Source organism: Nyctibius grandis, chromosome 19 (assembly GCF_013368605.1).
Source record: "Nyctibius grandis isolate bNycGra1 chromosome 19, bNycGra1.pri, whole genome shotgun sequence".
Classification (NCBI taxonomy): domain Eukaryota; kingdom Metazoa; phylum Chordata; class Aves; order Nyctibiiformes; family Nyctibiidae; genus Nyctibius; species Nyctibius grandis.
Genome location: NC_090676.1, coordinates 32509 through 93456, shown reverse-complemented (window position 1 = coordinate 93456; position 60948 = coordinate 32509). Strand labels below are relative to the sequence as shown.

The 60948-nt window shown below is 40.6% G+C and overlaps 3 protein-coding genes across 3 annotated transcripts; all 3 read right to left on the bottom strand.

The window, feature by feature from the left end:
- Nucleotides 1-3432: 3432 nt before the first annotated feature.
- Nucleotides 3433-19557, bottom strand: LOC137672315 (protein-glutamine gamma-glutamyltransferase 6-like). The gene is made up of 12 exons (XM_068416462.1): nucleotides 19329-19557; nucleotides 18274-18513; nucleotides 17635-17753; nucleotides 16326-16454; nucleotides 14886-15063; nucleotides 13904-14039; nucleotides 12748-12851; nucleotides 9255-9497; nucleotides 8240-8584; nucleotides 7082-7239; nucleotides 4966-5099; nucleotides 3433-3740 (listed from the first exon to the last, which is right to left on the bottom strand). The coding sequence occupies exons 1-12, from the start codon at nucleotides 19555-19557 to the stop codon at nucleotides 3587-3589; spliced, it is 2169 nt and encodes a 722-aa protein (XP_068272563.1). The 3' UTR covers nucleotides 3433-3586.
- A 6197-nt stretch (nucleotides 19558-25754) lies between these two features.
- Nucleotides 25755-39463, bottom strand: LOC137672314 (protein-glutamine gamma-glutamyltransferase 6-like). The gene is made up of 13 exons (XM_068416461.1): nucleotides 39457-39463; nucleotides 37317-37490; nucleotides 36879-37118; nucleotides 32863-32981; nucleotides 32302-32430; nucleotides 31959-32139; nucleotides 31598-31733; nucleotides 31028-31131; nucleotides 30695-30937; nucleotides 28953-29270; nucleotides 27825-27988; nucleotides 26962-27086; nucleotides 25755-25905 (listed from the first exon to the last, which is right to left on the bottom strand). Exons 1-13 carry the CDS (start codon nucleotides 39461-39463, stop codon nucleotides 25755-25757), a joined length of 2091 nt encoding a protein of 696 aa, XP_068272562.1.
- Nucleotides 39464-42968: 3505 nt separating this feature from the next.
- Nucleotides 42969-56219, bottom strand: LOC137672248 (protein-glutamine gamma-glutamyltransferase E-like). Its single transcript, XM_068416352.1, has 13 exons — nucleotides 56142-56219; nucleotides 54092-54259; nucleotides 53545-53787; nucleotides 52866-52984; nucleotides 52230-52358; nucleotides 50558-50735; nucleotides 50258-50393; nucleotides 49251-49354; nucleotides 48531-48776; nucleotides 47304-47609; nucleotides 45378-45535; nucleotides 45033-45166; nucleotides 42969-43116 (listed from the first exon to the last, which is right to left on the bottom strand). The coding sequence occupies exons 1-13, from the start codon at nucleotides 56149-56151 to the stop codon at nucleotides 42969-42971; spliced, it is 2079 nt and encodes a 692-aa protein (XP_068272453.1). The 5' UTR covers nucleotides 56152-56219.
- Between the last annotated feature and the right edge of the window lie 4729 nt (nucleotides 56220-60948).

Here is a 60948-nt window from a genome sequence, read left to right as displayed (position 1 = left end):
TGCTGGCAATACTTTACCTAATGCACACCAGGATTTCATTCGCCTTCTTTGCAGCAAGGGCACAGTGCTGCCTTGTGTTTGCTTTGACTGCGTTGACTTTTATTAGGAAGCATGGAGGTCACCAGATTTGCAGAAATTGGGAAAGACTAAATGTAAGCACACTGGGGAGATCTTCCAGAAAATTCTGTGAGTTTATTGTCAACATACATTTTTCAGTGTTAATTATGTGTGATTTTAGTATGTCTCTTGAACTTTTTTTTATATAAAGAGCTAAATGCTGTATATGATGACTGATTCGTGCTCTTTAAGTGTATGCAAATTGTAAGCCAATTGATCATGCTCAAACATCTGACTTCCTTTGCATGATTAGTGTTTCTAAATCCACCTTTGCAGTGTACGTGCTTATGAACATCTAAATTAGAGAGAGGTTTAGATACAAGCGGGTATTTATCCCAGCACCACTGCCTTGTAATGGCTGTGTATACACATAGTACCATCTCTTGGTCAAGGTGCTGTAGCCTCAGTTGAACTGTCTCTTTATGCTGAGGTCTCCTTCTGTACTTGATATGGCTGATGTAACACTTTGCATGATGGCTCACTAAAAATTGCTTTCCCACTGTGCATTTACTAAGCTGAATGTCACTGATTGTTATGTTATCATCTATTTTGCCTTGTTTGGGACCCTCTGAAGTTTCTCATAGTTTTTTAGTCCTCAGTAATTTAAATGGCTTTACATCATGAGCATTTTGTACCCTTTTTGCACTCATTTCTTTCATTGCTGCTTCTGAAAAACTTCATCCAGGTCTAGGCAAGTGTTGTCACTGTGCTGTATGCACTACATCCTTGGCGTGCTCGTACAAATCTAAAGAAAAAGTGATCCATAGGATCCTTGAAAGTATCCATCCTGCCTGGATATTACTGTGTTATCTTTATAGTGCTTGAGGATTCTTGTTGTTTTACAGGTCCAAACATAAATCCGTAAAAATCTTTATAATCTTTATTACCTATAAAAATAGAATCTTAAAATGTTATGTGAGCATCTTTAATAACTGGGTCTCTTTCTGAATGTAGTGATCAAAAAATACATACATCTAAGTTTCCCTTTTATTGCGTCTACATTTCCAGCTCTGATGTGGCACATCCATGAATTTGATGTGAATTTTCCTCTTTGGTGGAACTTCTTGTTTCTTTAGAGCAAGAAGGAATGCTTACACAAAAAGCCTTTTGTCTTTTATACTGAGCAGTACCCTCCACGTTCAGTACACAAGGGCGATAGATACCAGGTGGTAAAGCAGTGCAGCTTTGGTGACAGAACCTCATGATTAGAAACTACCAACTTTGGCTATTTCTGTTTTCTTTGTTTTTCTTTTTAATCTGTAGAAGGATAGTAATTTGAGTGGCTGCCTGAATCAAGGCTCTAGAAACTTAGATCAGAACAGAATGGTGGGGAGAAACATTCACCGTCTTGGAGACTGATTTTAATGTCTTTCAAGACCTATTCAGAGTATGAATGTGTCGTATCAGCTAGTGCTCACTTGATGTTTTTTGAGTGATCAGAATGGAATGGGGGCTGGGTCAGCCTCTTGGGCATGCTCAGATTTAAACTGCATATTTATAAAGAAAAATACTGATAATTAGCCATATTTTACTCCATCAGCTTTCATTGACTTCTGACTAAGGGATGTGTAAAGATTGTAGGTTTGGCAAAAGCTATTTAAATCCTTCCTTGAGCACTTACACATTTTTCTCTGTAATAATCATTAGTTAATTGAACAGTTGTCTTACGTCTGATGCAGGAAGAACGTGTATTTCTTGTACGTGGCACTGGCCAGATCTGCATTTTAACACTGAACCTGAACTGGGTGTAGTTGCTGAGGGCAGCTAATAATGCTGACGCCCTGAAAACCCAGCAACCCCAAGCATTGCAAAGCTTGGAACTTGGCACAAGCTTTAGGGCTGATTTTCCTTTCAACAGCAGGCTTCCTTTACAAATAGTTAATTAGGATGAGGTCATTCCAAGCTCCTGTGACAAACACTGTCTGAAATAATTTCCTGGATTGTATTTAAAAAGAAATACTGAAGGAATTTGAATGGCTTGGCTGTACTGCGTGTTAAATGTAATGACAGTCTGCATTCTTGCAAGATTTAATGAGATTTTGTGAAATACCATCACTACCTCAAGGCCTTTTCTGAGGCTAATGGAGGATTTTATACCCTGACTTTCCACGATCCTGCAAGACTTAATTAATAGGTGCAAAGCTACCTGTTCCCCTCTCCTTTGCCTGGAGAAATGTGAATTCCTGTGTGCGTGTGTGCGTGTGTGCGTGTGCGCGTGTGCGCGTGTGCGCGTGTGCGTGTGTGTGTGTGTGTCCTTTCCAATCTTCATTCCAGTCTTTCTGGGTTGACTAGTTTTGACAAGCTTCTGCATCCCTTGTAAGTATATGTGTCAGTGGCAAAATATTGTAATTGATGTAATAAAATAGGAGTTTACGTGTTTTGAATATTTTGTTGCCTTTAAATCAAAGAAATTTAAATGAGACCTTAGTTTAATCCGTGTCACAGAGTCAGTTTGTGTCTGTGAAACATTCTTTCTGGAGGAAGTTGGGACTGCTTTGCTGGACAGTACTAGGTGTTGTCAGGAGGAAAAGGTCAAATTGTCTCTTAGGAACATTCAGATCTTTGCTATTTTGGCTTGTTTACTCTGCAAGGAATAAATGGACACAGTGCTGGGATTTAGATATGGTGGCATAATGCCTTCCTTGTGGATGGTGATGATCTACTTTAAGCAGCTTTAAGGAATGAGGATGTGTGACTGTTAATTGTGAATTTTCATACATCCTTCTGATTATGTTGTCCTGAGCCTTTTCTTCCCATCCTGTGCTTTCTGAGCACTTCTGGAAGTATTGCAAAGTATCTGCCTTTGCAAACAGAAAAATCAGTCTTTTTTTCCTGTCTGCTTGATGATACCTGCATGAAAGGAAACAGGTGGAACTTCCTCTGACATAAGTTAGGAGGGTACATACAATGGTTTTGTAAGATACAGATAAAGGGCTGGGTGAAGTGTGTGGCAGCAGGCATGTGCAAGTAACAACCTTGAAGGTTGTGCGAGTACAAAACAAAAATACATGTCATAGGCTTCTTCTTCTCAAGTGGTCTCGTAGACAAGTTTGGCCAATTCTCCCAGTAATACAGTGAGAAGTTTCTGACCTGGAGCAAAGTAGAAACACCCAACCTTTCCCCCAGCCCCCACTCCAATTTTATCAAAATGCGTAATGCCAAAATAATTAGGACCAATGCACTGACTGATTGCCTGTGTTGGTTATGGCTTGTGATCACTACTACTGCCTACTAGTCCTAGAACAGGTTCAGAGTAATAGGGGATGAGAATACAAAGCCAGAGAGCATTGTAAAGATGACACTGTCTTTACAGCATAGTGTATAGTACCTTTTTATTAATTTCCATTCATGTTACATCACTTTACTGTGTCTGAGTAATCTGCATTTCTGTGCTCCCAGTCACAATAATGTATGAGCACTGCACCGGTCTCATAAACAGAGACAGCACTGAACTGATGTACAGGTAATATCACTGAGCAGGAGCCACATCAAGCATCACAAATCCCTTAATGTCTGAAAAATGGATGCAAACCAAGTCCACCTGAAGCTGCCTGGTGCCACTCTTGTAGGGAATTATTTCAAACTGGACTGTTGAGCTCTCCATGGGGGCCATTCTTGCCACGCTAAAAGAGCGAATACATTTGTAAGTTCAAGCAGCTGAAAAATTCTTGCTATATATTCTTCAGAGTCCCCAAATCTAAGACCGTATGGCAAGGAAGAGCCAGAGTAAGGGGCTGCTGTGTTTGTATGCTCCTAGTAGAGGTGGACATAGCCCCTACAACACTATCCTTGAAGAACTGATAAGCTGTAATGGATGTGGTGGAATATTTGCAGTTCTCTACCTGTGATAGAGAATTAGAGGTTCTATCATGAGGGCAAAATGTACTGAGCGCCCAAGGAATGATCAGAAAGGTTATCTTTAGAAGAGCTCAAATCCAGCTGTATGTATTACCCTCAACACTTGCAGCATTTATAGTACTCTAGATACGCTCATGCTGTATTTTGGTGTGGTACATATAATTACCTGTTGATTTTATGTCCAGAGTTAGAAATGACTCTTGGCTGTCTAGTACAAGGAGACTGATAGTGGCACCAGGAAACAGAGAGAGTGGGGGAAAAGAGCCTCTCTGCTCCAAGGAAGCACTGAAGCTGAGCAATACCAATGCTGGTAAGGCAAGTTAAGGCTCAAGATCGGGATCTAGACCTGAATTTTGTATTCAATGTAAATGAAGCCTTAGTGATTCACATCATTATCCATCTTTTGCTATCTTTTTTTTTGTTTTCCTCTCAGAGTTTCTTGGTGCTAACTCCCCCAGCATAAATATTTTGGAGACTTTAAAAAATGTTTTTAAAATAATAATCATGGAGGAGATGGGAGAACAACTTCTTATTGGTATGATATCAGTGGACACATTTTTAAGATATTTCATTACAGTATATGTCCTGGCTCTTTAGTAATTTAATATCTGAAGGAAAAAAAGATATCGTCAGTTTCTCTCTTATCCTTCAAGGATTGTTTGTTTTTCCTTTTGCAAACCACAAAAAGAAGAAAGTTTAAAAATACTTGTCCTTTATATAATTCAGTCACTAACTACAGCACTGTGAGTTACATGCTGTCATTAAAAGCAGGCCATCTCTCCACTACCTGAGCATTCTGTAATTCAAAGGTTGGCAAAGGACATGTGAAAAACTCCAACTAGTACATGGAGAGTAGTGACATCATGGTATTTTGTCCAAGGTTGGTGCAAACAAAGTCATGAGGTTGACAGAATCTTCTTAAAAAACCCACTTTTATTCTAGATTTCCCACCAAAGTGAATGAGTTATGAGCCATATAGCATTTACGTACTTGATACTGAGTTGCTCTTTGAGCAGGCCGCTACCTTCGGCTCTCAGCACACAGTCTGTCACCACTTCAGACAGTGGGTTGGTAAACGTGACCTGCACATTAACAGGCTTGTGTACCACTGTTGGACCAAGGACCTACAGAGAGAAAACATTCTGCTCAGCCAGGGCATTAGTCTCGCTTATTTCTCATGGTTTTTTTTTTTCTTTTCATTCCCATTGCAAACCACTTACCCTCTTAGGATCTCCTGGACAGGAAGGAGCCAGGAATTAATACATGTACATATTTTTGGGCATCAGAGTTCAGGCTTGAACCAGCTATCCATCGTGGCTGAGAAAGAACAAAGTACTGTAGAATCTACAATTTAGTCCTAACTGTCTAACTAGGTCGGTGTATGGTGTTATATATAACACAGTATATGATACTTACCAGAGTGAGAACAGAGTGAGAATGCAAGTATTAACGTGGCATATGTGGCTAACTGCTGTGGGCAGCTTAAGTCAAATTATCTTTAGTTGGGCTAAATGAAAGGTTTGGGATTAGAAAACATTGGAGGTGTGAGACAGAGGTGAATTGTGGCATCTCAGGCAAAAAAAAAAAATAAAATGCCAAGTCGCAAATAAACATATTCATTATCTTATTTTGACTGAGCTGAAGTGGAATTGGCATATCTTTGCAGATAATGTAATATTAATTAACATAATGGAGAAGCCTAGCACCCCAATTGCATTTCTCTATTATTGACTATATGTTTATACAGAAGTTTCAATCAACAGAAACATAAACCCTTCTTGAAACTTAGTCACTGAATTGAAGTAATTTAATTCAGGTGCCTGCCCTTTGTAAGCTAATTCTGTTATTTGCATGATACAGCACAGAAGGCTTTTTACAAAGTCTCACTAGAACTTGATGTTCAGAAATCGCCGGACCTACAAAAATCCAAACTTTTTATTCCTATGTATAACCTTGCTTTTCCTGTATGCTACTGTCGAAGTGGTTTGGGATAGCTAATCTAGTCTGGAGGCTCTGAAAGACTGCGAATTATCGTGCTCCCTCTACGTTGTTTACAGTACAGTAGGCAGATAGGATTTGACCCATGTCTGATACAGCATGTGAATGTGCTGAACTGTCCAAAACAAGTTAAGATAGTTTATGTGGATGTGACAGGCCATGCAAACCTAGGACTGTCCCTGGGCAGGTCTTTCCTGTAGACTAAGGATTGCTTTTTACCCATTGTATAGCATTTGTCAGAAGTCAGTCTTAAGTGGAACAAAATGCTTCCAGTTCTAATTATTTATCATTTGGGAATATATTACAGAATGTGAATCATAGAATGGTTTGGGTTGGAAGGGACCTTAAAGATCATCTAGTTCCAACCCCCCTGCCACAGGCAGGGACATCTTCCTCTAGACCAGGTTGCTCCAAGCCCCATCCAATCTGGCCTTAAACACTGCCAGGGAGGGGGCATCCACAGCTTCTCTAGGCAACCTGGGCCAGTGTCTCACTACACTCACAGTAAAGAATTTCTTCCTAATATCTAATCCAAATCTCCCCTCTTTCCGTTTAAAACCATTCCTCCTCGTCCTGTCACTACATGCCCTTGTAAAAAGTCAAAAGTGCCACTTTTCGTGATAAGGTGAAAGAACTTCCTCGAGTATTAGTAATAACGAGCCTCACAGCCCCAGGCATTATCAGCTAGTCAGTGAAGATGTCTTTGGTAAAAATCAGGCTTCCTAAATAAACTGGAAGAGAATGATCAGACTTCTCTGACAAAAGTGGAGGCTTAGATATGGACTAGATATGGACGGATGTCTGTCCGTCTCTCTAGAGATAATCTTACCTTGTAACCCTCATAACAGTGGGAACTTTATCAGTGCCATGTCAACAAGCACTGGCACGAATACTGTAGCACAGCTATGCCTTGGAAATGTTTGCTTTTCCTTAGTGTACTTCATTTCACTTGCATCATATGGCCTGTTACTAGAGCAATAAGATCAAATCCCCCTCAGGCATGATTTCACTTCCCACGTGCCTTCCCATGAGGAGTAAATGGAGTAAGGATTCTAGTCGCTTCTTCTCAACACGTCTCTCTAGGGACACAAAGGGGACTAGCTTTTACCTCGATGGTAAGAAAAGGATCCTGAAGGACAATATCCTTCTCCACTAGAAGCGAGGCTCCCTGTTTGGTTTCACACACAGCAGTCACTAGGATCTTCCTGTCATCCATCAGAGAGTTTTTGTACTGGGAATAGGTGATCTTGAATGAAATCTCTTTCACTGAAATGGAAATAGTAACAGAATTTTCCCCTCTTCTTTTTTCTGTGTCTAAATACCAGGTATCTGTAATATATCTGTATTTTAAGGAACAAGGATGCTGTCACTCTGGTGCTCTCCTTTGTGGGTGTTACCAGCCAATAGACAGGAATGATGCTTATAGGCGACTTCTACTTGCATTCACATCAAACACTAAATGATCAGGTACAGTTCAGTAGCTGGACAGTTCTGAGGATGAATATATGTGGCAACCTCTGCTGGTGTTTTTTTCATTTATGTGAAGCTGGGCATTTAATGCTCCTTCTGTGCAAAGGCGGCAGAAGTGAAAGGATAGGTTGGTTTAAATGCCCTTGCTGATGCAGCTGTTCGGCCTCTGCCTTAAAGAGGGTGCACAGTCAGAGCCTGTGTGCCAGCGAGGAAGGCAGTGGATCTCAGTACATTGAGAAAAAATGTTCATCTACTGCTGGAACGGTGGAAGGAGTTATAATGTGTTGTGTATTAGCTTGAGAGGGTAGTTAATATTCATCTGTGCTACATGTCTCATTTTTCAGCACTGTCCCTATAAAAGCAGGGCAAAGGCCACTATCTGCAAGTAGTATAGCCCTTACTGCAGTCTGTAGTTACTGTCCCACTGCTGCAGAAGACGTAGGCTTGTTTCAGCTTTTAATCTGTCTTTATACTTTGCTTATGGGGAGCTGGTAGCTGAGTAGTCTGCAGTGTACGTCTCTTAGTTGTTCTCTCTTAGCGAAAAAGGTCATAATGTAGAACTAGTAGTGGCTGTGCTGGGTCAGACAAAAGGTCACCCAGCTCAGTATCCTTTCTGACAAAGCTCAAAAGCAAATACTTAAGACAGGGCAAATATATATGTTTCTTTTCCCCTGAACAGCCTTAACCTCCAACCGTTTGCAGGTCATGCACTTCTTGAGCCATTCATTATTTCTATGTGATTTGGCCACAAACCAAAGCTATGTCTTGTCTTAAGCTGTAATAAAATTAAAATTACCTTCTTCAGATCCAAGTTTAACAGTCCTAGACAACTGCAGAATCTCTGCCTTTGGTTTTCTTGTGTAGAGAATGGCTGAAGCCCTCAGTTTAACCTTTATGGTCTTGAAATCTGAGATCAAATTCCTGAGTGCCAAGGTAAGGAGGATATCCTGGCCAATTACAGGAGATGCATCAAGTATCAGCTTCCCTGAGAAACTGGGTTTTTGGGCACGCTGTGTCATATTTTGTCTCCATGCTACTGAAGATCGTCTTCTAGGTCTTGCATTTTTGGTTCTTTTTCCGGTGCTTCTCACACCAAGCAGCTTCAGTGCTTTTTTATACACCTGCCTTTCTTTCAAGGATCCTGCTTTGAAAGATAACATGGTCAGAGATCTCATGCGTGCTGGATATAGTGCAATGGAGCCATAATTGCTCTCAGTAAATACAGTTTAGGAATGCTAAGGAGGGCAAGAGGAGAAGGTGAGGTCTAACCCAAATGCTAATTTTGACACAAAAGCAGGTAAATATACATGGCCATGAAGGCTGGAAAGTAAAAGCTGCCTGTCAGCTTTAGCTGGCTGTTCATGGGCACTTCTTAGAAGCTGTGAGCAGGAAAAGGGTAATTTCTGGGAGAGCTCAGTTCTGCATAAGCTGGGGCAATAGCCATCTCCTCTGAAATTAAGAGAGGTGAAAAAATCCTTTTGCAGAAACTGTCCCCAAGCAACTCTGCAGAATGGCTACTGCTGCATGTCATAACAGAAATACTCTGACCAGCTGATCAGAATAGCTGGGACAGAATGTTTTACAGAAGTAGCTTTGACTTTGTATTGAATACCTTAGTATTTCATCAAGGGCCACGAAGGCCATATTGAATCACTGTCAGCTGACAATGAGCCCCAAATTTTCAAAGTAAATTCACAATTACTTTGCTTCAGAAGAAGTAAAGAAATTAAGTCAGTGCTCAATCCAACGCAAGCCTAAATTCTTTTCACTTCTGACCATCAGTGGCAAGACAACTGTAATAAAGAATTTACCTTCTGGATATTTGTAATTAGCAGTGACATCCACACGGGAGTTGGTGCCCACTGCTTTGGTGCTGATAAATTTTCCAATCTTCCTTGTATCAGAAAAAATTCTCTCTTTTCTTTTGTTGTTATGATGAATCCAAGTGACACAGTCAGCATTCACTGCTGCAAACACAAATGAGCTGTCATAATCCAGGTTCACATCCCCTTCCTTAATGGCTCTGGTGGAGGCAGGACCACACTGATATATGCCTATATTAGAGAGGGGGAGAAGTTAAATGACTGCCTATTGGAAAAGAACACAAATCCTCATGCTGACAGCAAGAGGGAGAGGTAGTAACTCCAAAGACATGTTTGGATAAAGTGCCTTGTTTCTACATCTGTACATTATGGTAACAGCATGTCCAGAGATTCCACGTGCATTTTCTATCAAAAGGTAGGAACACAGAGGAGGTCGTAAGGCTAATAAGGTGTGGGGAGAGCTAACACTTCTTATAATGTGTGCTGTGTGAAGTCATAGAATCACAGAATCATAGAATGGTTTGGGTTGGAAGGGACCTTAAAGACCATCTAGTTCCAACCCCCCTGCCACAGGCAGGGACACCTTTTCTCTAGACCAGGTTGCTCTAAGCCCCATCCAACCTGGCCTTGAACACTGCCAGGGAGGGGGCAGCCACAGCTGCTCTGGGCAACCTGGGCCAGGGTCTCACCACCCTCACACTAAAGATTTTCTTCCTAATATCTAATCTAAATCTCCCCTCTTTCCGTTTAAAACCATTCCCCCTCGTCCTGTCACTACTTGCCCTTGTAAAAAGCCCCTCTCCCGCTTTCCTGTGGGCCCCCTTCAGGTACTGGAAGGCTGCTAGAAGGTCTCCCTGGAGCCTTCTCTTCTCCAGGCTGAAGAGCCCCAACTCTCTTCATAGGAGAGGTTCTTCAGCCCTCTGATCATCTTCGTGGCCCTCCTCTGGACTCGTTCCAACAGCTCCATGTCCTTCTTCTGTTGGGGCCCCAGAGCTGGACGCAGCACTGCAGGGGGGGTCTCACGAGAGCGGAGCAGAGGGGCAGAATCCCCTCCCTCGACCTGCTGGCCACGCTGCTGGGGATGCAGCCCAGGACATGGTTGGCTTTCTGGGCTGCAAGTGCACATTGCCGGCTCGTGTTGAGCTTCTCATCAGCCATCACCCCCAAGTCCTTGTCCTCAGGGCTGCTCTCAATCCATTCTCCGCCCAGCCTGTATTTGTGCTTGGGATTGCCCCAACCCACATGCAGGACCTTGCACTTGGCCTTGTTGACCTTCATGCAGTTCACACAGGCCCAGCTCTCAAGCCTGTTGAGGTCCCTCTGGATGGCATCCCTTCCCTCCAGCGTGTCAACCACACCACACACCTTGGTGTCATCGGCAAACTTGCTGAGGGCACACTCAATCCCACTGTCCCATGTCGCCGACAAAGATGTTAAACAGGACTGGTCCCAATACCGACCCCTGAGGAACGCCACTCATCACTGGTGTCCACTTGGACATCGAGCCGTTGACCGTAACTCTTTGAGGGCGACCAGCCAGCCAATTCTTTATCCGCCGAGTGGTCCATCTGCAAAGTCCATGTCTCTCCAATTTAGAGACAAGGATGTTGTGCAGGAGTGTCAAATGCTTTGCACAAGTCCAGGTGGATGACATCAGTTGCTCTTCCCCTATCCACCAGCGCTGTAACCCCGTCGTAGAAGGCCACCAAATTTGTCAGGCATGATTTGCCCTTAGTGAAGCTATGTTGGCTGTCACCAATCACCTCCTTGATTTCTGTGTGCCTCAGTATAGTTTCTAGGAGGATCTGCTCCATGATCTTGCCAGTCACAGAGGTGAGACTGACTGGCCTGTAGTTCCCTGTGTCTTCCTTTTTTCCGTTCTTGAAGTTGGGGGTTTTGTTTCCCCTTTTCCAGTCAGTGGGAACTTCACCAGACTGCCATGACTTCTCAGAAATGATGGATAGCGGCTTAGCAACTTCATCCGCCAGTTCCCTCAGGACTCGTGGATGCACCTCATCAGGTCCCATGGACTTGTGCACTTTCAGGTTCCTTAGATGGTCTTGAACCTGATCTTCTCCTACAGGGGACAGTTCTTCATCCTTCCAGTCCCTGCCTCTGCCTTCTGCGACTTGGGTGGTGAGGCTAGAGCATTTGACGGTGAAGACTGAGGCAAAAAAGTCGTTGAGTACCTCAGCCCTCTCCATATCCCGGGTAACCAGGTCTTCTGTTTCCTTCCGGAGAGGGCCCACATTTTCCCTAGTCTTCCTTTTATCACTGACATACCTATAGAAGCATTTCTTGTTGTCCTTCACATCTCTGGCCAGATTTAATTCCATCAGGGCTTTAGCTTTCCTAACTGGTCCCTGGCTGCTCGGACAATTTCCCTGTATTCCTCCCAGGCTACCTGCCCTTGCTTCCACCCTCTGTAGGCTTTCTTCTTATGCCTGAGTTTGTCCAGGAGCTCCTTGTTCATCCATGCAGGCCTCCTGGCATTTTTGCCTGCCTTCCTCTTTGTCAGGATGCATCGCTCCTGAGCCTGGAGGAGGTGGTCCTTGAATACTAACCAGCTGTCTCCAGCCCCTCTTCCCCCCAGGGCTTTATCCCAAGGGACTTTCCCAAGCAGGTCCCTGAAGAGGCCAAAGTCTGCTCTCCTGAAGTCCAGAGTGGTGAGCTGGCTGCGCGCCCTCCTTGCTGCCCTGTGGATCTTGAACTCCACCATTTCATCATCGCTGCAGCCAAGGCTGCCCTTGAGCTTCACGTCCCCCACCAGCCCCTCCTTGTTGGTGAGAACAAGGTCCAGCATGGCACCTCTCCTCATCGGCTCCTCTGTCACTTGGAGAAGGAAGTTGTCATCCACGCACGCGTTCCAGGAACCTCCTGGATTGCTTGTGCCCAGCTCAGTGCCCAGACTCTTCTCAGCGATACCCAGTGAAAGGACAAGTGGCAGTGGGCAGAAATTGAAACACAGAAAATTCCATTTAAACATGAGAAAAATCCTTGCAGAGAGTGGTCAAACTCTGCAACAGTTTGCCCAGAGAGCTTGTGGAGTTTCCGTCCTATGAAATACTCAAAATCCATCTGGAAATGGTCCTGAGAAAACTGTTCTCATTGACTCTGTGCTGAGCAGGGGTTTGGAGTAAACAAACTCTAAAGGTCCCTTCCAGCCTTAGCTATTTTGTCATTTTATGAATCTGTGTGATGTTAGGAGCTAAGACAAGCAAGGGTGAGATAGGTGAACTTAAGATGTGCTGGCTTTTGTGGAGGCAGAGGATCAAAAAAAGTAAGAATTTGCATGCTGGTAGGCAATCCAGAGGCTCACCAAAAAGCAACCTACGAGACTGATGTGGGTATTGCTTTTCTTGTGCATCCAAATTAACGCTACATCTGCAGGGAGTAGGTAGAAGAGAGTAATCCTGAAATTTCAGTAGTAATCTTTAGGAGTAACGATATCTACAGCTTTTTTTATTTACAACAGTGTTACCTTTGCTTCTTTCCTGGGGTGTTGCATCCAGAACCTGCCATCCATCATAAAAAGAGCCAAGATCTCTTCTAGTGAACCAGCTTTCATTCCAGACATGGAAATTCCTGTAAGGGAAATAGAATAAGGAATCCCTGATTCATGCAATTAATTTTATATTGAAAGATTTGATACATTTCTGGTGCAATGCAAGAAATAACCCTAGTTGAGTGAGTGAAAACTCCTCTGTGGAGAGATCAGTTGCTGACTCCTTTCTTGAGTACCTCTTTCCTCTTCTTTGCCAGCTTTTTGTGTTAAGATCTCTGAGAAATGTTGGGGTGTTATGAAAAAAATAATGTTAAAAGGAAAATAATTCATTGCAGAGTCAAGTATTCAATTCTGTACATTCCAGAACAACATACTGTACAGCCAGAGGTCTCCTGAGCACGTTGTTATGTGTTGGTATTTAATTCACAGTTGCTTTCTACTTCATGTCACCCATGTCCCATTCAGTCCACATGGTACAGGGTGCTTGGTGACTGAAACACTGATGCATGCAGTACAACACACATGTTCAGTGTGATAGTTTCTGTGCACTTGTTTGTCAAAAGCATAATTTTTAGCAGCTTCTCTGAGGTGGAAGAAGCAGCATGTTCTTCATAAGAGATGGGGTGGAATTTTTCTCAGCTGCATTAAACATATTACCTTTACTTTAGTAAGCTCTCAGTACTGTGCAAGGGATGTATAATGGTAATCATGAAAGACTGAGACAATCAACAGTGTGTAGCACAGGAGCTGGGTCTAAAATTTATGGGCTTCTGAGAGTGCTGTGCTCTAGGAACCAAGGGACGAGCTGATATTGTTTTTGGGCAAGAGGTTAATCACTCTTCAGCTTTTTTTTTTTAAATTTAAACTTTCGTACAACAGAGACAAAATTAGCAGTTATATTTTCAAATGATACGTTGAATAGCAATGGTACAAAGTATCTCCTCTCTTAATTCTTCAGCATGATGAAACCGATGACATACTGCATTTCCGAACACTCTGCTCTGTAGATATTTTGGTATGGGGTTTTATATCACTGGGAGCATGAGGTTGGGGTGGTTTTTCAGGATCATGGTTCTAGATCTTTTAGAGGAGAATTTAATGGAAGGGATATTAAGAAAAAAATTATATTTACCACACACTGTCTTCAGTCAAGTGCAGGGTCTTTCCAGAAATGTCAATGTACTGATCAATACTTAGATTTATATTCCTGTCATGGGCAGAGTTGAAGTTTGTAATGACACGAGTAGGTATTCCCAAGGATCTCAGAACTGCAATATAGAATACCATAAAAGTGCTGTAAACCTATTTTACAGACATATAGGAAGTATTTTTCTGGTTTTCTTGACAAACCAGTATAGTGTATGTGTTTTCAGTGGGGAGACAAACCCTCAGAAACTTCTCTCTCAGATATCATGCAAGTCACAGTCATTGTGCACAATTGCTTTGAAGTCAGTTCCACTCACATGACGTTCTTGGGTGCCACGTTCTTTTTTAGAAGAGTTAGATTCTCCCATTTATTTTAATCTTTCATCCTTCATCCTGTTCTCTCTCCCATTTTCTCCCTGTGTTTGTTTTTCTGTTACCTGCTGCTTCTTCCTTTTCCTCTCTGAGACATACCTCTAGGTTGCGTTATTTTTGCTTTGTATTTTCCCTGAAGTGACTCTTGTCTCTTAGAGCAGCTCTGAATGGAAACTGCTAGGATAAAATGCTTTTCCCAATGTGCTAATCCCTTTACAGGTCCTCAGAATTGTGATTTGTTTCTGTGTCACCAGTAGGTGAGACACAGCAGTAGAAAACTGGCATTGTGAGGAGACAGACTTAAAAGAGCACTGGTTTTCTTTGGATCCTAGCTGTGAAACAGGAAACTTTGCTCTTTTCACCAGCCCAGCCTGGCAAACAGCTTTGCATCTTGTTTGATGACTCACAAAACTGGGGTGCAGTATTACAACCTATGGCTGTTTAGAAGAGAATAACCCTTCACGCATGGAGAGCATGGGTTCTTCACTCTCTCTGTCAAAGGTGAAACAGCTTCAACAATAACGTCACAAAGTTAAAACTACAGAAGTTCTAGTAAGCTTCCTTTCTGATACCATTCTTCATCCCTTCGTGTATACCTGTGCACATTACTCCTGCAAAGACCCAGCACTGGCCATACCGGACGGGTTTGTATCTCCCCCTGTACCACTTTCGAAGGATGGTCACACTTCCACTCCACTGCAGGGGGTTGGTTCCTGAGCAGTACTCTCCATTCCACTTCCCTTCCAGTACTCCTTTTTCATCATTGCTGTTAACCTGGAAGAGTCCTTCTCATGAGAGAATTAAAATATGTACAGAAGAAGGGAGAGAGGGAAATAGGCAGCAATGACCCTGTTTGTACCACTGTTCTCATTGGCTGAGTGGTGGGACATAGTATTTGAATCTTAGATAGAATTTTGTCTGCTCAAGTGCAACAATTGAATAAAACCCAGATCAGATTGTAGAGTGTGATGATTCAAAACTGCCTTGCTTTTCAGTACAAATTTTCCCAAGTGTACTGACTGCCAGCCTATTTACATTTTCTCTATTTCATTGATTAATTTCACCTCCTTGTATGTCATTATACTGTTACACTGTGTATTCAGTATTGGTTCACATTCTCGAGTGATTTATATGGAAGCCTCAAGAAGTACGTATTTTCTCTGAATGAGCATTTGTTGCAAATGTGCATATAGTATGTATAGCTTGCTCAAACCTGTTAGATGTGCTTGCATATATTTGTGCATATCCATTTTAGAGGCCTGTTTAAGTGTCATGTATGGTTGTACAGAAAGCAGTAAGTTCTTTTTTAATGATTTTTTTTCTTCAGTATTTATACTTTTACTAATTTTTTACATCTAAGTAGAGTTATTTACTTCATGTTGAAGTTGGAATTGCCTAAAGTGAATGCTTAAAGAAAAGGGTGAAAAGGATCACAGCTATAAAGGAGGAATCTCAGATAAGGAATGTGGTAAGGCATGTATTATTTATAACTGGAAAACTTTTCAGTTGCCTAGTTGTGCATTTATATGTTTGTTAGAATGAGGGAGGGGGTATTGAGAAACTGTAACTGTTTGTTGAAGGAAATGCATACAGGCCTCACTGAACGAATCCCCCTTAAGTGAAAAATACTAAATACACACATTAAATGCAACCATACCAACAGTGGTTTTTCAAAATATTTCATGCTTCTCTTTGTGTTTGAAAAACTTAGAAAATTATTTCAGAATGGGCACAGGCTTTCCAAATTAGTGAAAAGATCTAATGGGCTGAAAATCTGTTAGGAAAATACATCTGAGATTCAGTATTCCCCAAAAGCTCTTGGAAACATTCCTTTGGTTATGAGCAAACTTTAGGGAAGAAGGTAAATTAAACTTTTGGGGTATTTTTCCTTGAGAATAAATCTCCATTGTACCTCCTCCGTAGCTATTTTTTGCAGAAAAGTTAGCTACTCCGATAAAACATTGAGGCATTCACCATAAAGTATTGGGCTTTTTGTTAGAAGGTGCATTGTACAGCTAACTAATTGATCACTTTACCATGGCACTGATAACCCTGCTCACGTAGATAGGGTTGTTTCGGTTGGACACATCAACAGCAGGATCTTGGCGGTGATTCAGGCTTCGATCCAGTATAGCCAGGGAGATATCAAGGATATCCTCTTCAAACTGAAATCAAAACAAGCAATATATTAAAAGCTAAATTCATAAATAAACCCAAGGATAAACTCCCCACCTATTTTCCTTCTCCTAGCACAGTAGGATGATGTCGGCAATACAGGCATTTTCTGTTCTGTTAAAGAAAATAGGGCCAAGAAGAAAACATAAGCACTGACTCTCCATGGCATTTTAAAGACAGCATGTTTATGGGCATGGTTTGGGGCCATAGCTATGAGCATTCATGAAGCCATTATGTGGCCTGGTGGGATGGACAAGACCACTCCAGGTCTGGCTCAGCAGGCTTTGCAACCTCCCACATCCTGTCATACCCATACAGATAGCCTTCTCTTATGAAATCTGCACTCTGATGGGCTGCCTTCACCTTGTATCAGATGATCTGAACTGAAAGAAACTCACAAAAATAATTATTGTGGCTTAGGGTCACAGAGGCACTGTGTTGGGCCCAGAAAATGCCAAAGTGCTATGCTGTGTGGATGTGGTCAGGCAAGGATGCCACTTGACCTCTGAGACCAAAAGCAGGTCTGGCCTTGTTTCATTTATTGGTGTAAAAGTAGCCACAGTGATCGGGAGGATTAACAGAAATGCTGTGCAACTGCTGCTGCAGTTGTAGGGCATGAAGCGGTCAGGAATGGTTTTGGCTGGCCCAACAAGTTGCAGGATGTCTCTGGGACTATAGATGGGCTGTAGTTATGACTGTACTTGTAGCAGTTATGCTTAGAAGGCCAAACTGATTTTCAGAAATTCCAACTCAAGTTGTTTCAGTTGAGTAGATTTGGGATGTCCTTTTAGTGTCTTCTGCCCCATTACTGAACTGTGTAAATATTTAGATGTACTAGCCTCGCGATACCTAGAGGTTAATACTGGAGTGACTTCCTTTGCCCTTTACAAGGGTCAAGAAACAAGTAGAATTTCGCCAGTTTGTGTAATAGGCAAAAGAAAACTAAAACTGTGCTTTGTTTCTTTTATTTCTGTATTAGCACATGCCAGACAGGGGAAATGATCCTCATGCTGCTGTAATATAACAAGTGAGACACATATCTGCAAGAAAATCATAAGTGAGAGAGGAATACTGAACTCTCATACGATGAGATAATGATTCTCTCTTCTCAGGAGCCTATCTACCCGCTGTTCTTATTTTCAGTGTTCCGGAATAGGTGGTGCTGTTTACCTGCCCGTAGTTCCAAGCTTCTGGCTGAATATATTTTTCCAGTCCCTGAAATATGATTCCGCTGTCATTCAGGATGTACTCCTGTCGCTCCTTTTCATTAGCCATGTAGACATCATCATCTAGAAGCAGAATGAGACATGCTGGCTGAAAGGAAAGTTGTTTTGCTGTAACTAAAAATCTCACTTCAAGGGGAGTTCTAGGGAACAGGTCAGGCTGCCCATGTGTTCAGGCTTAGGACTCCCTGCTACACGTCTGTAATCATTTAGAGAGTGAATAAAATAAGCATGAAGATCCTTTGAGGGGAACTGACTATGCTCCTGTCCCTTCACTAATCTCAGTATGTGTGTGTTACTGGTAGATATTGCTTGATTTACAACTGAACACAAGTATCAGAGGGGAAAAAAAATATAGAATAAATATTTGGAATATTTCCTGCCTCTGATTTCTTATTGTACAAGCAAGAGGCTGGATCTTTGATGCATTGCAGCACTGAAGAAGGGGCAAAAACTTGATCCTTGATGTTGGGCAAAAAAAAAACTTTCTGTAGCTGTGACTCTCCAGTGTGTGCTTTACTGTGACACCCATGTTTCCTGACTGAGACAATGAGTTATTTGGACAACATGACACATCAAAACATACTTGGACACCAGGGATTGAAGAGTAGCACAAACTGCCCCAGGAGTGTTGAAGAGACCTTGTTCCCAGAAACAATCTGGAGTTTGAGTTTGTATCGTCCAATGACGGCATTGGCTGGGCTGAATATTGTGAAGTTCATGCAGCCAGGCTCGCTGGGCTCTTGGGTTGCACTCCAGCTGCTGGCACCCTCCTCAGAGAGGTTAATTATGGCCTTGGTCTGCTGTGATTCTGCTGGAGACGGTCCTGCCAGAGGGAACAGGGACAGCAATTCTGAATGACAGCTGTGGGTGACAGACTTGGGGTCAATGATTATCTCAATTCCATATTTTTTTTAATTGAAGGAGTGTGGCTTATCAGATCAAATGCTTATTCAATGTAAACTAGCTGTGCTCCAATCCATAGAGTTATACTATGCAGCCCTCTGTGTTATGTGCAAGACCCAGTAAAGGTGAGTATGCCCACAATCATTCTAGACAAGTGAGGAGGCAAGCTTGTTGTCCTGAAAATCTGGCAGTTCAAAAACACGTAGGCAGGATGGGCCACACATTTTAATACACATTTCATTAAGAGTTAGCAGCTGCCTGGAGAATTTTTTTGGAGTAGCCTTTTGGGAAGATACAGATAGGAGCCTTACGAATGGGGTCGTGTAGACTGTTCTAGTAATAGGGAACACATGAAGTTAATCAAGGAGAGTTTAAACAGGTGAAGTAGAGAGTCAGGAGAGGAGACAAATAGGGGTGATGGTCTGTGAGAGGCAGAGCTGCAGAATGAAGATAACTTGCAGTGTTCCAGGTAAGTCCTTAGGAGCAGAGATACAGGCTTGGTTTTGGAATGAGGATGACCCCTACCTTTCTATTAATTATTACCTTAACTGTCTATTGTCTTAAGGTACAGATTGAACTTTAAAATGGGAGCTCCTGAGCCTAAAAGGACAATGAATCCTGAATGATAAAGGACAAAGCTTAATGATTCAGGAGTGGACCACACAGAGCTGTAAGGCACTAGTGTTTTGGAGCTGGAGTGACTGGGATGTGAGGTGAGTGCCATGGGGAAATTACCTGTGCTTGCAATAAAGGTGAAGTTGTCCCCAGATTGCACTGTTGTTGGGAGGTTCAGAGTGATGTTAAAGGCCTGTCCTCTCCTCAAGATTACTTCTGTGCTGCTGTAATCGGAGGTGTGGTGTGCAGCTTTGTTCAGTTTGGATTGCCAGTTGATATTTGCTATTTTCAGGGCTAGAAAGACACAAGGCAAGTTAGTTAAAAACATTGTTCCTTGAAACTTGTACATCTTTTCAGCTGTCTAATGTAGTAATTTTGTTATGTTTCTATATAGCTGGAGTTATATGCTCTAGGAAAACAGAAAAATCCACTGTCATTATTAACTGCAGAACAAACAACAACTTTGAGGAACAGCTAAAATATCTTTTCTGCAGGTATCTTTCAGAGACAGAAAAAACACCCATTCAGAGAATTCAACTTTGATTTAAAAAAAAAAAAATCAAAAACCTATTGTATTTAGATAAGACTTTTTTAAAGTTTGAAGAGACTGTTCTGTTCCATCATGTTACTGCTTTTTTTCTGTGGGGATCTCTAGTTCCCAGAATGCTTTACAGATGTACAGAAAGAAGTATTAAAACTCTCATGAGCAAATGCATGCCTGATCCTGGAAACACTGTGTGACAGGTGATGAATAGGAGGCTAGTATCTTCATTGTCGAACTTGCACATTATCTTCTCTTGTATCTTGTATCTCAGTTAATTTACAGTCTCCTTGCTTGAAGCTGGGGGGTGTTTCACACTCTTGGAAAAAGATAACCAGCAGAGGACAGATGGTAGGATTAGGAGTGGCATATTTTGAGGCAGTGCTATGGGTTGCTCTGTTGTATCACGATAGGTTGCCCACTCTTGAAAATGGGACACTGAAGTACAGATTACAAAAGCTTTCAACCTTTCTTGTTCCTTGATCAATTTAAAAAACAACAACAACAAACCAACAAACAGAAACGAAGCAGAAAAAATACAGATCCCTCTATGAACGCATGTGTCTGAGAAGTGCCCTTCCCCAGTATGGTATTCCAGAGGAATTTCACTTGAAGAAAATTTTCTGCCACGACTAGAGCATGTTAACCCTTTGAAGACTAATGGTGCTGTGAGCAACACTTCCATCATTTTACTGAACTAAGATACAGGGCTTGGTTTAGCACCACCCGAAGGTGTGTCACTTGGAATGAGGCTCATATCTGAGGGAACAGATAGGGTTCTACAGTAGAAATAGAGAGGGTGGAATTTGAGTTTTCTGCTGTGTTTGCAGCAAAGAACTACATTCTGTGAAGTCTTGATATAGTCATAATTATACTAATTTTTCAGCTTTTTGGAAGAAACATGAATGTGCGTATGCAGTTCTGAGGCTGCAGCAAGGGCCTGGAGCAAGTTGCTTTCCTGTGAGCCTGCGAGTTTGACTATTTTCATTTAAGTGAAGGGTCTTGTCTCAGATGTGTCACCTGGAGGAAAAAAAATCCCATTGATAGGAGTGTGATGTTTGATTCATGTGATGTAAAATGTCTAGAAAGTTTCTCACTTGCATCATCACTTTGTTTTCCTGACTTAAATATAGTTAATTGAGAAGGACCTAGAGAAAGCAGCATTCCTAACATCAAGTCCTTTAATTTAAGAGTGAATTAGAATGTGTTTCTGAAGGGTATTTGGGCTCAGAGTTTGAAAAGAAGTTAGCCTTGCAACACTTTACCCATGGATATCCTACCATTGTGTATCCTGAACTGTGCAAGTTAAATGTCAAGGTCTTCGGGGCAGGGAGCGTGCACGTCATTAGTTGTGCAGTGATGAAGGTAACTAAGAGCATTTTGCATGTATGCAAACAAAAATGTAGCACATACATACAGGATTTAATAGCAACTGAGCCATGGGTTTGATACTAGTGGGACTCTGATGTTTAAGGACCTAAACAGTGCTGCTAAGACTTTGAGTGGAATGTCACAGGCAAGATGTACAACAGAGTAAGAGGAGACACCTGGAGAAGTAGGAAAGGTAAAGAAGGCAGTGGCTAGCATTTGTTAGCTCTAAGAATTTACGACATTAATAATTTGGTTTGCCTTGCAAAGTCCATGGTTACACAGGTGTTTCTAGTGAATATGTGCAGGAGATCAGCAAAAGATGGTTTATATATGGGGCAAGAGCACAATAAAGCCAGTCTTTTGCCCGTGTGTACTTCAAATGTCTCCTTGTTTTGATCTTCACAGTTTCAATTTAAATCTTATAATTTCTTTTCCTGCTTTCAGTATCTCTCTGTTGGAAAAACATATTTTCAATAATCTTGCCAATGTACAATTGGACAAACTTCTAAAAATTTGTTTGGTAAGTGTTTATCCTCTAATGGATAGACATTGGGAGCATGCTCATAACCAGAAGTCTGCAGAATCAGTGATCACTGCTGAAAATGCTGATCATTATACACACAGGATTCTTGTTGCTTCTGACAGAAAGCTGAAACTATAACAGAAAAAATCCTTAGGCTAAATTGTAGATAGACTCTGTGTGTGTGTGTATTATATGACACATCTTTCTAGCTAGAGATCTTTCCGGTCAGCATGAGAGTGAGAGCAAGTGCAATATAATACATAGATACTGGGATTGCACTTCGACAAAGCGGCACGCAGGCTAACGCAGCCACTCTGTAGGGAGGTGAACATGTCCAGAGGCCATCAAGTGACCTATCTGAGGCCAGACACCAATTCGATATTAGAGAGGTGTCTGGGACTTCTGTGTGGCAGTTTGATGCCCAAATCACTAGCCAACATTGTTGATTAGGTGGCTGCAAAAGCATTCTATAGAGTGGTTAATGGATATGATAGAAAAATATTTTCTTACTCAAATTTTCTGTGCTACAGGAAAAAAGAATATGTTCAAGACCCGTGAGATTAAAAAAAAAAAAAAAGAAATCCATTCTAGTAGCATAACCCATAAATGCATTTAACCTAAAAAGGGCAAAGTTGCCAGGAGAACAACTAGACGTAATTTATTCTGTTTTCTTACCAAATGTCACTCATCTGTATTGGAAGAGTGATGTCTGGAGCAATCAGGCTGTTCTTTAACTTACCCGCCATAAGGTTTCTTTCTTCTTTTCCACACTTGTGCATAGTTCAGGTCACGGATACAAAAGTGTGCAAGAACGTTCTGAATCCTCTTCCACCAGCAAGAGCAACGAAAGGCTTAGGACTCTTGACTTCACTACATAAGCTGGAGTTTATACAAGCTGGGTGTGACCTGTGGTTGCTAGTTACTGTTTTTGTGGTTATGTCCTACGTGAGCATCTACTTATGACTGCTTTACCTGCACAATCTTGACTCTAATTATGCTTATTTAAAACTGGTGAATGGCTGAGGAAAGATGATAAACAGTATCTTGGTGTCTTAACTACTGAGAGAGGAAACATCCCAAATTGGATCTAATGAAGGAAATAGCCTTAAGTAGACTGAAGAGACTTAATTCTGTATGGTTTGGTTTGTGTCAGTTTAGGTTTTTGGAGACTGTATGTACAGAGGGCAGGTATAGACAAATATACATATTGTACAACATGGATGTTATGGGACATGGAGCAATCTAAGTAGATTTGTAATATATTAGTGTTGCTGTCACCCAGTAGCATCGTGACTTTGCATCATATAAACCACCTTTTTTTTTTTTTTTTTTTTTTAAGGCAGGTCTGCCTGAAGATCTTTCACATAGCTGCATATAATTCGTTCTTTCTTGGAAGCGTACAGAGTTGTGACATTCTCATTATCTGTTCCTGAGATCTTTACCTATAATATGTATTTCTTATATAAGAAACAATACATTTACCGGCTCCCCAGGGAAGCAGCCATGGCACCAAGCCTGACAGCATTCAAGAAGCATTTGGACAATGCCCTCAGACACATGGTGTGAATTCTGGGGCTGTCCTATGCTGGGACAGGAGTTGGACTAGATGATCCTTGTGGGTCCCTTCCAACTCAGGACATTCTGTGATTCTCTGATTCTATGCTCCCAGTGAAAGGGCATTGTTACGCAGTCATCTGTGCATCAGGAATTTCTGTTAAGTGCGGAGGAGTGTTTAACGGCTGCCTCTGCTTTTAACAATTTTTCTTTATAGGTTGGTGTTCATAATACATGTACATAGTTTCTCTGTAGCTATTTGGGCATGGCATCTTGAGTTGGGCCCTGGAGGAAGCTACAGAGCTGTTATGGTGTGAGCCCTGCTGTCACGGTTTAAGGCTGGGTAGGCTGTTAAACGAACGACAGACGCGCTCTGTTAACCTTCTCCTTCCCCAGAGGGGAAAAGGAAAAGAGAAAAGGGAGAGACACTTACAGGTTGGAAAGAACAGTTTTAATAAACAATAAATAGTGAAAAAGAGTATAGTAAATAATGAACTATATACAAAACCACTACTGAGCTCCCCCCGATGACGACCACGTCCCCGCTGACGCCACAGGGCAGCGCTGGGCAGTCCTGGAGCACACGCGGCAGCAGCGGGAACCGGGTTCAGGTGCGACGGCAGGAGCGTGGGCAGGGCCCTCCCAGGATGTCGGCCATAGGGGAGGAGAGCGCGACCCTCGTGGTCCCTCAGCTTTAAACTGAGCGTCACGTGGGTGGGATGGAAGACACCCTTGGTCAGGTTTGGGTCACCTGTCCTGTCCGCCCCTCCCAGCAGGTGTGACACTTTAACGGTCCTTCTCTTTGTGGAACAAAGAGACCCAACAGGGACCATAGTTTCTACAGCAACAAGCGCCTGCGGTCAACTTAAGAAAGTACAGTCACTTAAAAGAAACTTGCCTGAAAAGTCTGTCCTAGTCCGAACCAGGACACCTGCCCGCTCTAATTACACGTGCTCTCTTCTCCACTCTGGGAGCTCCCTCATGCTCTCTCCTTCCTCATCCTGTGTCACAGCTGATGTAGAAACACGCCCTGCTGGTTTGTCCCCAGAGGAGGTTGCACACTGTTCTGAACTTTCAATGGACTCTGACTGAGGAGTACAGGGTGTAAGGGGAGAAGGGGTGATCACTTATTTTCCTTACCTCTACAGTTCTACATTGTGTCTGTTTTTAGTCTGTTGCTTTTTTTTTCTTCTCTGTTTCCACATTCATATCAAGATTGCTGGCAACCAAAAGGGCAAATTAATTACCTGCAGCTTAAATTTTTTTTAAAAAAGGAATCTAAATTTTTGTTATGGCTTCTTGTGTTTTTTTTCAGTAAGAACTTGTGATTATGTCTAGATGCATCAGACTCTCTGAAATATTATCACTAGTCAGACAAAAGATGTCCATATTGAACTCCTGACAGCTCTGTGGTGCAGAATTTTGGCCTTATTAATTCTGCTTTAAACATTTTATAAGTTGGACAAGAAATCTAAATCTTCAGGCCTGGCAGAGCTGTTTGTGCACCATTATTGCCTCACAGCCTACTTCTAAAGTGTGGCCGGGTGGTCGCTGTGCCCTGTCAGTCACTGGCTTTCGGAGCAGTCCCTGGAGAGGCTGCGCTGCCTGCGGCAATAGAGAACCCTCAGGGCTACTTGGAAGAGCGTGTCAGGTGAGAGCTGGTACCTGGCAGCGTTAGGATCGGGAACCCCCAAAAGAGGTCTGCATGCAAACACCGTGACGGAGGTGTGGAGCAGGGGCTGCCTGTGAATGAGTTACGTGGGGAAGGTTTGAAGACAAATGTGTTCCTTGTCTCCCGTGACCTTACGCTGGTGGGCAAAAAGAGTTACCTTGTGTTGCTGGACTTCCATATTAATGCAAGCCTCTACCCGTGCTTCAGGGCGCTTGGGGCTCTGTCATGTTACATAGGAATTAAGTTACTGATTTGAATATGTACATGTGTTGTCTGCTCCGTGACAGGCCTGTGCCCTCAGGCTACAGTATTGTTGTCATGGCCCCCAAGCATTACTTTTTCCAGCCTTTTAAGGCTTTTTTCCTCCCCATTAACAGTTATAGGTGTCACAAAATACAGAAATTGAATGAAAAGTGGAGGAAATGTTCTACTTTTTTAGGTAAGGAGATTGTGAAATGAAGGAAAAAGAACTTGCCTCAGTCTTGTGATTTTTCATAATATTTCCGTGAAATGTACAATTCATTACAAAAGAATACAAGTTATATGCATAGTTTTTATTTATTGTTGACAATTAGAATATGGTCACAAAGAGACAGTATTAATTGTCTGATGGAACAGTCAAAACTGGGAGCTTAACACAGATTTGATAAAACAGTGAAACTATTTCTACAAGGAAGTGGCTTCGTTTTTCTAGACAAGATGACAAAAAAAGGAAATACAATTAGAGACTAAATAATTAAGCACTGTGAAAGCAGGAGACTTGATTCTATTGTAATGTAAGAGGTCACCTATTTTGTGGAAAGTTTCTTGCTGTCATCACTGTCCCTATACAGAGGAGAATGTCTTGCTGTGTTAATGCTTAAATAGGAGATCGATTCCATCACATTATGCAGGTGCTACTGCAATGGTTACAAATCCCTTAACATGTGAAAATTTGTCACAAGAGAAGTCTACTTGCAGTTGTAAGGGCCCAGTCCTGCGAGGTGTGAATTCAAAATAAATTTTTGATCTCTCCTTTGGTGCCAGTTTTGCCAGACTGAAAAAAAAAAAAAAATCAATTAATTCAGGCTTGCATTGTCTTTCCTTGAGATTCCCAAGAAGCAGAACTGCATGGTAGCTAGGGCATCAACAGTTACTTAAGATCCAGCCTTGGTTTTTGAGAATTACTTAGGGTTTGAGGCTTTGTGTAGACTAAGAAATGAGAAAAGATAGTACCATCTTCATTTACAGTTGAATAGTCTGATGGAAATGAGAAGTGCTACGTCGTGCCTCTGTGTTAGGGCTGGGAACAAGTTTGAATAGTCAACACAAACTCAGAATAGGAAAACTGTGATATGAAATGTCAGCGCTCTGTCTGATGCCTGCTTGGTTCATATCCATTTTGGCAATAATATGATTTTTCCAATGGCCAGTGTGCTTTGTTTAGTATCTCCTTTTGGCCTAAATTGGCTTAGTCTTTCACTGGAATAATGTTTTCCATATTTTTATGGATTATTTTGTCCAAATATTTCCAGAGCCACAGCAAGTCAGGCTGTTTTATAATAAAACAAGCTTTAGGAAATATAAGCTACTCAACACTGAGTTAATCCATAAAGCAGCAGAGTCCAGAGGAAAAGGAAAAAGTAATAGAACATTTTGCTCTTATGTTTTGAAAAGGCATGATTTTCTCCTACTTTAAAGGAGAACAGAGCAACTTCTTGTTTGGGCTGAAATGAGGGGAGCTATGACAGTGTCTTATTCGTTTGCTTTAGCTCAGGCTTATTTTTGTAGTATTAGGGTACTGCATATGAAAATAGAAACACAAGCCATAGAAGAAATATCAGAGAGGCAAAAGAATTTGACATGCTCATTTGCTTTCCCAGGAAGGAAGAATATTAGCAGTTTTTAGTTGTTAAAGAAGTTCCTATGTGGAAGAAAAAATACATTATTGAGAAATCATAATATCTCAATATATATTTGGTGGCTTTTTTATTTTCATAAATAGAAAATACGAAAAAGACAATTCAACTGTGATTTTTTTTTCTCATTGAGAAACTAGACATGCTATTGGTCATGTTAGAAGCACTGAGTAAATGCCACAGCTTTCACTTACTGTATCTTGACCTGTTGATTCATCAGAGTCACTAGTAGTACACAGCGGTTCACAGGTTCAGGGAGAGGATTGGCATATGAGATCTCTAGAGTAACAGCTTTGTTCACTACAACTCGCCGAGGAACCTAAATGACAAAGGCACATTTCTGATCATTCACCGTTTTACACTTCTGGAGTCAGACTTGAGTCGAACTGTAAGCAGAACATCTTTCATATTTGAGGATGAATGAAATATTGGTAGGAGCAGTGAAATTTAACTGACAGTTGGTATGCCTTTCCTAATACTTGAAGCTGGATTTGGATTAGCTAAATAGTGCTGTCAAGCTGTATGCAACATTTTGTGCACAATTTCAGTGAAATGGAGCCCTGACTATACAGACACATCTCATTAAACCTGTCTGATCTTTGGGTTGCTGAGTGACGCTTTTTTTGGCACATCATTGATTAGGATTAAAGTGTTATAACAACATGAGCTGTCCCTAATAGAGTAGAATTAAAGGGTTAAGTCTGTATTTTGGGAGTAGGCAAAGTTGTTTAAAGGCGACACAAGCACTTGCCAATAAGTAGAATACAGATGAAATGAAAACAAGTTCTGTGAACGTAAAGCAGTGGCCTGTGACTGGGAAAGAAAGAAGGTAACAGAGCTGTTCTGAAGACCAGGGGGCAGATTCAGGCAAAGATTCAAAACTGGTCTCTCACATGCTTACTTTCTCAATTTAAGCAGGCAGAATTTTAGAGCAACATCTGAAATTGCAGCCTAAATTAATGCATTTATCCCCAAATTCTCATCCTAAGATCTGAGCTCCAGAAAGACTCTCTAATTCTTTCTGTCTGTTCAGGACAGCAGGGAGATAATTGTTTACCTTAATGATAATGTTTGTGTCCTCCAAAATGATCGTCTTCTCCACCAGCAACTTTGCCCCATGCATGTGCATGACTTCACACAAAGCAGTAACTTGGATCCTTTTGTCAGTAGTCAGATATTTTCCATAGTAAGAATAAGGGATCTTTAACCGGATATGTTTCCCTGGAATTCAGACATATAGTTAGGAACTGTTACATTCTCAAAGAATGCTAAAGAAAAGAGAATCATTGTGAGGGTTTTTTAAATTATTGAAGGGAACAGAAGATAAGACAGCTGGAGTCTGTTCATCTTTTTTTCCTTGCGAGACAGGTTGTGTCTTTCCCTCTTCTGGTGATCCTTGTCTATTTTAACTCATTTGACCCTTACAGTTTTGAATGGAGGATTTTGGCCTGAAACTGAGGGAATCTGCTCATCTGCATTTCACTGGATTCCTGTCCCTTTGTATTTCTTAGTTAGAGGTATAACCACTTTTATCTATTCCCTCCTTATATCCTATTTGTTTTACCTCAGTCAAGCAGAAAGTTTGGGTCAAGCTTCACAGAGATCCTCTTCAAGTGACCTGGTCAGCTGCTTATTGTAGTCCTACAACTGTTCTGCTGTGTATGGAAAAAATGTTTATCTTTGTAGCCCCTGGGGGTGAAAAAGATTTCTATAGTAGTTTTAATAGCCTTGACTCTTCAAAAGAGAGACAGAGAGTTTCACTGTAACTTTTAACCTTTGTCCTAATTACTTCCTATTAAAGTGTTGCCTGTTGAGTGTCAGAAGGCATACATCAGACTTTTCTTATTTGTTAAGAGTATGATGTGTTCCTATACATGTAATGATCACCACATATATACACACACGCACACACACATATATAGGGTTGCTTCTGGAGCTATAATATAAATGTAGCCTTCTATATAGCATTTCATGAGACCTTCAATTCCTGGTTGAACTAGTGGAAGTTTTCAGAGGGGAAAAAAAAATCTTGTAAAATGTAGTCATAAACAATGCTATTAAGAGATGGAACAAGTAGATGCACTACAAGGCTGATATAGATATGATACTGATGTTCTTCCTTCCACTTGCCTTCATGTGGCTAAGAGCAGTGCTGTATTGGCTCCTTAGGGACATTAAAAGTTACCTTCTTTAGAACCAAGATCCACAGAAGTGTTTGCCTTCAGGATCTCTGCCACTGCTCTCCTTGTGTACAGGACGGTTGATGCACTCATGTCCACCTTCACAGTCTTGTGGTCAAAAGATAGGTTATTGAGAATTAAGATTAGGGTGATGTCTTTGCCAAACACAGGAGGTTCAGGTAGCTTGAATTTCCCAGAGATCCCAGGGTTTCTAGTTGTCTCTGAAGATCTTTCATCTGGAGATTCTGTATGTCCTTCGGTGATGTTTGATCCAAATATCTTGGCCAAGGCCTTTTTATAAACTTGTCTTTCCTCAGAAGAACCTGGTCGAAGGAGAGAATCAAATAAAAATTCATACTTTTGTGGCCATTGCACCTTCTCAGTGTAAAGGCTTTCCAGAATGATATAGGGTGTCAGCTCTGCATCACCCAGAAATACGCAATACCTAAAAGTTCCCCATATTTTTTATTAGGCCTCTGGTCAGGTTTTTCACAGGAAAGTAATAAACATACTGTAATAAGGTGAATAAGTCACTAAAATGAAATATGGTGCATTTGTATTTGTTTAGGATGCAAGATTTCTTTTTCTTTGGTCAGAACATGCAGTAGTGTGATAAGTGTTACTTTGCTAATCTGATGATAACCAGTCTCTGTATTAAATATGGTTGCGCTGAACCTTGAGGAGTTGAAGTATTGAAATAAGGCCACTGATTCTGAATGGCAAACTTAAAAAAAAAGTGAAATACATCTTCCCTTTTTTTTTTTTTTTTAGGACTTTGAGCCACAAACATTAAGGAAACTATTATATGGAATCTGTAACCCTAAATTTAAAAAAGGTAGAAAGGCATAGGTACCAAGTTTTTGAGGGAAGATGAAAATATTCCTGCAAACATATGGCTATGCAGTTGTTAACCTTTGCTGCTTTGTTTTCCTAAGTACAGATGAACGGCACTTAGTCCCTTTACTGTTTCCTAGTAGTTTTGTTTCCAGAATCCAATAATATGGAGACTGAGTCCACTGAGAGTGCAAATGCATAACGACGGAATGGTTGCGTAGCTGATGGCTGGATGTTGGAGCAGGAGCGCAGGAGAGCCTAACTTGGTGAAGTTATACAGTCAGAGAGGGAGCCTGAGTGAGTCTCTCCTCTTGAGAGTGGGATGTAATGGGGGCTTCAAAAGGAAAGATGAGGAGTTGGAATGGACACAACAAGAAAGAACTTACTTGCTGAGAGACTGAGCATGAGGTCATATGTGAGATGGATGTCTAGTGTTAGAGGACTGAAGTTTAAGATTTTGGATTAGTTGCCCCACTCCCTCTGCCAGATATGCAGGAAAACCAGTACTTATTAATCTGTAACTTCCCATACTACAGACCTGTGCACAGTTCATGATACATGATGGACTCAGTTTTGAGACTTTTTGGTATGACCACTTGAGGGTTTGTCTGTCTTGGGCAGTAAAATGTATTTTATAGCCCTGTTTTGTGTATATATTACATTTTGTACTTCTGTGTAAGGATCTAAAGTACATTTTGTATTGTGCCTTTAAGGAAATTACTAAATACACAAAACCAGAAACATAATACCCATTGTATTAAGAAAGTAGTCTGAGGACACTGTCAGAAATATTTTCTGAAGGAAGGGGAGAGATGCTCAAACAAAACAGGTTATCATCCTAGCTTCCTAGCACCAGGAATTCAGTAGGAGATAATTGTGATAACGAGGAGATAATTTGTGATAATTCCTTTACCTTCTGGATATTTGTAGTTATAGGTGATATCCACACGGGAATTGCTGCCCACAGCTTTGGTGCTGATAAACCTACCAATTATTTCAGTATCACAATAAGCTCTTTTCTTAGTTCCATCATTGTACACAATCCATCTGTTGCAGTCGGCATTCACCTCCGTATACACAAATAAGGTGTCGTAATCCAAGTCTACATCACCTTCTTTGATGGCTATGACAGATGCAGGGCCACACTGAAATAATCCTAAAACATGAAAAAAAAAAGTCAAACTTTATTAGTCATGCTCAGTTTGGAGAAGGAATGTTAAGTCATGCTAAGAACTTACACTGTTACCTTTGCTTTGTTCTTGTGGAGTCGCATCCAAAACCTGCCATCCGTTGTATGATGTTCCCAGGTCTGGGCGAATGAACCAGCTTTCATTCCAGACGTGATAATCCCTGGAGACAAAGAACAATGTCTACAAAGCGAAGTAATAGAGAGTCATACAAACTTCCAATTTGAAAGGAGTAGGGAGTTTTGTTTTTAAAGATCCTTTAAGATGTGACGCAAGCTGTCTAGTCACAGCAACTCCCTATCTCTTTCAAAGGATATATTTACTGCTTGCTTTTGAGGTGTAGAACTCAGGGCGAGGAGGGAGAGAATACAGATGTTAACAGCTTGCTTTGGGAGCAATATGAACTATAAGTGAAAGATTTAAGCCTTGGGCTGGTTGGTTGTTTGAAGTAACTGTTATCGCAAAACCATGAAGTATGTTTTCTTTCCAAATGGATGTCTAGTGTATTAATTTAGATATTTGTATTAAATTTTGTCCACTCAGTTGCTTTTGTACTACTAGTGTTCATGTTTTTAGGGCTCATAAATCCTCTCTCTAATTACTGGTGAGATACAAAAAATTATATTTACCATGTGGAATCCTTGCTGATATTAAGACTCTTTCCAGAGCTGTCATAGTACTTATCAATACTCAGGTTTCTGTCCACGTCATGGGCAGAGTTAAAATTTGAAACCAAACGAGTTGGAATCCCCAAGCACCTCAGAACTGAAATATATTAAAAACAAACAAACAAAACACACAGACACACAGACAGTGTTAGTTCAATGATTACAAACATCTGAGAAAGTGTCTAAATATTTTGTGATTCTTCAGCATTTGCAGTCTTCAGAGCACCGTTCCTCTTGTAGAATTAATTGTTTTATAGTTTTGATAAAACCAGAGGTCACAAATGGCTCCACTTCACCACAGTCCTCTATTCTTAAAGCTTACCTGTGCACATCACGCCTGCAAAAACCCAGCATTGGCCATACTGAACAGGCTTGTAGTTGTCCTGACGCCATTTCTGGAGGATTACCACACTGCCATCCCATCTGGATGGATTCTCATGTGAATGGAAACTTCCTTGCCACTTTCCCAGGAGAACTCCATTATCATTATCATTTCCATTGATCTAAAAATAGGCCAATGGACAGAATGCACAGAATCAATTGTGTGTAGTGCACCATATCTAGTTAATTACGTTGCTTAAGGTGCAGGTGGCTGTGTCTCCATGGTATAACTAATGCTTTCTGCTTAAGCATATGGAATTCATATTAAGTTGTCCATTTCTTACCATTGAACTGATTACACGGCCCACATATTTAGGATCTCCTCTTCGTGATACATCAATGGCTGGGTCCTGACGATAGTACAGGCTCAGATCAAGCATGGTGAGACAGATATTTAGAAGGTCATCTTGAAACTGTGATCAGATAAGATAAATTTTTAAGAAAATAGATAGTCTCACAAACAGAATAAGAGGAGATTCTACTGCAGTTCCTCCTTTCTAAGATATTCCAGCCCAAAAGTGATAGGGACAGTGAGGCACTAAGACAGTAGTGTGCAGTTCACACTGCAATATTGGCTCAAGACAGGGCTAACTAAATAAAGCAAAAATCTGGCAGGATGCCTTCTGCCATCAGAAGAGATGACTGCAGTAAAACCAAACTGCTAACCTTATTCTGACTGCAGTTATTAGATTCGCTTGAGTTATATCCCTGGAAACATTCAAGGTCAGGTTGGACGGGGCTTTGAGCAACCTGATCTAGTTGGCATACCTATCAGAGAGGCAAATAATAAGAGAAAATGCTATTGGAGACAGAATAAGAGTCCAAACTAATTCCTTATGGCTTACCTGTCCATAGTACCATCCTCTTGCTTCAATGTACTTTGCATTGCCCACAAAGATTATTCCATTTTCATTTAGAACGTATTCTTGTCTCTCACTTTCATTAGCCATGTAGACATCATCACCTGAAAACCAAGTTGGACATGCTTTTACACTTAAAGCTGAGAATACTAGGAAACTTTCAAAAACACTTGCATCTTGATTTAGCAAGGGGAAAACTGCTATTTGGAAAACGCATTGTTATAGCTCCCTGAAAAAGTACGGTTCAGTGAAAATGCCTGCTATTGTAAATGGCCTGGGGCGGGGGGGGAAACCTATGTTAATATTACTTTATCTTTTCCCTAATTTTAGTATAGCCTTTGTGTATTACCTAAATGTTCCCTATCTGTACATTGTATTTTTGTGAGGAAGATGGAGAAAAGTCCAGGCTAGCTCACTGGATTTTTCTGCCTTCTCAGAGTAGTTGGAAGTAGAATAGACACTTGAAAATAATCACACAGATGACATTTTTCTGTTTTCAAGTCGTGTTCATCTTGTTTTAAGATTCCTAAATGAAGTTCTCTACTTGCCTGATCCAAAGTGCTATCAGGAATGTTATTAGGATAGCCTGCTCAACCATTCACTTGGATTTCATTGTTACGGATTGGTTTCCCTAGTCTATGGCACAGTATGTAGCTGCTATGAAAGCACTGGCTTCCCAGAGGTGTTTAGGTTGTTTTGACCACTCTTTAGGTAGCAAAATCTACTTAGCTCTGTGTTTTATTTCTTAATGTTTAGAATTTGTTTTCTGAAAGCTTCAGGATTTCAGGAAATACATATAAAAATCAGCTTTTCTATTTTATTGAGTCAGCTTCTTTACCTTCCTATAGAAACATCCCATCCTTCCCTTTCTGCAAATAAAAAGATTGTGTAATTTATTTTTAACATTATATCACATGATATAAGTCTATTTTTGTGGTGGCTGTCCACGCTTTTTTTTTTTTAATAATATCATCATTGTTGATTCCCAAGCTTATGGGCCTGGAGAACTATGTACAGTTCCAGGTGCTGCACTTCAAAGTGTGGACCAGTTGGAAAGAGTGAGAGGAGCACTGAGAATGCTCAGCAATCCTGCAGATAAAACTTATGAAGAAAATATTAATTAACTCAATTGTTTAAGGTAGAAAAATGGGGTTGAGGAATGGGGCACGCATGGTAATCAATTCCAGAAATCCTTGTGAAGAGGATGGGGCAGGGGAGGAGGAAATCTATTCTTGGTGTCTATCATATGTAGGATGAGAAGTTATATGCTGAAATCAAAGCAAAAAAGATTTGGTTAGTTAATAGGAAAAAAAAACCTAATGGAAAGGCTAGTGTTTTATTGGAGTGAATTACCGGGGGAGGTACTGGAGCTTCCCTAATGGCTGATCATTAAGAAGGAGTTCAAGATCTCTCAGGAATGACCTAAGTGCTAAACTGAGCCTGCCTTTAGAGCATCAGATGGGACTAGATAACTTCCCAAGATCCTTCTAGCCCTATGAGTTTGTGATTCTGAGCAATCTAAAGTCCTTCTATAATCACTTGAAGGACATTTTTTCCTAAGGTTTATACGCTCTCAATTGTAATGTTCTAAAGCCAATTCTTTGAATAAGTATACTTAGACTTTTTTTATAATGACAATATTCCTACCAATAACACAGAGCAAAATTAACATCAGTTTAAAAGGAGGAAAAAAAACCACAACACACCGCAACAAATAGCAACAACTATGATCACTCATTTAATTAATGATTAGCACTCTTTATTCTAGTAGTTAGCTGTACATTCCTTCAATAGCATTAGTATATAATGCATCATTATCAGAGGCTGGCTTGCAAGTACCTTAGATTTCTCTTTAAATGTTCTTAAGAGACTTTATTAATGTTAAAACACCACTTTTGTTTTATCCAGAGGTTTGAAACAAATACATTAGTGAATTAATAAGCTTATTGGTTTGTTACCATTATGGTAAGATCAATATTTTCTGTGTCCAAATTCTGTATTTATTTCAGATATATGACCTGTGAAACTAATTGCTTTTGGCTTGCTAAACTAGAAATTTTTCCTTGTCCAAAAGGCTTTTCCTGTGTTCAGTTATCCTAGTAACCATTCACTGAACATGTTCTAATTCATAATTCCTGTTCAGGAAAGATTAACTTAAAGAAAATTCCAAATGAGATCTCGTCACCTCATACAATAGCTTAATATTTAAATCTGATGAACTGTTTCCTCTTATACAGTTTAAGATTGCATTTGCCTTTTTCAGGGTTATTTCACTTCTTGTTAATCAAAGAATGAGAACCGTACTTTCATATTCTTGATGATTTCCAGCTGCTAAGTCTGCCATTGAAATTATTGTTATTTCTCTCTAACCGTGTGGTCTTTTATTTTGTATTATTATATCTTATCCCTCCTCAACTACTCCAGTCTCTAAGGTCAGCCATTTATTTCTGTGTGGTATCCCAGCCCATCTGTGTATGGCCAATGCTGCTTTATGTCAGCATATCAAAGTCAGTAATGAACCATTTGATCACAGTGTTTTTTTTCAGACGACACTTAAGGGGATCCACTAGTAGCTTTTCTCCAGCCCAGTGCTTTTCCTTTCATCTCTAGTCCTGACTGTTTCCTTGTAAGTAGTTCTTTACTGATATTACAGTTTATGACTTAATTCCTGTCTTTTCTAGCTTAATGAATAACCTCCCATGTGGAGCCATATCTACAGACCAGGTCTGCCATTTATGCTTTGCTAAGAAAACAAATTTTCTATTTCTGCTATGACACTTACTATAGCGGTAACATACCCTCAGACTGAATCTGTTCTTCTTTGACAGGATCAGGGAGCTATTCCACTCTGCAGAAGCCTATTCAGCAGCATCCTACTTTTAAGGATACTCCCTTTTGTTTGGCAGAGGTCATTGCATCTTCTGATAAGTCTGGAGGGCTCTTCTGCAAAACCATTCATGTTAAACTGGAATGGCGCAGCTTAATTTTTCTCAGTTTTCATCTGAGAACAATTTCTGTGGTCTCTTGAGTACCACTGTTACTCTGGTGTTCCAGTTCAGGAGCTGTCAAACATTTCAGTCCCTGCAGTGTGGTTTCCATCAATTAGAAGTTAAGCCACAAGCGATCTTTCAGGGGGTTCTGGGAAGGTTTTTCCCTCAGGACTGTTTATGCAGAGACAGTCTGAGTTTCCTGAACATACTTCTATAATTATTTCTGTCTTCCAAGACATGCTGAGCTAATTAGCAGCTTTTTTTCATCTTGACTCTTGACATATTTCTTAGTGGCTCTTGACTAACATATGGTCACAGAAGAAAATAGTGGATGATTGTGGTTACTTTTTTTTTTTATAAGCTGTTTAGTCACTTAGCTGGCTAAGAGCTCCCTTAACTCTGGAGTGGTATATTTTAAGGCTAATCTAGGTTTGCAGACTGTTGCATATTTGCAAAATCTGAGTTTAGGAATTTGCATTTCTTCTGCAACATTCTGAGGCTGCAGGAATAAAAAAAAATGGAGCATCAAGAGATGTCCCTTTTCAACCCGTGATGAAAGACATGGGAAATGCCAACCTTATTCACACTATCCCTCTATCAGTTTTTACAAAGTTAGCTGAGATATTGTCTTTGCAGTTAACATCTGCAAGAACAGTCTTGCTTTGATTTAGGTACAAGTCAATGATGTTACTGTATGCTTGCTTCAGGTTCTGAGAAGTTCATGCACTTATGAAAGTCTGTCAGCCCTTGTCTACAGAAAAAGTGATCTGCTCAGTCCTGAAGAAAGAGTCTATGATATCAACCCATATAGCACATTGCATTGGGATAAAGGGGGAGCGGGGGTGCAGCAGCAGCAGCTTTTTAATGTAGCAAAACCAGATCTCTGAACTGATAGTTGAGATTACTGCCGCTGGCGGCCCAAAGAGAGGCAGCTTGAGGGAGCAAGCTCACTGTGCAGATATGAAAGCACACAGGTCAGTTATGTTCAAGAGCAAAGGCATTGGTACCTACCTGGGCACCAAGGGTTGAAGAGTAACACAAACTGCCCCAGGAATCTGGAGAAGATCTTGTTCCCTGAGGTTACCTGGAGGATGAGATTGTATCGTCCAATGACAGCATTGGCTGGGCTGGATATTGTAAAGTTCATATAGCCGGACTCACTGGGTCCTTGGACAGCACTCCAGCCACTTGCCCCCACCTCAGAGAGGTTAAATACAGCCTTTGTACGATGAGATTCTGAGGGGGATGATCCTGCCAGAAAGAAGGGGTAGTTGGTTTCCATTCCAGAGTGTGGTTTCAATATTAACCTCACACTTGAAAGGAGCACATTAGGGGGGAGAAAGCATTAAAAATACACAAAATTGCATCTCTAAATAGAATAAGGGAAGAACTACAAGTGATAAAGATTACAGTTCTAGGAGAACATGGCTTAAGCTAAGGGCCTGTTACCTATTTCAGTGACAAATCCTAGGCTCTCCTCAGTCTGCTTCGGTCTGTTGAAGTACAGGGTAATAGTGAAGGCTTGTCCTCGCCTCACAACCAACTCAGTGCTGGCATATCTGTCAGTATGGTGTGTGCCTGCATTTAGTGATGGCTGCCAGCTGATATGTGTTGGTGTCAGATCTGTAAAACAGAAGACAAGACATGTAGAAGCAGCCAGCATGGAAAGAAGTCATTTGCTGGTAAGTGGCATGATGAGATTGCTAAGAGCAGTTATCTTTTACCAGAGGAAGGACAATTAGAAAAAAGACACTCCATTAAGTTGATTAAGTCTAGTGGTCAATAATAGAAATTTTTCCTTGTGTTTTGTTACACGGCTGTCAGACACCGAGAACTTGTATACTTCCTAAACAGTGCTGGATGCTGTTTTATCACTGGACTTAGAAAAAAAACGTACAGGGGCAAATCAGTGTCATTTCATTGTCAGCACCAAATGAAGTGGCCTGTAGCCCGTCTACAATTTCAATATATATATTTTTAGGATCCCAGAAATGGCTGTTAGGGCATCTTACTTTTCCTGCTCACATCCTGATGCCACTTGGCCTAGAGCAGGGAGAGATGCATAGTCAGAGATCATCTGCCTTATATAAATCAACAAGAGGTATTTGAGGACATAAGTTGGAGCTTTTGACAAATCAATCTGACTGAATTTAGCTCTGTCCAAAGTGACAACTGGACTACTGGGATTCCTGTTCTAGTAGGCACTACATCCGTGTCCCAGAGGAATTCTGGTGACTTACAGTGTGCTTGGAGTTCTCCAATATCAAGTGTCCTCCTCCTGCACACATACTGTTATTATGGGCTGTGGTTTAAAACCCATAGAGTGGCTCTTGCCACCTTAAATGCTAAACTACCTTTTTGGCAAGCGAGTATGTATATGATCTTCCTTGCAAGATTGTTTCCCCTTGTATAGTTCATGTTTTATTGCCATGCTCAATCTTGAGTGGGTATGCTGTCTTCAGGAGCTCTGAGAGGCACCATCCTCTGTGTTTATATCTGCCCTATGAGACTCCACGGAGGACACCTGGAGCATTGTGTTGTAAGTTTTGGCAAATGCTCAGGGCAAGTACCTTGGTGAAGATTCTCCCAAATAATTTTTATTAATGGTAGTATCATAAATGCAATGAGGTTGAGGGGACATGACTGCCACCATTTTAAAGAAAACAATAACAACAACAACCACAAAGAGTGGGATGGAAAGGATGGATTAAGGCCTATGGCACCATGCACTATTAAGGTAGGGATCTTCAAACAAGCGTCCAAGTCTATCTCGTAGCATATAGCATAGCAATTCAGATCTGAAACAATATAGCTGCATATTAAACTACAATTTACATATAATCTTTGAAGAAGTAGTAAAAGTAAAAATCTAACTTATGCAAAAAAAAAATGCCATCATTAAATTCAGGGAAGAACATTTTTTCTTTGTAGTCTAAGACCACAAAGAAGTAATGTGAGTAAGCATGGATGGGCTGAAAGAGAGAATCTTTAGCATGACTATCTGGGACAACAGTGAACTGCAGTAGGCTGCTGCTTTCCCTGCAAAGCGACGTTTTAAAAACTGATTTGAAAATGTTTGTTTCATCATTAAACAAGACAGAACCCTGCTTTGCAATTGCCCAGTTCAATAATCATCTTCATTTTAAACTTTAAAAAGCAGAGATATTGTCATTACTGTTTTCCTTTGGTAGGGTTTTAATGCAGCTTTGAATTCCCATCTATAGGCTCCATGCTCACAGCTCCATTAGGGTGGATTACACTAGTTTTGTTAATACAAAGCATAACACATCTCTGAAACAGCATTCAAAAAATAAAGGGTTTAGATGGAGTTCTGCATGGTGCCTTTTGAAGTAATGGGAATTTCTTTTATTTTTTCCCCCAAAATATCCTCTGCTTAGCTCAAAAATTATTCTCAAACAGGTCTTAATAACAACAATGAAGCTTTGAAAATGAAGTGCAAGAACAAATTAGAATACAAGATTTCCTTCAGATAAGAAATCTGAGGAGATATCTACAGGGCAGGTATCTTTAGGAAACCATCCTGAATAAAGTACCTGCTGAAGGGAAGCAAAGGACACGCAGAACTCACCTGCCATTCCCTCAGCTTATGAGAATTGCATACAACTTCTACTTTGTTCTTCAAGGATGTCCAAGTCACATTAATCATAAAAAGAAAAAACCCAGCAATCTTGGCTGTCAGCTGAAATTTGAGAGAAGGGAGAGGTACTTAGCGGTTGTTATTAATACCTGTAGACCTGTCAAATGAATTAACTACTTCCTATAATATATGTATGTCTAATGCCAATGTTCCTACTCAACGTGGGTGTAATTATGGGAGGAGATACCAAAATTATTTACTCAGAGGAAATGCGTTCTCTTGAATCCCAAGACAAGAACAACTTCCTACAAAGGATAATAGGTGTGCCATGAATAAGTTATCTTTAAGGATGAGGAAATGGGGAGTGTGGTGGGACGTAAAAGCCCTATGAAGGAAAAAGGAGCATTTCCTGATTACTTAACTTCCAGACTGGTTAATGTCACTTCTGGTTTTGTTCAACAGCTGTGAGTTGGCTTTAGAGGGGTTTTTTGGGTCTCAAATTATCTCCAACACCCCCTGACTTACATGAAATTATAAACTCTTACCAGAAACAAATGTCTGTTTACCTGTTATGTTAGCTAGCTCCATACTACTATTTCAGCAAAAGTTTTATTTCAAAAAGAACGCCCAAACTATTAACCATGAGTAGTTTTTATCACTGCAAACTCTAAGCCTGTCTGTCTTCACAGCTGTGAATATATTTCTTTTTATTTTTGTATCCTTGCTTAGAAGTGTACAGGTAATAAAGTGACATTGTTGTGGGGATGAATATTTATACATTTAAGATTCTGCAGCTCCACTGATCATGTTTTAGCACTCAGTAAAGACTTCAAAAATAAACTAGTCTGAATTTTAGGTTACAAAGAAAAAAAAAAACTGAAAAAGAAGCAGACAGTAAGCTCCAACAGCTGTTTCTAAGGTTGATTTTACCAGAAAATTGTCGTCTTGCACCTTTTTGAGAAACTTTGTTTTGATACTATGAAGGCTAAGAGAGTACTTATGACATTCATGCTAGCCCTATCCTGAAAGAAAAACACTAAAACTTTTCACACTTGGCAGCAGTATATCTGGTATGGTGTATCTCCACTTACGTTATAATTCAGAGGTCCTTCCTCCTCTTGGAAGTTTCTGGGATGTTCAGGCTGTCAAAACTTGTTCCAGGAATCGCCTCAAATGGATTTGATTGCTGTTCAGAGCTACTGCAGTTGGTCTTTTTCTCTTTTCCTTAATTCATATTCCTTGGAAACCATAAGAGCCACAAGCCTCTGATGTTACCCGATCTTCACACAGAGCCCTAGTGACAAACCGCATCGACCAGTTCTTAAGTTCAGGCATTCAGTACTTATAATGATTGCTTCAGACGTTACACATTGCTCCCACTGGAGTATGACTATTTCCTTTCTTCTTCCTTGCTACTCACATAAGTAATTAAATCTCAGAACACTTTTTCTGTCTTGGCTGCAACCACCTCCTTTACCTCCGCATAACACGCCCACAGCGGTGTTCACCGCGCCACCAGAACCTCTCTCTCAGACTGGCCTACATCCCAAACTGCAGCCTGCCAGTCCACACCTTCACCACAGCAAAGCATCAGCAACTGCTTTTGTAATCCCTTTGGAATGCAGCGGTCATGGTTCCTGAGTGACTAATGACTTAACATTGTCGAAGGTGTTTTTCCTAGCTCAATTCCACCCACCGGTCATCCAAAGTGGTTGAAAATATTTTGTTCCTCCTTTTTCCTTGTTTTAGAGCCTTGAAATTGCAGTGCAGTTTGCCAATTTTCAGAGAAAAACATACTCTTTTATTTCATTCATCTCCTTAATAATTTTGTCTCTTGTTCAAGTATTGCACTATCATATCCTCAGGGTAACCATATTGCACCTTACACTTGTATTGTTGCTACTTTTTACTAGAAAGAGATCAGTATAATTTCCACAAAAAACATTGCAGAATCCCTTCTGTGAGTCTGTATCCAAGTAGGCACACATTTAATTAGCCACATTAACTTCATGTGCATGTGAAGTGTTGCAGGGGAAGGGTGTTGCCTTCCTTTTAATTCCCCTAGAGGTCCAATTTACAAGCTTCTTTCATTTCTGCTGGTGCAACCCACTTGAGTTTAGCATAGTCTGGTTGTTTTCATGCATATAAGAGATGTAAAAAGAAGTCATTAAGTGTATATCCACATTGTAAATCCAAGGCTATGCTTGAGCTTGAACTACTGTTTGGTCTACATGATGAGAGCTCTTGGCTCTGATGAGCCTTGAGGAGCATCAGGAGAAAAAGAGAGGGTACCATTGTGGGCTACTTGTACAGCCTTTCTGTAGCTCATGTCATTGTATGTCCAGTATGGTCTCATACTGACATCATGTGACTGGCAGTGGAAAACTAGCTGCTGCAAGTGCCCTCCTAAAGCAATTTTTCAGGCTTGGGCTGCTCTTGTAACAGTGAGGAGTCCCTATGGCAAGTCACAAGTACCCTGAGCTGTGTGGTGGAAGTGGGGGCACAGCACTGGCTCCAGGAACTTGTTAAGATTTTACTGGCTTCCTGGCCCAGCAGTCCAAAGTGCAATAGAGCAGTAGCTTCACTTTCCATTCACTTCATCTACACAGATCATTTTCAGTCAGAGATTGACTTACTGTTTTACAGTTATTGACCATAAACCAAGTTGCTCACTGGGCTACACTTAGTTCACCTGTTCCTAGAACCCAGCTTTTGGGCCGTACCTATCCGCCCATAAAGGGCTGAAGTAAGCTTTACTAAACTTGAGCTCTGAAAGATGACTTCCTGACACACAATGTATCGTGAAGAATTCTTAACTCAAGTTAGAATACCCTTGGACTTAAGATTACCCTTCCTTTGATCCCCAAAGAAGACTTTTGGCAAGTGCAAAATACCAGCATGCAAAAATGTCTTGTATGTTGAACTGGGCAACTATCTCAACGTGTTTGTCAAATGGCTATCAAATTGGACACCACCCGAATTCCTTTTGAACATTTCCTATGCCTCATTTGGTCACTGTGATTTACCAAGAAAAGGAAAAATGTCAGGACAGGCTTTGTAGCAAAAAAGAGAAAGCTAAATTACATAAATTGTGCAACTCACGCTGGCTACTTTCTAGTATCAGGGTAGCAGTAAGGAGAAACACTGCTTTGAAAGTCCACTGTATAAGGCTTTGAATGTGTAAAAATGAGTTTATGGATGTGTGTGTAGAGACATCTGGAGCCAGAAATAATGATTTCCAAAGAAAACCAGACAAAAGTCAAACAGTCTCCGAATAGAAGGTAAGATGCTTTTTTTGATAACATGGACACTCACAACAGTAAATGAAGAATCAACTATTTCTCAGTTTATTTAAAATTACAATGTAAAATTTTAATGATATGATGTTGGTAACCCATTATCACAGGAAGTGAGGATTTTGTTTTGCTAATTTTCTCATTGTTTTCTTATACAAGATTTCTTATGACATTTTTTTCAATTTATACACACACAATATCTTCATGTTAGTCAACCACATTTACCATCTTAAAGGTCTTTATATCTGCAAATTTATCACAGGAGAAATTAACAAGTAGATGTTTGGGACCCGTCTCAAAAGGGATGAGTTTAAACTTTGTACTGGATTTCTCGCTGGCTTTCAGTGGTGGTACACTAAAAATAGGAAACAAAGGGAAAAATATAAGCTGAAAACAGGCTTATGCATCATGCTTGAGTGTCTTCACTAACAGTCTCTGGTCTTAAGTAAGAATTCCTGTCAGTTCAGTGTAGGATGACCATGAAAAGACCATACAGGACTTGGCTATCTGATATGTATTTAAATACCCAAACCCATGCATTAAGGTCTCTCACAAATACATTATGCAGTGACCCAGATAATCACACAAAGTGGGACGTACTAGTATCATATGAGATAAAGCTTCATGCAGAACTGAGTCTGTAAAACACATCATTGAATCATTAAAAAAGAATAATCTGAGACCATGAAGAGTGTTCATACAAACTCCTGAATTAGAATAGATAATAGCACCAAGAAAATCTCAGTGTTTACACACCAGGAATTTCTGAACAGAAGTTAAAACATTTTAAACCAGTATATTTTGTAATTCTTGGAAGCTGATGTTTGTGGTTTTCCCAAACAGCCTTACCCTCTCATGTTGTCTTGTCTTGCCTGAGGATAAAGTTGTATGTGATAGACAACATGAGGTTGCTAAATTCCCTCAGGAGAGCTTATAAATTATGGGATAGACCATTCCTAGTTGCTCAAGTGCAAATGCAATGTTAAGTTGCTGCATATGTTTGTTTGTGTGTGTATTCAGTTAAAGAGCACACTCCAAATCCTAGGTATTTTTTAGAAATAACTGCATTTGCTAGCGTACGTCAAAAATTGTGTGCAAGTTTGTATATGTACAAAGTAGGGACAGTCTGAAAATTTAACCTTTCTGTTGTGAAATACTGAAGGAAAAAGAGCAGGACAAGATACAAAATCATCAAAGCATAAAAAGAGGAACCTGGGATCTATAGTAAAAGGAACCTGTTTTATTCCAGTCTTCTCATTCACCATTTCAACACCATCTAATAGTTTCTTGACTCTGTTTGTTAATCTCCTAACGTAATTATTTTGTAGAGTTATGAAAGCAGAACTTTGAAAATCAGTGTGCCTGTAGTTCCTGTTTTGGAAAAACTTTTTTTTTTAATTAAAAAAATCAACCCAAACCAAACTTTTATTGTAATATTCACCATTTTTCCTATTTTCTTCCTGCCTGCCTCATGGATTTCAGCCGTGTTCATGTTCCAGGCCTTAGTAAAGTAAATTCAGTCATCTAAGGAGTAGCTGCTGGTCACGGTTTAGCCTGTTCTTTAAAAGCTATCCTCGTTGGTCAATTATTTATTGTGTCTGGACTAGCTATACATGGAGCATACTTGGGGTTGTACTTTTCAGAGGTACCACCCATTGAGATCACAACCTGTGTCTAAACAATCTATGTTCATTTTTGTTCCCAAAGCTGGGACAGTGGTGCATCTGCTTTTTACATGTATGTCCGTCTGTCTGATGTAAACACAAATTGTTTAGAAGGCTGAACACTCAGATTGGCACCTGCAGTCCATTTAATAAAGTGGGAAAAAACCCCAACTGGTTAATATATGCTATAATTTGGGTATAGTATGGATGGAAACAATCATATATCCTATTGTTGACTCTATGATCAGAACAAGAAGGTTCAACCCGTCTGGCCTATATCAGCATAGAGAGCCTCAGCAAAATTTACTGCGTGGGTAAGCACGTATTTTTGCTGGAACTTTGAGGTCCTGCTAGATAGGCAGGAAAAGTTCTGTCCAATTATGACAGCAGTTATTTGACCTCCCAAACTATGGAGCCAAAGCCTAGCTTAGACGAAGAGCTGGTTCAAAGCTGTGTGCTTCGTTACAAGATGTTACACTGACTGGCCTCCCAAGTTACAGCAAGAAGAAAATGCTATCTCATCCCACCGTTCGGTTCCAAGTCATCCATACCTACATTCTTGCTTATGTATCTTTAATAGTGGGAAGGAGGCATTTCTGATACTTACTCTATCTCAAGGATTCCTCTGAGCAGGTCATTGCCTTCTACTTGCAGCACACAGTCCATCACTTCCATATCAATAGGATTGGTAAATGTCACTTCCACATCCACTTCTTTATTCACTTTTGCTTCACCAAGTACCTGTGCAAAGAAAATGCTTGAAAGGCCAGGTTCTCAGGATTCTTTTCTATCTGAGCCTTCTCAATCATCAGAAGAGGAGATATTATGAGATACTGTGATGGACCATGGCAGAATGTGAGCAGAACATCTCTTCCAGGGAGGAAAGTACTTATAAGAGCTCATTTTCCCCTTTCTCTGCCACTGCAGTTAGAGGAAAGGGACAGCAATTTACCTGTATGTCGATGGCAGGATTGTCCAGGGTGATGTCTCTTTGCACTAGCACTTGAATCCCACCTTCTACGTGACATAAAGCTGTTACCTGGATCGTGTTGTCTGTAGTTAACTGCTGTTGATATCCATTATATGGTATCTTAATGGGAAACTGTTTCTCTGGAAGGGAAAAAAAAAAACAAACCACAAAAAGGAATTGATACACACTTTTATAAGACCACTGAGTTTCATCTCTAATATTAGTATTTACCTTTTATGTTGTGTCTGGGACTAGGAAGGCCCTCAGCCATTACTGCCAAACTTAATTCATGCAAATCTATCAATTTGCTATATAGAGAGAGTGATTTCTTCAATGTTATCCCTCCTCCATTCCCTACTACCGTATTGCCTGGCTTGTTTTCCTCCCAATTGCTCTGAAAGATAAGACAGTGGGAATTTAAGGAGTTTGCTGGGGCCACTCCATTTGTTATGGGACATGCTCTGACAGGCTTTATCAGTCCTGTTTGCTCATGATAGGAGACGAGGTGAATGATGTCTTTACATTTATTTTATCTTTCCTAGCCCTATCTGCTTTTTATTATCATGTATTTTTACAGTCATTTCCATGCTGTAATTCAAGTCAAGGAATACTGGATGGGAAGGGATGTCTTCTATCTCCGAATCCAGCCAATTCCACTTTTTTGGCCATTTGTACAATAAACATCAAATTTAGAAGAACTGTAGAGTAGCTGTGCTGCATGCAAACACTGTGAACCACAAAGTACTTTCCAGCAGTATACAGCAGATGAAAAACATGAGAAAAGATGACTAGTCACCAGTGCAAAGTCCCACCAAAGTAAGCAAGAAAATGGGGGCAATGTAAATTTCCTAGATTCATCTAGTAGCAACAGATTTGTTAGCTACAAATCCTAGCAAGCAGAGCATACCTCCAGAAGAGGGCAAAAATCTCTTTAAATGGTACCTGCCATCAGATCTGGGGAAAAACCTCTCTGCTGATTGTAAATTCAGCCACTGGTTTAACACAGCCTGTGTGAGCACAAGACACTACAAGGTGCCTGCATGACTGTAATGCCATTAAGGCATATAACGTCTTTACCGAGGGTCCAGTTCCTAATGCTTTAGAGGAAGCTGATAGATCCCAACTCCGGAAGTCAAATTCTGTATTAAAGAAATGAAATATTATTTCTGCTTCTCCCTAGTGACTCAAAGCCCAAGATTAATACAATATAGTATCAGTTGTGAATCAATGATCTTTCAGTTCACTTTAGGGATGCTGATATATCTATTATCCCAAGCTAGTAATGGTAACTTAATTTCATCTTTCCAACAACACTCTCATTTAGGTAGAGAATTTCTTCTGTAAGGTTATCAAACTTCATCTGAAAAAAAAATTTTTTTAAATCTGAGGTCCTTTACTCCTCAACAATTCTTTGATACAAACTTTATTTTCCGTGGAGCTTAGCAGGTATTTCAGCTATTTCTTTTCCTCACACTTTAATTCCATTCTAATGTGCTAATGGATCAGGTTTCCTGTTTCTGCTGTGGGTGACATCCTTTTACCTTTCAGCAAGGCACCTTGTAATTGACCAGAACACATTTAGTTGGAGTTGATTTCTATGCTTTTATGTTGTCCTTATCTTTTTTTATGCAAATTCAGTTAAATGAAACTTCATGATTACTCACCATCTTCTTTTCAATCCTGAGGTACATTTTCCAAAATGTGAATAGTGCTTAAGGAAATGATGGTGTGAAACATGCCTTTTTAATATGTTTGAGTGCAATATAATTTTTTTCAGCCTTTTCTGCATAGAAATTTAAGATTACAGTTTGTTAGAGCTTTTTCCCATTAGAAGCTGACCAGCTTCTAATGCCTGTTTACTGATAAAACAATTATACAATTATGATTAAAAGTTATTTGAAAAATTACCTTCCTTAGGAGACAGAGTGATGGATATGGAGTCCCTCCAGATCTCATGAACTGGTCTTCTAGTGTACACAGTGCTCCAAGCAGTCATATTTACATGAACAGTCTTAGCATCAGACTGTAAGTTTGCAAGAACCAGAATTAGATTGAGATCTTTGCCAACTTCTAAAGGGCCAGCCACCTTGAACCTCCCTGAGATGTCAGGCTTTTGATCGATTTCCTGTGGTGTTGGTGCTGTAGGATCAAATTTATCCTCAAGTCCCAGCTTCCTACGGGCTTTTTTAAATGTATCTCTTTCTTTTTTAGAGCCTGTCAGAGAGAACCATGAAAATTATCCTCAGCCGTTAACATGCATCTCTTACTTTACATGACTGCTATAGACAAGCCAGCAGAATGCACTGTCTGTGCTTACAGATGAACAGACCCTCTGTTTTCCACAGCCACACCTAATTTTCTGGATCTGCAGTCAGTAATGTCACTGCCCCTCTAAAAGTATTTTTTTGTAATGCAAAACCTTAAGTCCAAAGCTTCTCACTCTTCTCACTTTTATCCCTTTTTATGGTTGTAATATTTAGAAATGTAAATCAACGCTTTTAGCAGGGCAGCTATGAAAGAAGTTAACTCCATCCCAGCCAGAGTGAGTACACAATGGACACTAGTTATTTGGGCCCTGCTTTATCATGCTTTTCACCCTTCTGATACGTATTTCCAATAGTGGTGTTCGTTCTTTGCACTTGCAAATTCAGGTCATGATTATAATATTTTTCTGCACTGTCAAACCCAAAGGTCTGACAAGTTTACACGCTGTTTGGCCCTTTGAAAGAGTTGCTTTTCCTGGGCCTGAGTGCTGATTTAGCTTAGGTTTCTGTAACAGGTCTTTCATCCTGCTGTCAGATAGCTGGGCTGTAGGCTAATTCTCACAAAGCAGAGGCAGTCAGTACGCATTAGCAATAGGCAGGCGGAACGAACAGTGAATGCTTTACTCGGAGATATTTGGACTTGCCTTATTTAGGTCCCACAAAGCAGCTCCATATCAGAAGGGGCAAGGCAGTATTTTTGACTCTTTACCTTCTCTTCCCTTTTCTGTTGGAACTGAATAAACCGAGTATAAATTTTACTCCTACCTTATGGATGCCCAAAATTGCCCACTAAGAGACTCCTAGCCTAAAGTTTGTATACTCTTAGGAATGAACCAGCTATGTAACCAGGAGAAACAGTGGTTTTGTTTACCTTCTTCATATTTATAATCATTGGTGACATCTACACGATCATCTCTACCAACTGCCTTTGTGCTGATGAATTGGCCAATTACGGTAGACTCAGAGAACATTAATGTTTTCTTTCCAGTTGTGGTGTCATAATTCCAGTACATACAGTCTGCATTCACTTCTGCAAATACGAACGGGCAGTCGTAGTCCAGATCTACATCTCCTTCTTTGATGGCGTTCCGTGAGGCAGGACCACACTGATAAATTCCTATGGTATCAAGAAAAAATAACGTAGACCTAATCAACTCTTTGACAGTAAACATATTACTAGACAGATATTTATCAGTGACTCCTGAATTGCCCAGTGCTGTTGTCCCATTCTAGCCCTTTCATCCACATAGACCTTCATACCAGGCCAGTCATCAATGTGTCTTGTGTTTATCCTGAAGGTACCCTTGATTTATTTTATATTATCCCTTGATTTTCAATAGCTCTAGATACCTACATTGGAAATATAGGAATTGCTGTGAAAGACTGCTCCTAGAAGTCTAGTTTGTTTCTTGGCATCCACAGATGATCTGAGGCTTTTCTAATGCGATAGATCGAGTATTCTCTTCTGCCACTCTCTTTCTGAGCAGGATGAGAAATTACTTTTCCAACGGTTTTACATTTTTTTTCTTCTTTCTGAAAGTGACTGACTTTATAATTTTTCAATATTATTCCTGAAATAAAATCTGTGTACCTCCACTTTCTTCCTGGGGAGTTGCATCCAGAATTTGCCATCCACTGTATGAGGGGCCCAAGTCACTGCGGGAAAACCAGCTTTCATTCCAGACATGGAAATTCCTATGTGCAAGAATGAACAAAGTAAGCTACTAGTATGTGTTTCTAAATTCCTGTTCACATCCATTAATTAGCCATCTTAGTTAAATGTATTAAATGCTTTAATTTGCATAGGTTCTTATCTGAGACTGACCTCTTCCACTCTGATCCTGACTATATCAACTAGATAGGAGCTGAAAATTGCGTTGTGGAACAGATATAAATGTTCAAGGGCAGAAAGCAAATTTGTAAAATTATACAAAATGTCTTGAGTCTGTTTTTCTCCAAAAGTTCTGAGCACATGCCCTTCCTTAGTTTTAGCTGTTTTCCTTATAGCACAATGCTACAGTTATACTTATCGCTTATAGTTAGAATGGGTCCAGAACAAGCAGGGGAGTAAACAAGGCAAAAAGGGAGGGACTGCACCTGTTCTTTGCTGAATGCAAGCTTGTTTGAATTGCATTTGATGCTTAATAGTGGCAATAGTTAAATTATTTTCACTGCAAATGATGTCACTGCAAAAAAAAACGTCGGGAAGCTGGTTCTGTTGAACTTTTACAGTTTAACGTGAACTGGTTTTGAAGAATAGTTCCAAACTAAGTCAAGTCCCACTGTTCCCTATTTCCAGTGTCATATCACAAATTTTCAGTCATCTGTGGCATCATAAGTGTAACTTTGCCTGCCCTGGCTTCAATTAGCTGTTGTAACTCGTATCACAATTCTCCGTTTAACTGAGAAAGAGTGAAAACACCAAGTTTTGTAGTATTATTTTGTAGTATTTTTTTATTGGTCCTGTGTGTGTGTGTAGTTGTTTTTAAGGCAGTTTTCAAGAAGGTAACAATGCATTTGTCATTAGAATCTATACTCTGCACCTGAAGACTCTGTAGGCATTGATAGGCCCTACTATTAAATATCATAGAGCCTCACCATATGCTGTCAGCTGCCCTGTCCAAATGATTTCCAGAAGCATCGTAAAACTCATCCACACGCAGATTTCCATCTGCATCGTGGGCAGAGCTGAAGTTTGTAATTGTACGAGTGGGAATCCCCAGACATCTAAGCACTAAAGAGCAAACAGAAAACCATAGTCAGAAAGCAGTATTTCTGGAATATAAAGTTTCATATAACATACTAATGTCTTGATAGACTTTCATGTAGGAAGGATTATTAGTGCTTATTTTAACAGAATCTGTGCGGTGTCAGTTATGTGCATGACATAAAACATACCTGTAGTCAATACCGCTGCAAAAACCCAACATTGTCCATATCTAACAGGTCTGAATCCTGATTTCTTCCAGTTTTGCAGGATCTCACCACTTCCAGTCCAGCTGCTTGGACTTTTCCCACCCTCATAATTTCCGCTCCAGTTTCCTAGTACCACCCCTTGGTCATCATTGGCGTTGACCTGTAAAAATATTCACTAAATTTATGATGAGATAAATTAAGAGTTTACAACAAGATGTAGCAGCAGTAGGGGAGTGGGCACGAGAAAAGCCTTGAATGACATTTTAGTGGACAAAAGTCACTGCCTCATGCAGCTGGCCTTCACGAAGAAGCCTTATCTTTTCAGGGAAATGAAATATGTGTCCTCTCAAGAAACGGAGAGCATTTAATCACTGTTTCTCCCACCCAAGTACAGCAGCACCAGGCCAGAAGGCAAACACCAGTTTTCAGTGAACCTTCCTGACATGAGGTGGTAACTTTACCACTGTATGATTGAGTGGCATCATCAAAGTGTATTATGCAGTTAAGCTTTCAGAATGTGCCTGCGTTGTGATGTAGTAAGCCCTTAGCAATTTACATTAAATTAGGAGAAGTAGCTGACACAACAAATGGGGCACAGGCACCTTGAAAATCTTGGGTCCTATGTCAGTAGAACCCTCATGAAATTCAGGAAGAAAAGGTATAGATTTCAGAACTTGGGGCAGAATAACCCAATGTGTTGGTACAGGCTGGGAAGCAGCTGGCTGAGTGGCAGCCCATCTGAAAGGGACCTGGGAGTTACAGCAAAAGCCAGGTTGAATCTGAGCCAACAGTGCTCTCTCATCATAAAGGGAAAGCCCACACTAGGCTACACAGGGAAAAGTGTGACCAGGAGATTGAGGGAAGCTCTTAACCCCCTTGACTTATCCCTAGCAAGGCTGTGCCAGGAATCCTGTCTCCAGTTTCGCGTCCCTCAGCTCAAGAGCATGTTGAGACACTGAAGAGGGCCCAGGAGGGAGGGCCACCAAGATCGTCAGGGGCTCTGGGAGCAGACTTCTACAAGGAGAAGTTGGGAACACTGGGCTAGTTCAGTCTGGTTAAGAAGGGTATAAGGGGAATGTAATAGCAGCTTACAACTACTTGAATGGAACACACTAAGTTGCCAGAGTCCAGCTTTTCTCTGTTCTGGCAGGTTATATAACAAGAGGCAACAGCAGAAAGTTGTAGCTTGGGAAAATCATATTTGACATAAAAGAAAAATTCCTCACTAAGAGGGTAGTGCAGCTCTGGACTGGTCACTCGGAGAGGCCATGAAACCTCCATCCTTGGAGATTTTCAAGGCAGCCTGACAAATCTGTGGCTGAGCTGACCTAGTACCACTGTAGTTCCACTTCAAATGGGAGGCTGGACTAAAGACCTCCAAGGGACCAGTCCCTCAACATACCACCCCGTGTCTTATACTTTAGGTTTGACTACTGGATATCAAAGTGATAAGTATCAGAAGTACCACAGATGAGATAGATAGATAAATCTAGCAGGCTTACATCAGATGATCACCTAGGTGTTCCTCTGGCCCACATTTCTGGTGCATACAAACACTGACCTAAAATTTTCTGAGAAGTGTCTTCATATTTACTTCCACTAACTACTTTAAAAGAACAGTTAGTAGTGTGGACTTTTTGAATGTGTTCCTTACCATTGCACTGAGAACGCGGCCCAGATATTTGGGGTCATTTCGGTGAGACACATCTGTGGCAGGATCCTTACGGTAGTTTAAGCTTCGATCCAGCATAGAAAGGCAAATATTGAGAATATCTCCTTGAAACTATATTATAGAAATAAGTTAGTGTTTTGGAAACACAGATTACTCTACTAAAAATCAGGATAAGTAGAGCCATATAGGTGTTTAATTTTTTTTTAAATCACCGAATGCAGTGCAGCAGCTCAGCCAGGAATTACCATATAAAAATGCAGCCTCAACAAACTGTGAAGATTAGATCTCAAAGAGCTTTTCAAAACTTGCAATTTGTGGACTTAAGGCCAGAACTTTGCCTCTCGGCATTGCTACAGTACTTTACTACCCAGCAGACACTTAAGATTTCTTCTCGCTGCACCTTCAGGTTCTAGGTCATATCACTGACTAGTCAATTACAAATCCTCATATTAATGAGTATAACAGGGCTTGGCATGAGTTCTGATTTCAATACCAGACTCCTGCTCTTCAGAGGTGTATGACTGCAATGAACTGGAAGAAGCAAACAAGCCCTGGTCGCCCAGTTCATGTGAAAACCAGAGCACAGAACGCTGTCTGGTGTTTCAGTGCTGCATTTACCTGGCCAAAGTTCCATCCAAAGCTGTTGATATGATTTTTATTGCCTGCAAAAATGATGCCAAATTCTTCTAGCACGTACTCCTCACACTCAGCCTTGTTAGGCATGAACACATCATCACCTGAAAAGCCAAAACAGAGGTATGTACAACCACAGCAGGCTCAATAAAACCTCAGGAGCCTTGGTCTCCATCAATAAGAATGCTTGCAGATATCCACCCTTTGCTGTTCTTGCTGTAATAAACAGATCGTGAAACTCAGGATTTCCTATAATTAGAGAAAGGAGTGGGGAGGTGTCTGAAGACAGAGGTATGACACTGTCACAGCTGGGAGAAGATGGCAGCTGGTTGGTACGACTCTCTTGGTTCTACAGAGACCAGACACACTCTTCTAAACTTGTGCAGAAGTAGGGAAGCTCTGGCAAAAGCATAATTTAATCTTCTTAAGCAGAGCTTAATCTTTTAGGGCAAGGAGCTCTCCAGTAAGTACATGATACAGAGCTGATTTTATGTACTAGAAGGTCCTAAGAAACTGTTAAACCCTTTTCTTTTCTCACTGATACATTATGTGGTGAATGTTCAGCCCCTGTATTAAAGAAGTATAGATCACATGGAGAAGCTGCAAATATTAATGAAGCTACAAGCAACTTAGTTCCTTCAGGGGAAATTTGACATGTTCATACCTGAAGACCAAGGGTTAAAGAGCAAAACAAAAGTGCCAAGGCTTGCTGGAGAGGAGCTGCCACTTGAAGTACTTTGAACACTCAGCTTGTAACGTCCGATGACGGCATTAGGTGGGCTGGAAATGGAGATGCTCACAGAGTTGGAACTGGTAGACTGTAGAACTGCACTCCAGCTCTCCTTGCTCACTGTGCTGGAGATACCAAATGTGGCCTGGGTCTTAGCCAGCTTTGAGGGTTTTGGACCTTTTAAGGAAAATAAACAACATTTTTCCCCAGCTTGCTGAAATAGAGATTTAGTCGTCAACAAACTCAGCAGGACTGTAACCCTCCCCTCAGATGAATTTCTGCCATATGTTGGAAACTGAAGGAAGCTATCACTGCTAGCTGAGATGGGAGTAATACAACAAACAGCTCAGACAGTTCCATGGCTATGTGAACCAGCACGTTGGCTCCAAGGTATTATCTTGCTGCCCTATAGTGCATATCAGGCCAAAGGAATGTCATGAGGCAGCATTACTCTTTCTGTAAAAGAAGCTGGGAGCCATACCTGTTTCTGCAATGAATGTTAAGTTTTGCTCAGGCTGTTCTATTCCATTGAAGGTGACAATGAAGGCCTGTCCTCTCCTCACAGTCAACTCTTTGCTAGAAAATTTACTTGTGTGGTGATCTCTTCCATTTTCTTTCAGGTGCCAGTTGGTACTTGGCTGCATTGCAGCTATGAAAAAGCGAGAATAGCAAGAAAACTTGAGGGTACATCCAAGGAGGAAGGAGCACAGACACACTTTATAAGGAGGAAGAAGCACAGACACACTCTCAAGAATTACATGTTATTTTCTACAGGTAACTAGTACCCATGTGAGGTTTCCACCAAAAATAGAAATCATTTATTTGTGAACATTTTTTTTTTGAGAGAGATTCCACCTTGCATAGACTGTTAGAGATTATCTGCATAATTAAATATAGAAGGAGTAGTATATCCGGTATTAAAGAAAAATCAGAAAGGCATTTAAGAGGAGAGCACCCTGAGAGAATTGAATACTTGTGAGTTACCTGAATAAAGAATCTGTCTGAACTCAGCTAATTCTTTCAAGGTGTCATCCATTCCAAGACATGGTGTTACACTAACAGAGGCACAGCCTTGCTGCCTCTGAATAAGAAATAAAGGAACCTGATTGAGCTGAGAAACACTTCTGCATTTTAAACCATGATGTGTGATCTCTAGCCCCATTTACCTGTCATGTACCTCTGATATAACTGACAGCTGCTATCTGTTGGAAGCACTTAACAAGAGTATGTTGATGGACACTGGGCTGTCACTTGGCAGTAGGAGAGATGGCAGAATTGGAGAGAGAACATTACTAAAATAACATATGTGAAACAATATGTTGCAGAAAGGTCTTGCATGTAAACTATGGCTTCAATCAGAGGCCAAAGAATAAGCATCTGAGATTGGTTTGGCTGTGACATCATCAGAGCCTATGGAGGGTTTTCTAGTAGACAGTAGCTTGATGGTTTAAATGAAGTGCAGAATAAAAAGATTTTTTTTTTTTTCCTAAGGGCATTGTATGCTTTTAAAAAATATTTTTATTATTCTCCATCCCCGCAAAGAGGGAGAATAGAAAGAATAAGAGTGTGGTCCTTAGTAGTGGAACACAGCTACCCTGTGCCATTATTGAGTAAAAAAATCATTATCCCATGTTCAATCAGATTTATTAGTGTAAAGGCTTTTTTACACCATGATCTTAAGTTGATCAAGTTTAGGCAAGCCTTGAAATAACTACATTAGTAGTCTTAGCAATGTAGTCACAGTTCGAATGGGAGGAACACCTTTTTTTTTACAGTATCAAGGCAAGCAGCACATACTTTGATTTTTCAGGAATGTACCTACTTTAAAAAAAAATCATCTTCAGAAACTTAGCAATGAAGCACATCTATTGTAGAATAAGCTGAGTGGTGGGGGAGGTTTGTCTTTAGAAAGGCAGGAGTTATCTGGCAAGATTGGAAATGCAACATGAGGACCATTTATAATAATTATTCGACTGGTCAATTTGCATATGCATAAATATTAGCATGTAAGCAAAAAAAACCCCACTGCAACAAACAAACCACCAAAAAAAAATCCGCTACATTTTTGTATCTTCTCTGCCTTAACTTCAGGTTTCAACCGTCTCTGCTCATTGTAGCCTCCCTCAGCCTTTGCAATGATACCTTCTTTAAGCTCGTGCTTTGCTGCTTTTGCCTATGTCAGATTTGTCAGTCTCTCATTTGCGCTTGTCTGACAACTTCAAATAGCTGCAGACTTTCCCTTCCTTCTTATTTGCAAAATGCGACATTTTTACATCAGATAATATACCTGTTCTCCCAAACCTCATTCTGACACGCTTGCTTTTCCCATGCGCACAATAAGTGAAAAAATGCAATTCCTGTGAAAATCCTTCTCCTAACTCTTGATGGAAGAATTTTCTCTTTTTTTTCTTGGATCAAAACTCCTTAGAGAAGTAGTGATCTTTCAGTGTCCATTACAGAACTGAATATGAGGTATGGATGTAAGAAAACAACAAACAGAGCACCACAGAAGGGGCTTCCCCCTTGCTCACCTTGGCCCATATCTGATCAATACGTCCTGTGTAAGCAGCTTCTGGGGCTTTCCTCTGAATGTCCTCCTCTACTGCTGTTGACTCAAGGAATGGCTGGTGCCTTTCACTTCTTTAAAAGTCTATGTGTAAAGTTGCCTGTTTGCAATATTTCCTGTGGGGGTGGAGCTTGAATAGCATTCTTTGCTCCCCAGCCTTTATCTCTCCAACGGGGTTTGAGGATTCAATCTTCATTCATTTTTCACTCTCTCAGTCCCCACATCCTCATCTCATTTCCTTGCAACTTAACATTTGAAGCTTGGACAATATTTATCCCTAGCAGTCTGGCCACTTGTTAAGAGTTTTTTGTATTTAAATCTATAAGAATTTCAACATTTGGCTGCTTTTCTTTCTGTTATAATGATAAAATTATAGGAATAGCATAACTCCTTCTTACACCACATTGTTTTTAATTTGGAATACTTCATAAGCAATATTTACAGTGACTTTTTCTTTAAATTAATTCACTGAGTCCATTGCTTTCCTGGTGTTGCTTTTTTTTCCCCCACTGCATTGTAGTAATTGCAAAACAATGAGCAAGCTATTGCCTCTGCCCCACATTTTATCAGGCCAAATTTAAAGAAACAATTTTTCATTTATCACATAATTACTGTTTAACAATGTTAAACAGACAAGCACTCCATGTCATATTTGCATGACACACTACAGAGATGACAGGTAAGTACATTTGTGAGTTGTGATAAAATAGCTATCATTGTTTTTGGCTAGTACACTACAATTTTTTGATAGGATATCTCCAAACATGCAACTGGCAATGCCAATTTGTGCACAAAAATCTTTCACTTAATTTCAAGGAGAGTGATTTTTGCTTATGCTTTGCAGGTGGCTCCACTTTCTGTTAAGAAAGAGAGAGACTAATTCTGATACTTTTATGAAATTACCTGTAAAATTTTATGTACTCAATGCACAGTCTTAAGGATGCCTCTGAGTGATACCCATTATGCTATACACCTTCCTAAATGCAGAGTTTTAATTGGCTGGGCTCAGTATTCAGCAGCCCAAATTGTTCTATTTTCAGGTTTGGATGATGTTTGAAAATTCTAGAATTGGAACTTGCTCAACCCGTTTCATATACAGACATATTTTACTCTTATTTCCTATAAAAGGGTGTTAATAGAAGAAACAGTTTTTAACTGGGTATAATCACAGAATCCCAGACTGGTTGGGGTTGGTAGGGACCTCTGGAGATCATCCAGTCCAACCCCCTGCCAAAGCAGGTTCACCTAGAGTGTGTTGCACAGGGTCGCGTCCAAGCAGGTTTTGAATATCTCCAGAGATATTCAGCCTCCCTGGGCAGCCTGTTCCAGTGCTCTGTCATCCTCAAAATGAAGAAGTTTTTCCTCATATTCAGGTAGAAATTACTGTGTTTCAGTTTGTGCCTGTTGCCCCTTGTCTTGTTGCTGGGCACCACTGAGAAGAGTCTGGCCCCATTGTCTTGAAACCCGCCCTTAAGGTGTTTGTAAGCGTTGATAAGATCCCCTCTGAGTCTTCTCCAGACTAAACAGACCCAGTACCCACAGCCTTTCCTCATGTCATTCAGACTGCTGCTTTGAATCTCTGTTCATTCATAATAGTTAATCTTAAGAGGAACCATAGTTTTATCATATGAAAAGCCCAATTGTGATACTAAAATGATAAGACTTTAATTCTTAAATTTAAAATTTCTTAGGATTTGATTTTAAAATGTTAAGTCCAAACTTTAGAGGTTTCAGATGTTAAGCTACGCTCTCCTACCCATGCTTTTAAATTCTCTTAAATGACACACTAACAATTTTCAGAATAAATTTGCTTTAAGATTTCAGCCTAACCTTGTATACATAGCAAATTGTTTCTTTTTGATAGAAAGATTAGTTACTGTTGAATGAAGAAAAAAGAAGTCAGTGATTATTCACCAAATAGCTGCCAATGCTTATTTGGTCACGTTTCACCTTTTTTTTTGTGTGACAGCAATAGTGTGCTGGATATCATGGCCCTATAGGTCAATGGCATAATTGGTTTTGGTATTTGATGGTATGATAGTATAAACAGCATGTTCCAAAAAACAGATACAGTCCACTTATTCTGGAAGACAGTATGGTGACAACAAGTTGCATGTGTTGCATCAGCTTCTGGTGTTTATTCCCAGCTCTGGCTATGTCACCGTGCAGGCCTCTCCTGTGCTTTGTTTGTAAAACAGATGAATGACACATACCAGGACCTTTGGATTAAAGATTATGGGTGAAGGTTGAGAACGAGGGTTGAATTAATGAGAAATATTAACGCTAGTCAGAGTACTAGTCAGGCAGAATGTATCTGACCCAGGCAGCTTCCTGTAAGCCAAGTAGTATTTGCGGAGCTTGTATGGTGGCGGTAAATGTAAGGATTGCACAGGCAGGTGCTCAAAACTCTGGTGGATAGCAAGAGAAGATTATTTTGGACCTCAGAAAATGAAAGCTCTAAGCCGTCTCAGTATTTTGTTTCATGTACTCAGAATAAGCTGTATCAGAATCATCTTTTGCAAACCGGTTCAGTCATGTAACTCATTACAACCTTTTCCAGTGGTAGCCAGATTTCTTCCCTCACTCCAGTAACCAAGTTAAAGAAACGAATATATAGGAGGAAATGTTCAGCCCTGAACAGTGAAGGACATCTTTTGTAATAGACTAATTCCCCTCACTATTACTTTCTCTCTTTCTTTGCATTGTCGGTCTCTTCCCCACCAGCTCTGTATGAATCCACAGTGACACTTGAATTCTATTAAATGTCACCTATTACTAATTCTGCCTTTGTTTCAGGATGGGAAATCAGTCCCTAGAATAGCCTGTCTGCTCCTTTATTCTTTCTGAGCACAGCTCTTCCTTACATACCCCTAAAGCACCATGCTAGAACCATATGGCCATGACTCACTAGGGACCACCTCAGTACCCTGAGAAGTATGGGCTATTCTGTCTTCCCTCGCATCCCCTCATTGGATAATTAAGCAAGGAATTTCATCAGCAAAACCCACTCCTCCTATCCTAGATACAGGAAGTCAAGGTTTTCTACAGCTATATTTGTGAACCACACTAGGGAGAGACCTGAGCCCCTAGAACAGTGGTATGCACTGACTCGCATCAGCACTCTTCAGGACTAGAACGCCCTGATGTACATTGGTCAAGTCCATATGGAAAAGCATTTGGCTGAGATCTCTTCTGGGCCCTATATGTTGTCCAAGACATACTTATTTTCTATCTTCCTCCTCCATTCACAATGGCCGAATAGCAGGGGCGTTTTGAATGGAAGCCTGTGGCCTGCTGCAGCCTGAAGCCTTCCTGAAGTTCCTGATTGTTCCTGAAGTTCTCCAATAGCCAGACTTTCAAGGCAGCCAGACTTGGCACAGTCAGCTCCCATATTGTCTGTGTAAAGAAGGCTACCCTCTTAGCTGGGCTCAGATCTTGTCTTGGGATCTTGTCTGGTTCCAGATGAGATGGTTCATTCCAGAAGGAAGACTGACAGTGACATAGCAGTGACGTTCTAATACGTGAACTTCAAAAAAACGACCATGGGACCAGTACACAGGAGTAAGCCAAACTGAGTGCACAGACTGGGATGACCCTATGCTAGGCTCCCCAGGCAGCTCCCACGTAGTCACACACAGCTTGTTATTTATAGCCTATTATATGTAAATGTATTTCCATACCTCCTACTTATGCACACATCTCTTCCATTGGAATGGAGTAAAGACATTATCTGGACGTTTTAACTTCCAGCTACTGCTGCATACTCATCAGCAAAGAATACCTCTTTGCAGGCTGCCATCACTACATCGCTCTGCTCATTTCCTCTAAGAATTCAATGTGTTGTCCCGTTCTGTGGGCAAGCACTCTTAATTCTAACACAGAAACAAGATGCATGCAGGTGTGACTCATGTTTTGGTTGTAGTGACACTGAAGCTTAAAAGTGACAGACAGAAGCTGAGATAATTATTTTGAGTGTGAGACTGTGAAACAAATTGCTGAATCCTTAGTAGCAGTAGTGTGCTGCAGACTATCAAAACCCTTAAAAAAAATGACGCTATCAAATTTATAGGATCTTTTTAGGTGCTTTTCCCTTTTCTTTACGCACCACCTTCTGGATTCTGTTGAAGTAGGCTCATTAGAGGTTGGCCCACGGATGCATAAAAAGTTTCTGGAAAAAAAGTGTGTGTATTTGCAGGATGTGTGTGCTGAAGAGGAGAGAGGGAGAGAAAACAGTTATGTGCACACACACCTGCACGCAGACTCTCTCAGCTTTTTACATTAAAATTGTGCATGGCACTGTGAGGAGCATCCCTGGGCACTTCTGACATCTCCAACTGAACTTGGGCTTGAATATTTCTTGGGCCCTGGGTATTTCACAAGCAAGTGCTGACCATGATCAGCAGATACCAGTTCGTTAAATGCTGCTATTGCTTCTTGCATTTCGTGCAATGAGAAAATTGTGGTTAAGAAGGATAGGCTGATGTATGACACTTAAAGAGGAAGTTTTTAGGGTTCATCTTGCTATAATGTCTTGGCTAAGTTACTGGCAAATCGTTGCTTAAGAGGACGTGTTACAATGCAGAAACAATTGGTTTGTGTTTTTTTCCCCATTGCTGTAGATAAAGGTTTCTACTGTCCACTTTACCTTCTAGTTCTTTTGTTAAAAAGAAGGGTTTTTCTACTCAGTCCAATCTTTCAGCTTGACCTATCAAATTGTGTTTTGCCATTTATTTAAGCTCTGCTCAGTGCAGGAGATTTGTGAGGGCATCAAT

Bases quoted from the DNA above. Each gene is read 5' to 3' on its own strand.
- LOC137672314 (XM_068416461.1), bottom strand. The intron at 32,431-32,862 runs GTAAGCCATAAG...ATCTGATCACAG, and splicing joins GAGGATGGTACTATGGACAG to TTTCAAGATGACCTTCTAAA. The intron at 31,734-31,958 runs GTAAGCTTTAAG...AATATATTTCAG, and splicing joins TGCAGGCGTGATGTGCACAG to TTCTGAGGTGCTTGGGGATT.
- LOC137672248 (XM_068416352.1), bottom strand. The intron at 52,985-53,544 runs GTATGAACATGT...TTGGCTTTTCAG, and splicing joins CTTTAACCCTTGGTCTTCAG to GTGATGATGTGTTCATGCCT. The intron at 45,167-45,377 runs GTAAATTGCTGT...TTCTTTGCACAG, and splicing joins ATCCTGCCATCGACATACAG to GTACTTGGTGAAGCAAAAGT.
- LOC137672315 (XM_068416462.1), bottom strand. From the start codon at position 19,557: ATGTACAAGTTTCAAGGAACAATGTTTTTAACTAACTTGCCTTGTGTC. The intron at 14,040-14,885 runs GTATACACGAAG...TCTATATTGCAG, and splicing joins TGCAGGAGTAATGTGCACAG to TTCTGAGATCCTTGGGAATA. The intron at 5,100-7,081 runs GTAAAAGCTAGT...TTCTCTCTGTAG, and splicing joins ATCCTTTTCTTACCATCGAG to GTCCTTGGTCCAACAGTGGT.